This window comes from Pimephales promelas, chromosome 9 (assembly GCF_988280905.1).
Source record: "Pimephales promelas chromosome 9, fPimPro1.hap1.1, whole genome shotgun sequence".
Taxonomy (NCBI): domain Eukaryota; kingdom Metazoa; phylum Chordata; class Actinopteri; order Cypriniformes; family Leuciscidae; genus Pimephales; species Pimephales promelas.
Genome location: NC_142777.1, coordinates 31,564,008 through 31,636,096, shown reverse-complemented (window position 1 = coordinate 31,636,096; position 72,089 = coordinate 31,564,008). Strand labels below are relative to the sequence as shown.

Genomic DNA, 72,089 nt, shown 5'->3' with positions numbered 1-72,089 from the left:
TACTGTCTGTTTATCCTCCTCTTTTTGCCCGACTTCCCATGACGGTCTCTTGAAGTATATCTTCGTCTGTATTGCAGCGTACGTGATTTGCTGAACAGACTGTACAGAGCCAACAGCAAACTTTTGACCTGCAGATAATGTGTTATGTGTACCGCACACTTACTGTAGCGTACAAATAATTAAAGCAGTTGGCAAGACTGATGCAGGCATAGGATGTGTAAACTGTACAAGATAATTAGAATACTGGTGCTTTGGGCGAATATAGCCACACTAATTAAATGCAGTGTTATCCGTTGGAAAAGGAAGGGGGGTCCCTTTAGGGACAATTAAGAAAATGAAGAGAAACTGGCTGTGAAATTTTACAGATATTGAACATATTCAATCATTCTTATTATTTTTTATTTTTTTATTTTAATGACCAGCCTTATTGCAGGATTATGATTGAAAAGAGGTAGGGGGAAAGGGGGAGCAGAGAACGTGTTTTGTACTTAATTATGTGCTTGTGTCTCATTAAATTGCTCTCTTTTGTCTTTTCTGATATTCTAAATCCCAAGGGAATTTCCAGACTCCAGATCAGGGAAGCTGGAGAAATTAACCTCAGTTTCCCAAAGGAAAGTGTCCTTAGGGATGTCATCTGTTCAGTAAGTACTAAAAGCAAACAGCCGCACAGAGGCATATACTGTACATACACATAAACACACACACATATTCCTTGGAGGCTAATTGCATAGGTTAAGAAACTCTCGTCGCTGCACACTATTATGTATATATAAGCTAATTTCGAGCTGCAGCTTGTCAGTGCTGACGTATATTGTAATACATGTACATTTTTGATTAGCAGAGGAAATATAGATTTGAAGTTAATGAATTAAAATGTAAAATAGACTTTTTGATGATGTTTAGTTCTTAGTCTGAGCTATTTCTGTTTGACAATTGAATACAATCATTTGATTCAGTAATTGGCAAAGTTACAGTCCTCTATAAACTATGCCTGATATTGTTGCACATATGTATACTGTATTATCTTTGACTTCAGCTTTTGAGTTATTAACAGCTTTTGTGCTTGTTTTCAACACAACTAATGCTTCCCAAAACAAATGCACTTTTTTTTTGCCATGGATTGTAAAACTGTCAAATGAAATTGAAAACTTAATTGACTAGGCTTTATTCAGGCTTCCTAGTGAAATTCATCTTTGTGCACGGCAGATGTATTTGAAGTGCAAATTGCTGTGACCTCTGTGCATACTAATGCCGTGCGCGCTTTGTCTTTCACATGGTGAGAGTGCCAGATGGGATGATGATGCTGGGATTACATGTTTAAAATCATTATTTTGATGCTCTTTTGTTGGTTTTTGTAGATATGGATAAACTCTAAACTATGATGTTGCTGTATATTAACATTTGCAGTGTTGTGTGCTGGAGACTCAGACTCGGTCTCGAGACCATATTTTAATGGTCTCGGTCTTGTCGTGGACTTGTGTGCATTTTGACTCGGAATTGACTTGTACGCGAACATATCCCGAGTCCACTCGAATCCCATTCAAAATATGTCATGATTATTACTGTATGTTAATATTTCTTTAAATGGCTGTTTGATTGAAACGTCCAATGATTGCTGACTTTGCGCAACTGACTATAACGAATATAACTATAACGTTCGCGGCACGCATATGCAGCAGGACCCAGGTTAGATGTGATGTGGAGCCTCTAGCTCAACTACGTATTGAAAATGTCTGCCTTATCATCCATAATTCATTTTGTATATAAGAGCCACACAGAATTCGTGTGCAGTAATGTTATGTAAAAGGGCACTTACTGATGTAATAATTCATAAGTCATAATTGTAATAAAATTACCTTTACACCACTATGTGGCCTTTTTACCATTACAGTATACATGATTCCATATATTTGGTTTACTGTTTGAGTATGGTGCCAATTTTATTGTTACCACCAAATATTTTATATATTCTTGAAGATATCTTTAAGTCTGGTTTCAGACCCAACCTTAGGTTATCCGCCCTCTCTGGTCTCGGTCTCGACTCGGACTCGACTCTCTATGGTCTCGGTCTCGACTCGGACTCGACCCTCTAGAGGGTCGAGTCCGAGTCGAGTCCGAGTCGAGACCGAAACCATAGAGAGTCGAATCTGAGTCGAGACCGAGAGTCTCGGTCTCGACTCAGATTCGACTCTCTATGGTCTCGGTCTCGACTCGGACTCGACTCTCTCTGATCTGGGTCTCGACTCGGACTCGACTCTGTATGGTCTCGGTCTCGACTCGACTCGACTCTCTATGGTCTCGGTCTCGACTCGGACTCCACCCTCTATGGTCTCGACTCGGATTAGAATCTCTCTGATCTTGGTCTCGACTCGGACTCGACTCTCTATGATCTCGGTCTCGACTCGGATTCAACTCTCTATGGTCTCGGTCTCGACTCAGACTCGACTCTCTCTGATCTCGGTCTCGACTCGGACTCGACTCTGTATGGTCTCGGTCTCGACTCGGGCTCGACTCTCTATGGTCTCGGTCTCAACTCGGACTCCACCCTCTATGGTCTCGACTCGGACTCGAATCTCTCTGATCTCGGTCTCGACTCGGACTCGACTCTCTATGATCTCTGTCTCGACTCGGACTTGACCCTCTATGGTCTCTGTCTCGACTCGGACTCGACTCTTTATGGTCTCGGTCTCGACTCGGACTCGACTCTCTTTGGTCTCGGTCTCGACTCGGACTCGACCCTCTATGGTCTCGGGCTCGACTCGGGCTCGACTCTCCATGGTCTCGGTCTCGACTCGGACTCGACCCTCTATGGTCTCGGTCTCGACTCGGACTCGACCCTTTATGGTCTCGGTCTCGACTCGGACTCCACCCTCTATGGTCTCGACTCGGACTCGAATCTCTCTGATCTCGGTCTCGACTTGGACTCGACTCTCTATTATCTCGGTCTCGACTCGGACTCGACTCTCTATGATCTCGGTCTCGACTCGGACTCGACTCTCTATGATCTCTGTCTCGACTCGGACTTGACCCTCTATGGTCTCTGTCTCGACTCGGACTCGACTCTTTATGGTCTCGGTCTCGACTCGGACTCGACTCTCTTTGGTCTCGGTCTCGACTCGGACTCGACCCTCTATGGTCTCGGGCTCGACTCGGGCTCGACTCTCCATGGTCTCGGTCTCGACTCGGACTCGACCCTCTATGGTCTCGGTCTCGACTCGGACTCGACCCTTTATGGTCTCGGTCTAGACTCGGACTCGACCCTCTATGGTCTCGGTCTCGACTCAGACTCGACTCTCCATGGTCTCGGTCTCGACTCGGACTCGACTCTCTATGGTCTCGGTCTCGACTCGGACTCCACCCTCTATGGTCTCGACTCGGGACTCGACTCTTTCTGATCTCGGCCTCGACTCGGACTTGACTCTCTATGATCTCGGTCTCGACTCGGACTCGACTCTCACACACTGTATAGCGCATATACAGTAGTTTTACCATTCAGCACTTCTGCACTGTGATGTTCTTTTCGTTGTTTCTCTAGCAGTTAATTAATCAGGTCTCGCACACTCACAAAACATACTTACTAAGCTTACTATAAGCTTACTTACGCATTGAGTGACTCTTCAGAATACTTGCCTCCATTAATAAATATCTCCATTCAAATTGCAGCATCAGAGTTTTAGATGAATACTTTCAATGGAGGGAAAGAAATGTCTCAGATTTCATAAAAAGAAAGATGATCCAAAGATGAACGAAAGTCATATGAATTTGGAACGACATGAGAGTGTGCAATGCGTAATTGTTGACAGAATTTTAATTGATTTCAAAAATGAAAATTCTGTCATTATTTACAACCTGTATCTTTCAATACTGTCAATACTGTTTGGAGCCCGCAATGATCTTTAAAACATATTTTTTTGTCTGTTCTACAAAATAAAGAAAGTCATAATTCAATTAATTCCAAACCTGTTTCTCTCTTTGACACCCCTCTATCTTCTACGTTTATTGATAAAGAGATAAAGCAGTGATTTTATGTCAATGTAATTGCTGCTATACTTTAGCTGCTGCTCTCCAAATCTTTCATGAAAGTTGTAGTATCTTATTTCTAATCTAATGTAGAACAGATGGAGTGATGGGCACAATGACTTCAGCACAGGTGTGGGAGGAGGTACACTATTCATTAAAGGATAATGTATCTTCTGTGAACTCAAGAGTGTGATCCAGATCCTTTTGAAAGTTTCCCAGAAACAAACGTGCCATTCCTCGTGCTGCATACTGCATCACTGCGCAAGCATCTCCATGGTAACAGGCATGCTATAGCTCTCTTCTCTTCTCCTCTCTTCTCTTCTCTTCTCTTCTCTTCTCCTCTCTTCTCTTCTCTTGACAGTTTAAGGGGGGATTTTTGGGGGATATAGGGAGGTGGGAAAGCCTCAAATGCTTTTAGACCTGTTGTTAGGGGCAACTGCTCATGACTGCAGAGCTGACAAAGCAGGATGCAGAAATGTCTCATTTAAATATGGCTGAGCACATATTCTGTAGATTTAATCATGTTCAATAAAACTGGGTAACACTTTAGTTTATGGTCCAATTCTCACTGTAGAACGAGTTGCTTATTAACATGCATATTACTAGGATATTGTCTATTTTTAGTACTTATAATGCACATGTTAGTTAATGCCTAACCCTACCCAATGCCTAAACTTAACAACTACCTTATTACACTTTAAAAAATGGGTTGGGTCAAATATGGACAAACCCACATTTTGGGTTAAAAATGGCATTTAAAATGTTAAACCCAACTTCAACTTTCACTTTCAACAGTACATTTTTTTAATTACATTTTTATCCCAACATTTGGGTTTGTCCATTTTTGACCCAAATTTGGGTTAAAACAACTAGTGTAACTAATAATAGGCTGCAATATGAATTATTGAGGCAAAAGTCATAGTTATAGTTAATAGTGAGAATTGGACCCTAATCTAAAGTGTGACCAATTGAAAATCATATGCAGGTCTTTTGTCTAAAAATTGATTACCTTTTAGATCAACTAACCATAAAACTATTTTGCCATTGCACTGGGACTGGAAAATTGTGCAATTATAAACAGATGTTTAGGAAAGTGCTGCCATCTAACATCTGAAGTAATCCACTAAATACTACTAAATAAGTTTTTAGAGCATTTTTTCTAAAGCCCAGTTTGATTTCTGACCCTGCAGTCTATGTTCCAGATGTGTGCACATTTAAGATCTGAGCGTTAAAGTATGACGTGCCTGTAATATTCTGTTAACCTCTGCATCTTTGCTGTCATCAAGGCTGTTCTTACTCTGAAGACGCATAATTCAAACAGCGAGAGTTGAGGTTGAAGTGAATGGTCAACCTTGACGATGACCCCTTTCTACAGCACTCTGTCTGTAGTCCTGTAAAGTAGAGGCACATTCTCTGAGTGTCTCTCTGGGAGGAAGCATCTCATTACAGGAAAAAGCCATATAAACTTCTGGAGGCTCTCCACTTCTTCATTTTACGTATTTATGTTGCAACAAACATTTTATTTATGCATTTCCTCTGTATAATATGCATATGCAGGAAGGCACCATAATGTTCGTAAGCTTTGATCAGCAAGTAAAAATGACTTGTGTGACAGCACATATAGCTAAATCATAAAACTGAGCTGTGCTCTTACAGCATAAACAATTGATTGGCACATAAAACAGTGCATTAAGTGAAATGTGCACAATCCAAAAACTTGTAGATCCACAATGGAGTTTTGATATTCTCTGAACATTAAAATGTGACACTAGGATATAAAGTTCTCACTGAGGGATAAAGAGCGCATAAGTGCTTTGTCGACGTAACTGATCTTTCATAAAAGCCATCTCATTTGACACACTCTTCCAGCTGAAACAATGAACTGTTGTCTGTATATTGCCTGTGCGGGTTCAACCGAGAGTCTTATGACAGTCACAAATGCTCAGATATCTGCAATAAAAAATCTGCAAAGAGGTTTTCCCGAGCAGTCAGTGATTCAAAGATACCCTTTCTACAGCAACAAGGATGAAGCAATCTAACCTAAACTAATTTTTCTGTCATGTTTTGTTCTTTTTATGTTGTAGTTGCATTTTATAAACAAAAAGGGCCATTTTCCTGTGGCTGTCGTGAACAGTGACTAAGCTTTACAGCCATGGATTGCCCTAAATTAAACGCATCATGTCTGAGCTGTGGTCATGTGACCATGCACTCCCTACAGTCTTAAATGTCTCTCTCATCATATAATTCACATATGTATACATTTAAAGGGGCCGTTAAACATGATGTCCTCGAGAAAGGTCACGTACCTCATTGTATATGTTGTACATTCCCATCGGCGTTTCTGTGATTTAGTGTGAAAGGCGCCTCTTGTATAGACTCGTCGAAAGAACAAGGTGACGAAAGGGAGGTTCCTTTAACAGTGATTAGTAGCAGGGCTAGATTGCTTCAATTAGCGTGTAATCGTCTCTGACATTAGAGGTGAATGGCCTGACGCCTGAACGATTCTCAAATACCATCACCCTCCGTCCCCTTCTGAATATCAATGATTATCATCATGGTCATGGGTCCTCACTCTTCCAGTGTCTTCCTGCAGGATATTTCTGTCCTTTATGGCAGGATCATATCTTTGCATGTCACTTACATCATTTCACTTATGTCATCTGCAGAGTCGTTTCGATGCTGCCCTTCAAGAACACTTCTGATTCATCAAAGACGGATGCCGGCCTTTTGACAATTTAAAGGTCAGCAAACTGCACATGGCTCCTGGATTCTGCTGCAAATATGAGACATGGGGTGATAAAAAAAGTTTGAATATTTGATTCACCCTGATATTTTGAGTATGATATTTGTTTCATTTTCACTACGGTGGGATTGAAGCATCTGATATAATACCTCATCTGGGCATCTTTCTAATTTAATGCAGCCGTTTTTATTACAAATTATTGGCATGACACTTTAAGTGAAAGGTTGACTTGAACTTTGGATTCTAGTTAAATACATTTTTAGTTATTATATCTAACTAAATTATATCATCTAAATTATATAGTTATTATTATAATCTACACAATTACCTAAAGCATGGTGTAGTTGTCCAATTGGAGATCTTTGTTGCAGCAATAGATATAAACGCATGCACTGGGATAAAGTAATTTACCCTAGCATATTCTAATAACTGAATTTACAAGTGTCTTATTTAAGAGGAGCTATGCATGTACATTATATACACAGAGGGTTTCTTAGTCACTGAACATGATTTGGATTCATTGTGTCAGATTGGCTCTAATCAAAATTAGAATTGCCTACTCAGAGTCAGATCAGTCAGCGTCTCTGATGGAGGAAACTCGCCTCTTTGGTCTTCCTCCAAGCTTTTTAATTGCTCTCTCTCTCTCCCCATCTGACCCCTTATCTTTCTCTCTCGAATCTTTCCATTTTTGTTCTATTTTTTTCAAAGCCAAGATTTAATAGTAAAATCTGAAACAATGCAAATGAAAGTACTTCTTTAAAGTTGCCACTCTTTGTCTAGATTAAAGCTGAATAAATGTAAAAGTACAAAATTTATTTTAGCATTTCAAGTTTTTTTTTTTTTAAGATCACAAGAAGCATAAACTCAGTCAAGTGTGTCCAGACTTTACTGGTGCTCAAAAGCATGTCAGTAAGCTGAAAAACATAACACTGTAACATTATGTTAATAAGATAATTTGACAATAACATCTGTGTAGCTCTTTAATTTTAAAAGCAGACAGGAAGTCTTTGGAGACGAGAAGTGTCTTAGTTTAATTGCTTGTTCGCTGTCAGTGTACTTCTGTTATGTTGTACAGCAAACACTTGTGGCTTCATTGTAATGTGGTGCTGGGTCCAGCTTTATCTTTATATGTTTGATCTCTGTGCTCCAGGCGTCTTGGAACCATGATTAAATCTCAGCAGAGATTAAGATGCACACTGCAACGATAACTGTAAATTATTATTTTACTTCCCAGTTATTAAAACCCAGCTGTGAGGCCCATGTATTACTCAGGGAGTCAGTGTGGTTTTTGATTAGAGTCTGGTGAGTGATGGATGACTTCAGCACTGATGAGGTCTATTACTTTCACATGACTTTGTATCTCCCCGTGGTCAGTGTCTGGGTGGTAAAGTTGTTCTGATATAGATATATATCTGTTTTTATGAGGATGAACACATGTGGCGAATGGAACCCAGCTAATGCCTCTGAAGTACCAAGACGAATCTGGAATAAATCCAGCTGTATCGCAGTTAAAAGCCTTCATTTTCTCTTTCTTATACTTTTCTCACTATACTTTTTCCACTGAATCCTCTCTTGCATTACCTTGACCTTCTGAAGTTATTTTCTGTTTGTCATGTTATTTGTAGACATTAAGATTTGTGGTGTATGTACTCAGGTCTTTGTCCCTGCTGAGCTTAACGTTAGTCTAGCATCTTCAAACTCATATTTTATATCTTCCCACGCAAACTTGAGATAATCCTACAATCCCTGCTCATTGAATACACTCATCTCATCACGTCTACTGTGTAAAGTGTAGTAGATGCCCACACTTGTTTGCTTGTATATTTTTTAGTCACTTCAAATGGCTGTTCAAGACATACATATTTCGTATCGGCCATTAAACTGTACGTAATTGCTTTTTTTTCTTGTATGATACTGGCGTTTCGGTGACTTAATGGGAGGAACGGTCCACATATGTGTTGTACCTGGTTTTGGCGCTTGACTGTTTCTTTTGGACCCTGGCTATTAGTGTGAGCCTACTTATCAATTAAATTTTTTTGAGAATGCATAAGTATAGTGTGGTCTATCTATATGGACATAATGTAAATTGGTTTGGAGACTTAACGTATCAATTTCTGCCACTGTGGGTTAAGCACAAATAGTAAGGTGTTGTCATATACTGTGCTATTAATTTACTGTACAGCTAAAAGACTCTCGCACTTAAATGGCAGTAAAGTTTCTGAGAAATTCATCACTCTAAAATCTTCTTGCTATCTCGTTTTGGAGACATTCAAGAACTCTTAATTTCTCCCTCTTGCCTGGAATTTTCGCCTGGTATGGTGAAGGCTTTTCTCCACCCTAGACCGGGCTACATTCCTAAGGTTCCTACACTCTTAGAAGAAATGGTTCTATTTAGAACCAGAAATGGTTCCATCCCCCTCTTCATATATGGAACTCCAAAATGGTTCTATAGAACCAATTTTTTGGTAAAAGGTTCCATTGGCCAAGTATGGAACCCCAGGGTTCTATATAGAACCCAGAGGAACCCTTTTTTAAGAGTGTATAGAACCTTTTAGGGGTTCCAAATACGTAGCGCTGATAGGATCTTTTAAGGTTCTATATAGAACCTTTTCTTCTAAGAGTGTACTAATATTGTTAGGCCTATAGTTCTGCAGGTCTTCTGTCGTCCTCCATTTCTGACGTCTGACCAGGAGAAACTTCATCTGCTCTGCCCTGTGAGGGCCTTAGATGCTTATATCCTTAGAGCTGCCCTGTGGAGGGAATCTGAACAACTGTTAGGTTGTTTTGAGCCACCCAAAAAAAAGGGTGTCCCGCTTCTAAGCAGAGGATGAGCAAGTGGGTGGTCGAGGTCGTCTCACTTGTTAATGAGTCGGCTGGTCAGCCCTCATTGGATGTTCGAGCTCACTCGACTAGGAGTATGGCTGCTTCTAAAGCTCTATTGTCCAGAGTTTCCCTCCATAATGTTTGTGATGCGGCAGTCTGGGCCTCACCGCACATATTCATTAGGTTCCCTGATAGGGAACAAGACGCTGCGTCTCCCTGCCATACACACGGGACACGGCATGCCCGTGATCGACTTGCTTCATCAAAAGCTGACGCGTTTGTGATTCTGGGGTGATGTATAGTTTCCTGGTCGATGATGTCACCTGCCTATGACGTGATTCACGTGCTTCAGGACACATTCACGCAGGGGCGTTCCCACAGCGTTTGACGCAGAGTCTCTTTCCCTATCAGGGAACTAGGGTTAAATACTGTACGCAACCGAGACGTTTACAGTGCATGAAGTAAAAGCCACAAAACTCTTAGTATGATATCATGGGCTCTCTAACTGTGACCTGACATTAACCTTTTCAAATAAAAACATGCAAAAAGTGTCTAAAAAACATAATATTGCATACAGAAAATGTGTGATTAAATAATTTAATAATGTCTCTTCATTTAAATTCAAGTGTTGTGATAAGTGGATAAAATAGCAATGAATCATTAGAAGCACTTCAAATAATTTTGAAATGTAGCCCTCTCTAAAAGCTAGAGAGATTTGGAAATTACCATTCATCATCAGTTCCCGAATTCCACCTTCGATTAATTGCGTCCTCATATGGCACCATCTGAAAATACACCTCCGCGTTGGCACTACCACCCAACCTCCTGATGTGGAGTCAGAGAGGACGAGAAGAAAAGGTGAAATAAATATGTTCTACCTAATCCAAATAAATGTAAATAACAGTCAAGCGTACGTTTTTGTTCCTTTTCCACTTCATTTACTCTGAAGGGAAATGATGAATATTAAATGTGTTTACTTTGTCTCTCCTCTGTTAGGAGCCCAGCCATAATGACACTGCCCAGATTGGGTGGCGTTATTAATTCCGCACACAAAAGCAATCCATCAATGTTCTTCCAATCCCTCGAAGCCGCGATCCAGAGAGTGTTAATTGTGAAACACGCTGGGGAAGGACGGGAAATGGATTCAACAATGCTGGATTGGTTTTGACACAGTACGTTTTTATTCCTCGGATCACTAGGGGGAATGATACAGTTGTTAATGATCCAATTAATCATCGTCTAATCATTGCACACTGATGGAATGTATAGCGTTTGAAAATGAAATGAATGTTTGTCGGATTATAATTGCAACCAACTGTAAAAGCTTTTGTCAGGCAGTTCACCTGGTATGTGCGAAAAGTTGTTAAATGGATCTGTTTACCCAGTTAACTTACATTTTCTGTCACTACTCACCTTCATTCTTTCCATATAACGGCAACTGATAGCGACCATCTCTGTCAAGCTCCAAAAAGTTACAGATGACAAATGCACCACATTTCAACAGTTTGACAGAGATGGCCAATATGAATTACTGTTGTATGAAAGGAATAAGTGAATATTCTTTAAACCTGTCCTGCTCTGAAAAATATTGTGGATTTTGAACAACACGAGGGTGAGGAAATATTTGACAAATTTTCTGTTTTGGTGGATTATTGCTTTTAAAGAAGGTACTTAATAGCAGGAGTGTCTTAAAGCTTAATTTCAGGCATAAGATGAATGTTCCCTTTAGATTCCAACCTTTCTAATCCTGAGCAGTGGTGGCTCATGGGTTTTAAAATAGAGGCACACACAACTTTAGCAGTTTTAACTGCTTTAAAATGGCTTTTTTTGGTCACTTATAGACCATTTCACAAGATGTAAACAACACTGGTCCAGAAGCACTTCCTGTTTCAGTTTGTAACTGTTTTCTTTATTTCACATGTAAAGAAAACATCTTAAAGATGTTTGTTTAACTTTGTGATTCAGTTTTAAATGTTCTGTTGGTTGTATTTTATCCCAGCTTTTATGTAGTGTTAAAAAACTGAAACAGGAAGTGCTTCTCGACCAGTGTTGTTTACATCTTGTGAAATGGTCTATAGACAGAATATTTATATGACACATACATCAAGACAATATAAGTTCACTCACCTAGTCCTACCCTATCACTTAGAGCATAAATCCATCCTTCTGTCCCTTTAAATGTCTGTTAAAAGAGCTTGTTCAGCGGTTTAGTGAAGCTGGTTGCTGTAGCCTTACACTTAGGCATGGGGTCCTTCATTTTTAATTTAGCTGTTCTTTGAATGGTAGTTTAGTAAATGTGTTTGCAATCAAATATTCAATATCTCTACTTCAAACTATCACGTAATTTATACCTCATTGATGATTGGTGAAATAAATAAAAATACCAAGGCACAAGTGTCCGGCTATGGGTATCGAGAATGGCTTTCTAGTTTTGAATTGAGGTAGCAAATAGGGTGCAGTATTACAGTTTATTTGTAATCTAAATTAAAATGAGTTCAAATTCATATAACCGTCATTAACTAGAAAAGCAAAGTTTGTTGAGTCAGTTAAAAGTTAGATGGTTTAATAGATGGATTCTATTGAATGACTCTCTATACTTAACCTATGTCTTATAATTATTATCACTATTATTTATACCTAATGTGACTTAGACACCATAAAGGGGGTTATTAAAATAATATTTTTATTCATGAATATCTGTGTTGAGACCGCTTTTCAGTTGCTCGTACATAATGAATGCAACGTGCTGGTGTCAAATTTAAGAACAATTTTACATTGTGCCCTTTTAGTACATCTTTCTTCTGATCTGGAGCACATAGACTAGTCTTCCGACTTAGACACCATAAATAATATTTAATCAGTCTGGGATAGGGAGTTTAAACCATTATTTTAGTTGACTGCCTTTGGATGTATTATTATCATAATGTACATGTTTACCTTTGACATTCTTTGAATGTTCTTGATAATACCATTTTGTGCTTGGGAAAATAGTCATTGTATGAATATTAATGTGTTATTTCTCTAGGCAGCTCATTTAAAATGAATGAACGCAAGCCTTGGGCAGAGATGGGCCTGTATAAACACCAGGAGCTCATTAAAACTCGATTATTTTGTAATGTGCACCTGTCTAAAAGAGTAAAGAGGTACAGATGTGGAGATCGACCGATCAAGGATCAGAGGTTACTGGCGTAATGTTCTTTAGATTTAAATAATTTACCATGAGAACCACTTCAGCGGTGAATGCCCTTTCCATTATCTCCATTTTGTGGAAATTGAATAAAACCTGGAACACCATCACTTACCAATGAAATGGACAGATAGCACGTGTGTGAGCTATTACGTGAACCAGTTGTACATATATTTGCAATCAGGTTTGAATTACAAGGTTGTATAAGCATGGTCTAAAATTAGCAGGGAATGCAGTTTTTTGCTTGTGTTTTGCATATCAATAAAGGAAAAACATGCACATTTAAATTGCGCACACGTGTGTATCTATAAATAAAGGCAAGTCTTGGCGTTTCTAATGCATATGTTATGGCTTAACATTATCCAAATGTTTGTTCACCCACACTTTTTTGGACTAAATCAACATGTAATTTTTCTGTCAGGGCTCAGCTTACTCATGCACAGAGACCCCAAAAAAAAAATACTTTTATATATCCTTTTCCATGTCGAATCAGTAACACACAGCAGAGCAAAGGATGAGCTCATCTATGTGCCTTTCTGTAGCCTGAGCTTGACAGATGCGCACATGTAAAAGATATTTTTAGATCGAAACATCACTCCTACTACATCTACAACATGGCCCGTCAAATTAATTTCCACTGCATATACGTTTACATGCTTTTACATGTATTTCTGTAGTTTTTCAACCTCGTGTTCCTCTTCAACTGTAATTCTGCTTTGGCAGCGAGTTAAGTCTGCAAGTTACCATGGTAACCTATGTTTTATCAGGGTAGAGTCGTCAAACAGAGCCGCCTACATGAGTCTGGAGAGCATTGCTGTGTTACAGAGTGAAACATCATATCCCATGATCAATTGAAAATTCTTTCATCATTTTACTCACCATTATGTTGTCAGTTCCAGACCAATATGACTTACTTTTTTCAGCGGAAAACAAAACTCAGTCCCTGGTGTTTTTCAAAATATCTTCATTTGGTTTCCACAGATGAAAATAAGTCAGGCTTTGAAGGAAATAAGAGTATATAGGATATCAGAATGGTCATTTTTGGGTGAACTATATTCACGATTATCACATTAGCTGTTATTGAGCTGTTATCTGACTGTGAAAATGCAAACGTGAGGTTCATCAGACATCAGAGCATTATTGTACTATTTACATATTCATGAATATATGTGTTGAGACCGTTTTCAGTTGCTCATTCAGTACATAATGAATGCAACGTGAGCGGAATGCGGAAATGAATCAATCCAGACACAACTGTAGCTGACACTGATTTTACCACATATGGAGGTTTGGATGGAGTTATTAAAAATCCGGTTTGTTTATTGCTGTTGAGACTACAAACAACTAAGCAGATTTTGGTAGGATACTTGAAAACTTCAAAAAGACACAAAAACACCATACACTATATAGCCTAATAAAAGGGTTCTGTATGACTGTGTATCCAAGTGTTCTGAAGCCATAGCACTGAATAGAGGTTCACTCTGTTTCACCAAGGGCCAAACAACTATGATTTCTAGCCTTGCTATTGAAACCTACTTCAAGACTACTGCAATTATTTTGTCTTACCTTTTGACAGTTTATATTATAAATCTTGAAATATACAGGCAGTGGTATATGTAATATTAAGTACAGAAATGACATATTTTCTCGTCTCCTTGAAAACAGTTTGCGAAAGAAAATGTTTAAACTCCGTGCGGTAAAATCATGGAATGAACTTCCAGAAGTTGTTGTGTGTTCAAAAGGGGTATGTATAATTAGCTTGCCAGTAACTAATGCAATTCATTTTATGTAATTTATTTAGGATTATTAGGAAACCTTCAATTTATGAAATTAATGTGTTATTTTAAACTGTTAAAATGTGAAACTCTATGTATATAAATATGTTTGTTTGTGTTTTTTAGAGTCTGGAATAGAGGATTGCATATCCTGTACCAGAAATGGTTTCAATACATTTCAATAAATGTAAGATGTTTTTCAGCCGGACATTCTCTGCATCTTATTACTCAAAGTGTACAGTATTTCTGAAAATAAACAGAGGATCTAATCAGAACAGCTCTGCATGAAAACATGATCAGAAAGTGAACTGAATTTGCTCGCAATGCTTCTTGGAAGATGTTCAAGGTGTGAAAGAAGTCATCTGGACAGATACATGATATATAGAGGGAATGATCATTATTCAGTGTGGTAGGGAAGAAGGTCTATGTAATTTGTTTGATATTTTGACTCCGCTATAAGACAGCGAATGACAGATTTCTTTTTTTTCTTACAGTTGTCCCCCATACAGATCACCATCAATTCAACAACATACAACATCGTTCGCCCATGACACATCAAGGATTCATGCATCATGCAACAGTCTTTTGAGGTAAACGTTTAGTTCAAAATACTCCGAATTCCCCTGAGCCAGTGCTAAAATCATGAAACTGTGACAGAAAAATATGTCTTTAAGCAGGTCAGTGACCCTGAGCTCGAGATTTGACAGGAAACGACTCGCCGCCCTTATCACAGTGAAGACGGCGGATGACTTCAAGAGCCTGTGACATGTTTTCTGAAGTTAACTGCCTCTATGAGAACTTGCTGTTTGGACAGGAACTTGAACGTTTTTAGGCGGCGCCTTTTTATTGCGATTGGCAAGATGATTTATGCCCATTGATGTGGGGTTTAATGAATCTGTGCTGCCAAGTGAGTCAAAGGGCACTTTAACAAGTAATATGGATTAAAAAGGTATGAATTGTAATGCAGTACATCTGACTTTTTATATTTCATTGCCATTTCTTTCTCCTACTCAGGAGCACAGAGCAGTTTATATGAGTTACCCCACATCTTTGAAGCTCTGCTAACACAATTTATTATTCTTTTGGATGTCGAATCTAATAACAACGTCATTTAGACTGGCATAATTTCTCTTTACTGCCCTGGTTACCTGCAACCCATCAGATAATTGCATCAGGAAGAAAGATTTACGCGAGGATATACAGTATACTGATGGCTTTTAGTTAAAAAGCAAGAGAAGATTAAGTTTCCAAAGATAAATGCTAGCAACAGACAAACTAATAATTACATATCAACGTGGACAAACATGTTTGAGTTTGGCGTGATTTATTTCAGCACTCTGGGACTGAGTGAGAAAGAACACCTGTCGTTGTTCATATGGCCAGCAAACACATGAATAGTCACATTCATTAAATTCCACATGCGAGAGGAAGCACTTAAGCCTTGGTGCCATAGACTAACAACGGTTAACCCTGGGGTTAACATCATTTTAAACCCAGTTAAAGGCCATTTTAAATGCTGCAAAGGGGTGCCTCTTTAAACCCTGAATTAAAAAACCTGTTTGCTTTGCCAGCCCAAACTGCGGTGCCAAAGATATTCATGAATCAAGCTGGTGGTAGAATCTAACAGAAAGTTGTTAAGCAACAGACAACCAAACTGCTTCAGTGCTTACCTTAATAAATATTTATGCACTGTCATGCTGTTAAGGTAACGGTAGAGTATCGTAGAAGTGCATTATTCAAAGTCATGAATAGTGCACTTTAAAAAAGTTATTGAGATAAAGTGAGTATTTGGCTGATCATGTAATTTCAAGACATGTCTGCCTCCTTGAGGTGACCCTGCATAAAACAAAAAAGAAGTGAAACTTTTAAATAGAGAATATATTACACCTGTAAGTGTACCTTTAAAAAAAAGCAGAGCAAGCCTACACAACATTCCCTTGCCTTATATTTTAGGGCTACTTTTTACACCAGAATGTTTAGGTAAATGCTGTCGTGACAACAACATTTACCTAAACATGGATGAATGGATGGATAGGAAGCAGACTGTGTCAGTTTTCGTATAGGATGTACATTTACACTCGAGTCAACATATGGTTATCTTGATTATATTGTTTCATGTGTTCATGTTGAGAAATAAAGAACATCCACAATCCACATGCTCGGTTGAAAGTTGGCTCCTCAGACTTGCATAACAATATGGCTGGTTGCAGAGAAAATAAGCTCAGACGACAGACGTTGCAGGGACGCACATAGCTGTGTGCTAGTGCTAACCGAAGTTTCATTTAGCGCTTGGTTTTCTGTTCTTAAACCTGTCTCCCATGATGAAACTTGAATGGGGAAATGAAGCAGTCAATCAAGTTTACATGATTTACAAGATGGATTTCCACTATAACCAACAATTATATAAAAAAACATGACAAATGTAAACATATAAAAGAAAAAAGAAAAAACGTTATATCTTTGGCCGCCAGGGCGCCGCCATTGTGCAGTATTTTAACATGTGACGTCACGGGGTTGGTTGGCTTTACTTTAACAGGCTCTGGGCAGTGAATATCCCGACATCAAACTGTTTACACCACAGTGTTTTGACCGCGAACAACTAATGTTAGGTACAGTCATTATTAGCTAACAGCTGTAAGTATGAACTAGCTAATGCTAGTTTAGTGGTTAGCTAACTTAGTGAAGTTTATTAGTACCAGACAAAAAGACGACGTCTAATGTTATATGTTGACAAACTGCACACAGAAACATTGTTCACGCTGTCTGCCATCATATTCCCGTCTCGTCAAAACCATGTAAGTTAGCATGTATTTGTTGAAGGGGAAATGAAACGTCCATGTTTTCGCACTGGAAGTGCCAGTAGCTACATTTATTATTAAAAAGTGTCTCCACTCTGACATCCTTCAGGAAAAGCATTGCCGCTTCCAACAGGCCTACCTCCCGGCACAGCATGGTAAACGTCCGCGCAATACGTGGTCAAGATCAACCTCTTGACAGCAGATGGACTCTGACACGGTGGGCATCGCAGTACAACAGCCACACTGACACGCGTTGCAAACCCACTCATTGCCCCAAACCACCACCGGCTGTTCTACATAGCACATAGCAACGTAACTTAGGCTACGTTCACACTGCAGGGCTTAATACTCAATTCAGATTTTTTGCAAAAAATCGATTTTTTGCTAGGCCGTTCACATTTCCAATTAAATGCGACCTTTTGTGATCTCCTGTGTGAACTTGAAATGACCCAGAAGTAACCCGCATGCGCAGAAGAGTACTCAACGGTCAACGACGTCACTTGTTGTTTGCGGAAGTAGCTAAATGGATGTCTTACAGTGGAGCTCGTTTAGCTCCACTGTAAGAAAAAGTTATTAAAAGTTATTTTCACAACAGAGCCAGCACACTTACAATCTCAATCTTCATTTGAAAAGATCGGATACATATCGGATTTGGAACACATACCCTAGTGGCCTGGGTCGCATTTGAAAAGATCGGATCTGTGTCAGTCAGACTGTCATGAAAAAATCAGATACAGGTCACATAGGGGCAAAAAAAATCAGAATTAGGTCGTTTCAGCCTGCAGTGTGAACGTAGCCTTACATGGTTTTGACGAGACGGGAATATGATGTTTATGACAATATGACAATGTTTCTATGTGCAGTTTGTCAACATATAACATTAGACGGCGTCTTTTTGTCTGGTCCTAATAAACTTTACTAAGTTTGCTAAACATTAAGTTAGCATTAGCTAGTTCATACTTACAGCTGTTAGCTAATGATGACTGGACCTAACATTAGTTGTTCGCGGTCAAAACACTGTGGTGTAAACAGTTTGATGTCGGGATATTCATTGCCCAGAGCCTGTTAAACTAAAGCCAACCAACCCCGTGATGTCGCATGTTAGAATACTGCACAATGGCGACACCCTGGCGGCGAAAGATATAACGTTTTTTTTTTCGTTTTTTTTTTTATATGTTTACATTTGTCATGTTTCTTATATAATTGTTGATTATAGTGGAAATCCATCTTGTAAATCATGTAAACTTGATTGACTTCTTCATTTCCCCTTTAAAGGAAGCATATGTCTCTAGATCTTTTTGCTGTCGGATAAGTGAACTTCTCGGCTCACTCTGCGATACAGCGCTTACCTGCGTTCGTGAATGCAGTGATGAACTGCTGTCTTTCCTCATTTGACTGGTGTTTGAATTTCATGTGATGTCACGGTGTTGACTGGTGATATTTATGTTGATCAGTTTGATCAAAAGTAATTCCTTGTTGTAAGATAATTTAGTAAAATCATTTTGATAAAAGTAATTCCAAACTTCACTGTACTGACGACGATATTCTCTGATCAAATACAATCAAGCTCCACAGCGTCAACCAGTGGATTTATTTAAAACTGCGCGTTTTAGTTTGCGTGCTTAGGATTTCACTGCATTGATGACCAGCAAAGCAACATAGTATTTTTATTTTTCAAATAATAATTAAAGATCGAATATTCGACTATTCCGTGCAAACCCCTTTTTAAAAATGATCTCATCAGTAACATGGCGTGCAGATTGTTAATTGATTTTCGTCCTATTGTTTTTTTGTAGTGTGCATGGTGCATGGACCTTGCCTCTTGGTTGGTAAATTGACCCACTGTGGAGAAAGGTCTCAGCTTATGTAGCATCTGTCCCGAGAGCCGCAGCAGGGAAGCATCTAAAACGCAAGGTTCACTTCATCCGAGAAAGTCGCATGGCCCTCAGAATGCGTCCTTAATGTGATCACACACTGTTACCTCAGTCTCCTCTCTTTCCCCAGCAGGGCTTCTGCTTTGTTTTACCACAATTTCACTTTACTCCCAACGTGCCGAGCCTAGCTCACTTTGAATTAACTCTCCGCTTTACTGCTTACCATCAGGAAACAATACACCCCTTCGTGCGGGCTCTTCAGGCAGAGTGCGACTAAGCCTGAAATGCTGCTGTGGAGAACTGACAGAAGCCAGAAATACTGCAGTGCTTTCAGTGTAAATACAGTGGAGATCATATCATTTTCAGATACTGTCAATCTTCTCCACTTAGCTGGGTCAAGTGATGGTCAATGAGTACGGGAAAGATCTCGTTGAGGGTTCTCATGACCTGCTGTTTGAATAGTGAGACTTACGTTATGCTAATGTACATCTGGAGATCGGATTTCGTTTTCTTCTTGGGTTTTTTTTTTTTTTTCCTGATTAGGGGGATGATGTGTAACTCTGGAAAGCCTTAGAGTTTTCAATTATTGTTGCAGCTTTAAATGATATTGCAGCTTTAAATCAAGGCAATTTTTTTCAAGTGGTGTTTGAGCTATTCTCTATTCTCAGGACATCTCCGTCTGATGGGTTGCTGTCTCGTTGTGTTAATATTCTCTGGCTCCATAGAGCAATTCACGCTGCACAACAAATTCATTTCTCCCTTCTTCCTCTCATTATATGGTGGCAAAGAAATTAAAATGCCATTTTACCAGCTGAGTTGTAAATTGAATCTACCTCCCCAAACATAGGCTCCATTTAGTAAAAGCTCCTGAGGTTCAAAGTATAGTCTTAGCTAGAAAAATGTGATTGAATTAAGATGCTGTTGCCTCTGCTGGGACTAGTGAGTAAAGATTTGGTTAGTATGGCCCTGTTAACCCCTGTTGGTGGATGTTGTAACAACAGCATTCTGCAGGCAATATAATATATATTTATTTATATTGACCAATGATATTATTTTGTGGCTTACTCACTAATGAAGGGCTTGAGACTATGGATGTATTTTGATTCCATCAGTGATGTCATTTGAATGTGGGTTTAGACTGTCCAATTCACTTTCAGAGTTAGCTAACTGCTAAGTTGCATCTGTTGTCCCTGGACAGGTAGACAGAACAATAACAAAAAACACAAAGCAACCACTAAACAACAAATACACTACATACATTTACAAAATATATATTATTTATCAATTCAAATTTGATAAAAATGGTTTGATGTGTACTGGTTTGAGTCAAATGTCCGAGCGAAATGAAGCAAAATGTACATCTACATCTGGGGAGCTATCTTTTTCTTTCCTAGGATGGTAAGGGAACAGTCATAAATGCCATTAACTTCAGTGACGGGTAGGTTTAGGGACGGGGTTGAGGTAAGTCATATATTTATCTATACAGTAATAACGTTAAGTCAACGGCATTCATAAACACGCTGAAAAGCGATTATGCATCTTTAGCGTGTGTCATACACAAGCTACTTCATGAGATCAGTCTGTTGCAGACAATGACAAATTATGTCTGATACTCTTAAAATTGTTTAGATTTAACAATCTTGATGACCTAACTTGTTTTTTGAAGGTCAAATTTGTATCAATTATGATACTCAGATATTTAACATGTGTCACAGATGTAATGACTTCACCGGTAATTAAGATATCAGGATTAACTGAATTATTAGTTCTCGCTGTACATGCAACACTGTTTTACTTAGATTAAGGGTCAAACATGAATTTGTCAGCTAATCCGACACCTTAATCAGTCAGTTTGGCTGCCGCGTGTTCTTTAGATCTTGCAAATCACAGCATAGATTTGGATGTTAACATCTGGACATGCTTGAGGGAGGTCATTTTTTATATATATATAGAATAAAAGAGGTCCTAAATTAGACCCTTGAGGGACCCCTGAAATACAGTCTGCAAATGAGGAAGACTTATCACCCACTCAATTGATTTGATTGATTGATTGCTTGATTGACAGTAATAAAAGCCTTGAGGCAGTGAGTGTTCTTTCTGCAATCATCCAATAAGCATTGCCATATCATTTACCTGCGTCTTATTGTCAGTTGGTATTATAGACCTTCTTGGCTGGGGTTGTTAAAAAACGTGGTAGTGTTACAATCAGGATATTGAATAAACTGCAATCCAATTAAGTAATCAATGCTTTAATCCAGTTTGGTTCAAACCTCTGACTGATCAACTGTCTCCTCCATCACTGATGAAGTATCGATGCTATAATAGTGCTTCTATCCTGTACTATCCAGTCGATTGAAACTTTTTTTGACACTTTTAGCCCATCTGTGTTATAAATGAGCACATCATCAGTAAACATGAAAGTGAAATGCTTGCCTGGGCCACAAATAGTTAAGTATTTGGTAATTGGTTTGTGTGAAACTGCGGTACGGGGCAGCGTGTTTTAATGACGCCCTTCTAATGTGACACACTTCACTGAGTGTCCCAATAATGAGGCCATCACTTCCCTTCTTTAGCTAATGCTGACGGAGAGTTATAGAGTACATATGCTTGCTCACTGGCAGAATCTTTTAGAGTTAAAATAACGTCTGACGGGTTAAATGAATGAGATGAAGTGTCTGGAAAATCTGAAGGCAAACGACTGTTTATTAGAGGATAAATAATGGCAATTGCAAAAGCAATTGTTCCGCTTCAGTTTTCTATCTTTCAGTCATCCAATCAGAATGGATGGACAGCAGGCTATTCTGGACAAAAACCAAATAGGGAAAAAAAGAAGAGAAATGCTGAAGGCTTCAGCTTTTTTCCTGGAGAATAAAATCACCAGCCTGAACAGCAGTAAATCTAAAACTGACACAAAGTCACAGAGCGACTCAGTTATAGATCGGATAGAATGTATTAAGCTAACTGCAATATTTCATACTAAAGGTGCTGTGTAGTTTGTGTCAAGCCAGCAGATTCATCCTTTACTGAACTGAGAAAAACTTGCATGTGGCTGAAGTTGCTTTTTAATAGGATAATGATAGATAGTTTTATTTAGCATCACATGGGTTTAGCTAGAACCCATATTTCTGTGATAATTGGATGCAAATACTTCATTACTTAAATGTACTTAATTACTTCAGTATTATTTTATAGAGCCTTTGGTTACCAGCCCAGATCTTTAACCACAATTCCACCAGTGATAACATTTATAAAGTCAAAGAGCAGGATTTACATTTATATAAGACCTTTTTCAGTGACAAACCAATTTTAATTACAGAATCGTACTCACACTTTGAGATGTGTGGTACTATTCATTCTGACCTTTGCTCAATAGAGACACCCAGGATAAATGTGAACATTTGGCATTTTGTATTAACAATTGATTATGACTATAAACTTTTCAAGATCTTGCATTGCAATCTATAAAACATGATTTTGCTTAGCGTTGTGTCCAGTTTTTGTTAACTGTGATTTACATGCACTTACAGTAAAGCTGTTTGTTGAAGTATCTGCCAAGAACATCAATGTTAATGTGATCTATGGGCTATTTCGATGTATAAATGCACATTTGCAGAGTATGAATTATAACAATTGAACACAAAAGAAAGTACAAATTGTTTTCTGCTGGGTAATTAGGAGACTGCTTGTAACTGGTTTAAAATAATTTAATGAACTTAATTTGCCATCTCAGTGACAATATGCGAGCAGTCACGCTGACAGGAAGTAAAATTTAATAAGTTTAATATATACCAATTGAAAAAAAGGTTAAAACTTAAAGGGGACCTATTATGACACTTATTACAAGATTTTATATGTCTCAGGTGTCCCCAGAATATGTCTGTAAAATTTGACCTCAAATTACCCTACAAATAATTTATTATCCCTTGTGCATTGTTCAAATTTACAACCATTTCATTATGTTTGTGGCTGAAAACAGCCACACTTAATTTTTTTTTTTTTTTTTTTTTTTTGCATAAATCTTTTGATCAACCTCAGTCCTGATTAAAACTACTAAATGTTTAAAAACATTCAGGATTTTAACTCTTTAATTCCCGAATTCATAAACCATGTCACTGATTTGGGAAAAAAAAACACACACAAAATGACTTATTTTCAATATAAAAAAAAATATTTTGGACTGGATTTTTTTAATACCTTTTATTACAGTCTTGGATATGTCCAAGATTAGAAACAACATTGGTTTTGATGCATTGTTAGTTTTTGTGCAGAATCAGATTTTAACTTTTTCTCCCTCATTTACTGTTCATAGCTGTTTTTGCCCCATTGACTTCTTCCATTATAACCACATTTTTTTTATTGCAAAGCCATATAATCGTGCATTTTTGATTGTTGGTGATTTTCCCTGTTGGGAAGAGGTAAAATTTGTAATTTATACTGTTGATAACCAGGTGGCACCATTAACCCTTAGATAGGCCTGTGCTAAAAAAAAGCTTAGTTTCTGGCTTTTACATGGAGTTTCATGGAGTATAATAGCATATTAAATTGTGTGTGTGTGTGTGTGTGTGTGTGTGTGTGTGTGTGTGTGTGTGTGTGTGTGTGTGTGTGTGTGTGTGTGTGAGTGCATGAGTGAGAGAGTGTGAGAACTCACCTTGATGCGTCTGAGAAAATAAAAATATACACTTCAGCTCTCAGAACTACATGGAGTAAACAAAAACAAAGTAAGTGTATTTATGCATTTGCTGCCCTTTGATGGTGAGAAATGCAGACTAAACAAAAACAAAGCAAGTGGATATAAACACTTGTCATTTGATGGTGAGAAGAGCAGCAAGCAACACGAGAAAGGGCTTGACTTGTAGTGAAGTTTTAGATTATGCAGCCTGACCACTCCAGCGAGCTGCAGGAGGTATTGTCTTCTCACTAACCGCAGACTGAGGAGAGTTAGATCCTGATTTGCGTGTGGCACCTTCATCATCATCTCAAGCTTCCACTGAAGGCGAATAGGTTTCAGAGATACAACAGATAGAAGGATCAATCTGTTGTATCCGTCAGTTCCTGGGAAATGGAAATAAGGACAGCCTTCATCGTGCTGCTATGACGCAATCGAAGGATGCAGCCTCTGAATTTGAAAATAACATAGAGCGGATTGATTTTTACCATAACAGGGTGGTTGTGTAAACACACTGTGAACACGTAATGTTCAAAATCAATGTAAAGGGATTTTTTTTTTTTCATAATAGGTCCCCTTTTAAAAATATGTTTTCAAAGACTTCAAGATCAGAGCTGAAAAAGAAAAGCCGACACAAATGTGAACTGAAATGCTAAACTGACATCAGCTACTTGGAGATTCATGAGGAATCGATATACACACAGTGGACTCAACAGGTTTTGGGACACTTAAGCCACACAATTCAAAAATAAATAAAAGTCATTGGATGACAATAGATCAAACCAAGACGCATCAACAATCAGGGCTGAAACACAGGACTGTTGGCCCCACTTTAGGTTATCGACCACCAGAAATATTAAACAATGAATGTATTATTGAAAACCAACAACATTGTTTTTTGCTTGTAATTTCCACAGAATAGATGTCAAAAGTGTTCTTGTGGTCATGCATTTGTAAGTGTTTCTAAAGTGTCCAAATATGTTTTGGATCTATGGTGGTTGGCAAGTACTTGTATATATACATTGAAATTTGTTAGACTGAATGACGCATTTAAATCCTATAGTCAATCTGTGCCATCTGAGAGAAAAAGGTTATTAGTCCTGTGTTTTTCAATCAGTGACACTCCTTGCAGTGCAGTATCAGACTTTGATTAGAACGTGCTGTGAAGTGCGCACTGTCACTAGTGCTTTGAAATAAATTGAGACTTTAGATCAGATTGCATCATTTTCTGAGAACTACAGTCAAATCTGTCCACTGTTTTAAAGGAGTAGTTCACTTTAAAAAACAAAAAACAAACTTTTGCTGATTATTTACTCACCCCCATGTCATCCAAGATCCATGTCTTTCTTTCTTCAGTCGAAAAGAAATTAAGGTTTTTGAAGAAAACATTTCAGGATTTTCTCAATATAATGGACTTCATATAAAGTTATATATATTTATATATATATATATATATATATATATATATATATATATATATATATATATATATATATATATATATGCTTCAAAATCTATACATTTTGGATTAACTTGTAAAGATTATCTTACTAGACAAAACGTGTAAGGGTCCCTTTGTTAAACATAGATCTTATTTTTTTGCGATTTTCAAAAAGATGGGGAAAATGCATTGCTTTTAGACCGAGGGAACCCATGCGCCGTTCGCTTCCGAGAGTTGTCCTACAAAGTGACGTCATCACTTCGGCAGTCAGCGCTAGCAGCTGGGTGCATTATGGGTAATTGTATATTGAGAGTTGATTTATGTGTTATTGCAATAAGATCTTTTACTTTTTTTGTGATAGTAAAGTTATGTGTGTTAATGTTCAAGTTAGATCAGATGTTCTTGGTTCATTTACTGCCTAATGTAAAAATGTGTCTCTCACCGTCATGGAGAGAGATGTGTAAGGCAATAGGGACTTGCCTGAGTAAATCTTTCTGTGTTCTGAATTAAAGGAGGAAAAGAGTTTTTGGCTGGTTGTAATTGGTTTAGTGAACATATATTCCACTTGTTGGAACACTCTGGGTCGTGCGGTGTATGGGACGTGAGTGTTCTGGTCTTAGGAATTAGCGTAACGTTAGTAAAAGTTTTATCAGTGTAATTTAGCTGCTGTTAGACCTGACCTTAGATTATTTGATAAGATATTAGTAATCAAAATATTTAGTCTAATTATTATCCAGAATGGAACAGTTGGATAGAAAATATATTTATTGCAGGCTCAAGAAAATGAATACAGAAATAATTATTCACTGTTTTAATCAATTGGCATTCTCATGTATGGACGTGCGATGAACAACCGGAAACTCCTGATATGTAATAAGTAGAACCAGAGTAGAACGCGGAGTAGTTCTGCAAGAAGTCCATTTGCTGAAAAAATTACCATGGCTTGCTTAGTTGCTACATTGAGAGTGACTGTGGTTGCCATGTAACGTTAAAAGGCTTAGTGTTAGATGCGGCTATCGCGGCAACATCTAACTTGTTTAAAGTCTGTGTACTAAAGTCAAAATAATGTGTTTTGAGCTTGTCATTCTAAAGAAGGAAGTGTTATTAAACATCAAGAATAACACATACGTGTTTTGTGTTCAAGTTCTCTGTCGATGCTTGCGAAAGACTATATGCAATTCAATGCCTCTGATGTTTTCAGATGATCTTACTTCTGGAAATATTAAATATCTGGAAATTTAAATGTGAAGAGTTCAGATGCAAAAGCCTCTAAATGCCATTTGAAATGTTCTTCTAAAATGACAATTTTTATCAAGCTTGTATATTTAATTTCAGTAATTTCACTTAAATGACAATTAATAGGTAATCTTCATTGCCATTTAAGTGAAATTACTGAACTTAAATATACAAGCTTGATAAAAATGATCATTTTAGAAGAAAATTTCAAATGGCACTTAGAAGCTTTTGCATCTGAGCTCTTCATGTATAGGCTGTACGTTTGTGTGTCACTTGTTTGTTTATTTACTTACTGAATGTGTTTTTTTTTTTTTTTTTTTTTTTACAGAACAGGCCATCCACAAACAGAAGAGGCCCTGTCACTATCATTGGTGCAGACATGGAACAGACCGTGGCTATGTGAGTTTTTAATTATCTTGCATGGAAATTGATGCTGTTTTAAAACTTTATTAATAGTTTTTTACAAAGATGTGAATGCACTTAATAAGTGGTCATACAAGACATACTGTATTGTATGTGTATCAATACTTTTATTTTGAAAATCCACCTTCTTTAATCAGTACCTGATGTGTGTTATCTCTACTGCAAAATTTTGTAAAATATTAAAAATGTCCTTCTTGAATAAGACATGTTCTATCTTTTTTTCCCCAAAGGAAATATGGTACACAAAAGCCAGGAAGGTAATGAAGGATGGAGGAGGGATCCACTACCCAGCGATGAGCTTCCTCGAAGGAAGACTACGGAAATTTAAAGAGGTCAAACCGTGGGTCCACCTAACAAATGCCTGAAGCCAGCCAGTCACAAAGGGCATACATACCAGGTGACACATGCTCTCGAAAGTCTTTTACATTATCAATGACAGAAAATCTATGGCTTTGTAGGAGTGAAAGGATCAGTTTTATTATTCCCCCCCCTTATGCGCATTGAAAAGGTTTTCAAAGTTGTCATTATTGAACTTGTGCCGATACCATGTATCAGTTTAACAGTGAAAACTTTCATGAGCATACGTTCAGACTAGGAAGCAGGGAAGCAACCTGCGGTGGTGGTGGGGAGGTGAGGGGAACGTAGGTGGGTTGCCGGAGATTAAAGTAACAGATTGTTTTGGCTTTACAGCAGATCTAGAATAAAGTTATTTTCCAGTTAAATTTAGTTTTGATTGATTCACTTCCGTCGCAACGATCATTAGTTATTAATTTAGGGGCCGCTAACACGACACCGTTGTAACAGAAAACTCTTAAGTTCTCTCTACGCAAACTTTAAAAAACGAGTCAAAGTCGGATTTAGAAGCTAGTACATGAAATAAATAAAGTTAGAACACTGCGAGTATGCCAATGATAATAATAAAATTAATAATAATAATATTAATTGTCGTGGATTGCAGCTAAGTACAAAGTTTTGCTATACTTTATCGGGGCTAATGTAATCCCAACACAAATAGATTAAGTAAACTTCCATTTTAAATATATTTAAGTGGAGTCAACACAATGAAATTAAGTTAGGACAAAATGTATAGCAAATGTTTTGCTTTCGTTCATTCAATACACACAAGAATATGTCTTCGTGGGTATTCTCTTAAACAAGGTCATGTCTTAAGTAGGCTAATTTGAACAAGCAGCAAAAAAAAAAAATAACTGCTGCCATAATCACAAGAAACTGAAAACAAATATTTATTGCATCATGCAAATATAGGGTTTTTGTGAATAAAGCTCCGTTCACACAACAAGCGACAAAGCAACACTATACCATTCATTTCAATGGGGAGCGGTTGAGATCTGTTTAACTTTATGCAAACGAAGAACAACTTTCGGGTCCGACAACCAATAGGAGTGAAGTCAGTGGAGTGCGTCACTCTTCAGTGCTGAGTCCGACTTTAGCAGTCAGAAACAGTCCTATAATTTATGATAAATCTCCGTGTTCACACAGTGATATTCACTGTACTGTCTCCATGCCTGAATGAGGCGCCTTCTGGTCCATATATATCTGCGTCTCATATTGACGATAAAGGGTGCCATGTGCGTTGGATGTATACGCATTGGCAAAAGTGTCAGTATATGATTGAATAAATTACATTTAAAAAGTAATGTGACTGGTGAAAAAAAAAAAATGAGTGTAGAAATATAGGGATAGCTTTTCCCTGGTGGGAAGAGCTAATCAAGGAGAAAGACTTTGAAAGGGATGCTGAAGTTGCCTGCTTTTTTCTCGACAGGTAAGGCAATGTTACGGGTTAAATTACAAGCTTTTTTCATTGCTTGATTGTGTGATTCATTATACAAGCCTCAACACGGTAGAACAAGCTCACTCGTTGAATCACCCTTGAGTTTGTTTGACTTAAACGAACCTCATCACCCTAAAGAACACTCGATGACGTGCTATTGGAAGACATTGTTTTATAACTTCTTGGTACATAACTGCTACTGTAGTTTCTATACGAATTTGAAAAAGTGAGAGAGCTAAGGAGCACTATTCGTTTAATGGCAAAACACAATTTCACTAATAGATGGGAGAAATTCCTACAAAGTACCTTTAAAAGCTTTCTGGGTGGTTGGTGGGTGGTCTAACAATAGTGAGCATTAAGATGTGAGCTCCAATTTGTACATTAAGGAAATGGAAAAGACATTCACAGGAATCGAAATTGAAAATTAGTTCTCTTTTTTAAAAAATAATCATAATAAATGCAATCATTTTAAATAATGGATCCCAATATTAAACACGACACAACGTGATTGATCCGCAACAGGAGGCAATGCACTAAATGAGTTGACAACAACTCGGTCACCCAACGATTCTATCTTGTCTACAAACCACGTCTTGTCAAGAAAAATCACGCGATAAAATATGGCAACATGCAAATATGGACATCAGACAGAAACTAGTGCTGCAAACTGTTGAAAAACGCAAAAAAGGCCCTCGTCCTGCTTGCCACAACCTTATTTTTAGCAACATGACAAGCCAGTGAATTAGCAGGTTTCAATTATTGCACATTGCGTGACATTTTATCTACATATCACACGGCTAGAATTTTGACACTGAGTCAATGGGCTCTGTCTAATTCTTTCTTTTTCGCCTGTTTATCGTCATTGGCCTTTTACTTCCTTTTACCCGTCTTTGTTTTATGAGCAGACGCCACTCGAGAAATTGGCAGTTTAGGTTGTTTCTCCGCCATTAGCACAGCTGTGGCGCACCGGCAGTCTTGAGTTTGGGCGATTGACATTCCTCCTGGCTCTGATTGGTTGTTTCAGACCGGGAGCAGTGTATTTGTGCAAATGGCAATAGGACCATTGGGAGGAGCCAGTGGAGCTTGATATTTAGAATATTATCATATTCTACAGTCAGGACATAATGAAAGTTTTAACAATTATGTAAAACAGATTTTTTTTTTTTTACAAAAGTTACCTACAGCAGCTTTAAACTACTCCTGGGTAAGATGTAATAAAATATTCCCAGTAGTGTTTTGCATTATTCTGCGAAATTGAGACATTTCAAATGTGTGCAAGCGAGAGTGGAGGAGAGGAGATAAGACTAGAAGTTCTTAAGATGAGGCAGAATCTGTGAAAGGTATTCTCCATGTGCAGAGAAACATTAATCAATACAAATTACTCCAGAGGTCTCTGGTGTGATTTTGTCTTTGAAATAAATTTAAAAGGGCGAAAGACAATAGGAAGGAGAGATTCTCCGCTGATTCAGTTCAGTAGGCCTCCATTCATCCTCCTGTTCAATTGACTTAATGTGCTTTTCAGAACACCAACACATGTTCCCTTCCAAATGGTTTAATAAACATAACAAAGCACATCCTTTTGATGTTGCTGTCCTCCAGGACAACGGGACTGAATGGGACATGCTGTAAAGTTGGAACTAAGTAGCCTCCCAGGAATACCTTGCAGGAGGTGTGGGGCGGAAGTAAGCTCGCTGAATCGGGATCAGTCGGAAACTGTTTCCAGATCAGAATCGTGATAAACTGATGTATACCCAAGGGTTGCCATTGTATACTTAGATCAGGAGGCAAGTAGTAAACTGCTTTATCCCGAAGGCTAACTGCTGTCTCTAGATCAGAGAGCACAGTGAGCAGGGTTTATCCCAAGAGGTTACGTACTTAGAATGGGGAACACAACTGATGGCTTTATCTTGAGAGATTCCACTGTGAACACAAAGGTCTGTTTATCCCAAAGGAGATACTCCTGTTGTGAGATTGGGCAACATAATGAACTGCTTTACTTTTAAAAGGACTTTAATGTTCTTAGATCAGTGAACACAGCCAAATGAGTTATCTCTAGAGGTAAATGCCATCATCGTATTCCTTCTTTGCTGGTGCTCTCAAATCTGGAGAGTAAATCTCCTTTTGGTCTAATTGCTACATGGACTTCGGGGTCCAGAGCCAAGTCCACTGTGAGGCATGTTATCAGTCCAGACCATCTAAATTGCACAATTCTACATTTAAAGCTCTCCCGGCGTCTTCGAATCCTCAGCCACCCTGGTGGGTCAAATTAAGCCAAATCCTCCAAGTCATGTAGCCTGCTGCTTCTACATGTTCCCCTGGGCACCGATGGTCCCCGTGCCAGAAACCACATGATGAATTTAGGCCCAGTCTTCCCTCTAATGGCTGGATAGAAAGGCTAAATGTGCAGGGAAGTGGTGCAGCAACGCTCTCACTCTCCATGCCAAGCTAAGAGCATTTCCGCTGCACTCCCAAAGGTCAAACTTAAACAGAGGCTGTTAAATCACCTACTTTACATAAGACACTTCTCATCCTTTCATTACCACTGGACACTTGAATATCCTGAATGGTAGAATTTTACTAAATGGCTAATTATGACTGTTGAAAACTGAGGATCTTTTGCCGTTTCTTTTGAACTGAAAGAAATTGTAAGATTCATCTTTACTGGTACAGTACAGTTATTGTTGGCAAGGGAATGTCTGTAATACCTGGAGAGGCTATCTGTTGGCATTCAGATGCTAATTTTGATTGGCCATCAATGGAAAAAAAATGCTTTTTGCACCCAGTTGGTGCCATGCTAACCAGCTAAACCTCGACCTCTTGATTGAAAGGACAGACAGTGATAAACCATGCAAATTAGAAATAAAGTATAACCTTCCGTCCCACTGGTTGATTTTGTTTGTTTACAGGTGATTTCTGTCTGGCACTGTTTTTTTTTAGCACAGGCTCTCGCTCAGGCAATTATGAAAGATTAATGGTATCTGTTATGTTATTTGAACAAGTCCTCAGATGTGGTATTTGGGTTGGTAAACAGCCTATTCTCTAATTGTGTAGGTTCTTGTATATTTTAGCTGCAACAAAACATGATTGATAGTTAAACAGGCTGAGTAGCCATGCCCATAACAAATGGTATAATTAGCATAATATGACATTCAGAACAATTTCTTTGCTCTATAATCCAAATGTTTTCACCTAACTTGATATGTAATACTGTGGAAAGTGGACATTTGCTGTTGAACCTCTTTCTATTCTGTACTTGGCTGTGATTTATAGACTCAGTTTCTTTGCAGCATTTCCCATTCTTGTTTCGGTATGTTTTGCTTGTCAACACGGTTGTAAAGAGGACACATGCATAAAACATTATACCTCCTGACCACTGTGTCTTGCAAGTTATCCGTCAAAGAAAGCCATGAAATGAAAAATACATAAACAGAAACTGTTTGAAAATGTTCATTAAGACGCCCTATATCTTTTGTTCTTGATCAGTCAAATTTTTTCTGTCGTCTTTTTAGTAAAGATGTCATTTTGAATGGTAGATGATTGTCAAATGTTCTCCTCTTCGCCATCAGCAAGTGTTAAGTGTAACCATAACACTTTTTTTTCAATACGCATAGTGCTGACTGTCACATGAACAGACAGGAAAACTGGTTTCATTGCATCCGATTGTCAGAGAAAGTGTTAACAGCCGTATGAACTGACGGTGCTAGCTATGGACTTTTAACGTGGTCAGAAAAGCTAGCTAGTTCTTTAAATTTTTGCCGTTTTATTATATTTTAATATCCAAATGTTAGTGAGAAGAAAAAAAAGAAACATTTGGTAACACTTTACTTGAAGGGGCGTGCATATTACTGACATGTTGGGTTTATGCATGTTGATGACAACTGTCATTAAGTGTCTTTCGCTCAATAATGATATTTTGAATGCAAAAATGACATTAAGATGTCTTTGTTATGACATAACAAGACATAAACCATAACATCATAACCTTTCAGTGTCTTTGTCATGACAACTTGACATTAAAGTTAAACTGTCATGTGGTTGGCTTTGACATTGGCTGTCATGAGGCATTATAACTGTGTCATGAATATTTTTCGTGACCTCAACTACAGTGGTACTAATTGAATTTGATATAATGGCTTCATGACAGCCAATGTCAAAACCAACCACATGACGGTTTAATGCAATGTTAACCAATAAAGCTAAGTGGTTTCTTAAATTTTATAATTAATCTGCTATGTCATGTTTATGACAATTTGTGTTGTCTTAGTAATCTCAAGTTGTCATGACAAAGACACTCACAAGTTAGGATGTGTTGGTTTATGTCAAGGTGTGATGACAGAAACATCTCAAACAATGTCATATTTACATTAAAAATGTTATAACTGAGTGAATAACACTTAATGACAGTTTTCATAAACATGCATAAAACGTCTTTCATATTCATAACATATGTCGGGTGTCCTGTCAGTCGTATGCACACCCCTTCAAGTAAGTGTTACCAAACTTTTATGTCAACCTGCATATGAAGAGTTCAGATGCAAAAGCCTCTAAATGCCATTTGAAATTTTCTTCTTTAATGATGATTTTTATCAAACTTGTATATTTAAGTTCAGTAATTTCACTTAAATGGCAATGATAATTACCTATTAATTGTTATTTAAGTGAAATTACTGAACTTAAATATACAAGTTTGATAAAAATCATCATTAAAGATGAAAATTTCAAATGGCATTTAGAGGCTTTTGCATCTGAACTCTTCATATGTGATGATGGTCATTGGTTACGCTCATCTTTGCTGGTTTTTTGATGACATCTACAGTAAAACAGCTCCATATTTACTGTAGCACACACACTACAAAATACCTAAACCAGAACCTGCTTTACAGAATATGGAAATTTGTTGCACATTCATCCACATTTATGTGTTGGAATTTGCATTTGAATCTATTGTTCTCTTCGAACTTCAAGGCTTTTTCAAAACTTTAAAAAAGGTTTTGTCAAGCCAGCATTCAAAGTTTTATTTGACAAGCTTTGCTTTTCTAATTAAAAACACAGTTATATTATCTTTTTTTATTCCTATGCCTTATGTTTACATCCGAATTGCAATTCTGCATCAATTTTTGAATGGTGTACTTTCTGCATCATGCACTGTGCTCCGAATCTCCCAGAAACATGAGAAAGAGCTTTCTAAGATGGCCATTTCAGCAGGGTTGTGCACACATCTAGTTTCTTTAACCCAAGGGTAATTTAGTTCATCCCATCTCAAGAACATTACAAAAACAATATTCCCCCTAACACCCCAAAGTACTTATCTTATATAATAAAGTATGTTCATGATTTATTTCACCAAAATGGCCTTGCAGTGTCACAATGTATAAAACATGATTTACACATATGAATAAGTCACATGTTTTGCTTCTGAGAGAAAGGGTGATGCACTGTGGGTGTTTTAGGTTGCCCTCTCTGACGGCTCAAAGGGCATCGAGAGCCCGTTTAGGCAGCAGAGGACTGAATAAAACATGCCTTGTGGCAGAGAGTGATCGTTTTCAATGTAATATTGATTTGATTGAGCCCGGAGATGTCATTTACTGGTAAAATTCTGAGTGAGGGTTCTGTTGTGAAATGAAAACACGACACTGAACAGCTTTGGGATGTGACGGCGAATCGCGGATGTGATTTGATTAGAGACTAAGATGTGATGAAGTGGAGTATCTTGTGAATCAAGAGAACCCCAGTGACTATAAGTGTCTATGTGACTCCAGGTACCTTAGTCCCTCTTAACAAGGACAACAGCATGAAGATGTTATTAGCTCTCTTCCAAAACCTAGAGAACTACCATTCAGCTAAATAGGGTTTTAAAACAGACAAATTATGTGTGTGTGATCATATATCTCACATTCTGGCTTACAGTTAGCAAGCATTTTGTGGCAGCTTTCATACTTTGTAGAATAACATGTACGAAAATTAACATCACAGCATTAGGTATCCATACATGCTGTGATATATGGCATAAACAACACAGTGCATTTATTGTTCAAGGAAGATCACACGACCCATGCTGTGAAGAAAGAGGGAAACGCGCTCAAGCAGTGATACAATTTTCTGGGAAGTCATTCCTCTTTAAGGAGAACTTTTCACTATGGAACGTTTCAAAGATGATTAAAGAAAGTTGCAGTTGAAGCTGTAAATTATAGACATATGCAAGACCTATATCCATGCACTAAACCAAGCTCTGAGTATTATGAAGATGTAAATCTTTATTATTACAAGTTGGAAATTGAGCTGCCAAGTGTAGGGGAGAGCAGGGCTAACACTTTTTGACTCAGTTTGTGTAAATCCTATTGGGGTTCAGAGTATTTTTTTTTTTTACGCATTAATTGCACACGTCTTGTATAAATATGTGGTTTGTTTCATTAATACAGTGTATACTTTTTTCTAGAATGGAAGTGAAATGTGACGACATGCCATGTGAGGGGCACATAAAATGACCATATGACAGCTTAAGATGTAATCTAATACTATATATATATATATATATATATATATATATATATATATATATATGAGACAAACTAACTCACTTTGTTAATAAAATATCATATAAAACAATGACATTTTTTTAATAATGAAAATAACACACATTTTTGAGTTTGACAACACATCGCAAAACACTGCTATACAGCATAGTTCAAAAGATAATAATAATGAATAATTTCTGAATATTGGCTCTCAGTCTTTATTCACCTTTTCTCATGGTTTCTTGATCGAATTCATAAAAGTATAGAATAGAATAGCATAGTTGTAATAGGGGCACATCATAACGTACTGTATTGTCACAACATGCCCCATCTGCGCAAATGGGATTTAAACCCGGCTAGTGTCTTGTGCTATAGTTAGAGAAGCATTAAAAAACTATCTCAACTGTTAAATAACAGATTGGAGATTAAAATAATGTCAGATTTGTCTAATTTTAAATAAACACAACAACCGAGATGACAAATTCGATAAGTAAGCAAATACTTTTTGCTATGGTTAAATAAATGATTTCTGAATTCTGCTACAATTATTTCTAGCCTATAGTGTTGATATGGCAACTAGGAAATGCACATTTTGTCATGCTAGCATGTGTGGAAGCATATATATATATATATGTGTATATGAATATATATATATATATATGAAGAGTTCAGATGCAAAAGCCTCTAAGTGCCATTTGAAATTTTCTTCCAGAATGATGATTTTTATCAAACTTGTATATTTAAGTTCAGTAATTTAACTTAAATGGCAATGATAATTACCTATTAATTGTTATTTAAGTGAAATTACTGAACTTAAATATACAAGTTTGATAAGAATCATCATTAAAGAAGAAAATTTCAAATGGCATTTAGAGGCTTTTGCATCTGAACTCTTCATATATATATACATGTTAAGATATCTTATGGACAAATTATTTTGCCCTTTCTATCATATTTCGTTGCTCAGATAACTGGAAAAAAGGTACAATAGGACACACCTGGTCGTTATCACAGCATCGTAGAATCATAATGAACCATGATTACATTGCATGAGAGTGTATGATTGTCACTATGACAACAGCTTTAAGACTGACAGCTACCTAAATTGATACCATACAACATGGAAGGTTTTTCGCGTGGCTAAGGTGGCCCTGTTGCGCCCGGTGCATTAAATGGCTGCCAGTCATCACTAACATTAATTTGTCTATCCAAACAATTGTAGACTTTCAGGCATCGGGGAAATGAGCAGCTGATGATGAGGTCAGTGAATCAACACAAAGATGCCACATTATTTGTGAGTGCCAGATAAGCAGTCATTGTGTCAGATGACAAGTCAATTAGTCATTTGAGCAAGCCTGACGGTTTGCTCAGCAAATTTGACCCATCTCAGCAAGGGTCAAAACCAGTTCAGATTTGAACAGTTCAGTCATGTATAGAGAGGCCAAAAGTGGTCAAGTCCACTCTCCAGTCCCTGAGGGGCTGCCCGGCTGACCCGTGATGACTGGTCCTTCCCCACAGCAGTGTTTAGTTAACAAAATGAAGGGCTTCAGAGAGAACCTCTCTCACTCTCTGTCTAGATCAACAGAGTCTTCTTCTACACCCAGAATGCAATCTGTCAAAGGCCCTTCGCCCCAATCAGTGGCAACGTGAGCGTTTCTACCGTGCATAATAATGTTCCATTTATTTTGGCTGAAACAGATGTCCCGGAGAAATGCCAGCAGATTGCAGATTGTCACAGAGAACATTGTGAAGGTAATAACCTTGTTCTCCTCTAACTGGGTACAGCTCCCTTTCCCTTTTAGTTAGAAATCACACAAGTGGAACAATGTCTCATGTTCTGGCAACAATTTGATATTGTTGGCCTCAGCAGAGATTGGTTCCATTAACAGACTGCCTGAAAACAAACAAAAAAATGTATGTCTTATTCAGTGTGAAAATTATAGGATAACATTCAGAGTAGGCTGAGTGCCCACAATCATTTTGAAAACACACAAAAACCTTTGCTATATATTTCTGGTATGCAAATCAGAATTTTAACATTCAACCCCTTTTTAAGGAATGTCAACAAAATAAACATGACAATTCAATTTTCAAAATTTGAATGATAGCATACCGGGTGTGATATTCACTTTAGGTCTCTTTGCTGAAAATTCAATTTCACTTGCAACACTTTACAATAAAGTTCTATAAGTTGTGAAGTTAGTTAATGCACTAACTAAAATTAACCAACAATAAGTAATTAATTCTGTCATGACAACTCTCGGAGTGTTCGGCATAGTAATGGGTATGACAATGTTGATAGGTTTGGTCTTGGCGGAATAGATCTGCTACGCTGCTGCCGTTGATTATTGCTGCTGCAGAGCAAATACGGGACATGCTTCTGCCAACGCATGCACAACACGCTGCTGTGATCATGCAAGACAATTACATGAATTACCCGTAGCAGATCTATACAGGTGGAGCTGGGGAAGGTGGAGGGTTTCTGAAAGTGTGCTGCACTGCTAAGGCAAATGTTCATGCAAGCTTTTAAAGGTTGAGCAGCGAACTCACTCATTGGCTACTGACACAGCAGGAAACCATCAGCTGTGCCCTATTGAGAATGAGGAGTCACGTGCCTATTTGGGCGGGGTCTGAGCCGGTCGTCCATGATGGTAGGAGACGCTATCGGTTACCAGGGGCAATGCCTTTAGAACACATAGATGCGACTAAACGTTCCATTGCTCTTAAATTTTCGCACATTTATTATTTTGGCAGGACAGAGACGGATCTAAGAATACGAGAAAAAAGGAAGAAAGTAAAGCAATGCTAAAAGATAAGGCGAAAGAAAAGGGACCTTACAGGAACAAACTCGCACAAAGTGCAAAACAGCTGTATTTGGAGAAGCGCCATCAATATATTTATGCTTTTGCACTAATAACAGTATTATTATTTTATTATTATTACTTATGTTGTGCATGAAACTTATGTTGTCCAAATAGCCTATGTATTTCAGTTCTCAATAAATATTGTTAAGCCATATCAAGTTGTTTCAAACATTTATTTCAATGAAATAAAAAATTAATGAACAAGGCACTCAAACAACACTTTTGCATATGTTCGTTAAGGCACAGCAAACAGTGACAAATGACAATCATATACTAAAGGCATCAGCAAACCCAGCAATCCGGCGTCTTCTTGTCAGGTCAGACTCTCCCTGCTGTGTCCATTTCGGTAACCCCAAAAACTTAATTCCATTGTTTCTATGTTTTCCAAATGTATCGTGTGAGTTACTGGAGGAGTTTTTAACGCAGCAGTTACTTCCAGGCATGGTAAAACAGTGCGGTATTGCGAGAAACTCCTCTACTACCGAGCTAAAAACACACGTAATCAATACTGTTTTGCCGTGGGAAACCTACCAAGATGGCGGAAAGGGGAGGGGCACTGTAAAATGACGTCAACTCCTCATTCTCATTAGAGATGATGTGATGGCAAGCAGGGTCATTTAAGGACTTATTAGCCTGCACCATCTAGAGTTTCATGACGGCTTATTTGTATTTGTTAGAGAATTTATTCATCTCTGTTACAATGATAAATTAAAATACATTTTTAGTTCATGTCAACTCAGGTCCGTTAAATAATATTTATAGATACAACTTTTGATTTGAATAATGTGTCAGTAAATGTAATAAATACTTTTTTGGTTGAAATATTGGTTACTCTATTTTTTGAGTTCACTTTTAGAGTTTCTGTTGACTATAAGTAACGTTGCACCTACATGTCAACTAACTCTCATTACAGTATTAGGATCAGACTGTTTGGGTTAGAGTTAGTAGAATAAGGGGTTTCCGGTTCGTCAGGGAACTCCCCGACGACACGTTGGAGTTCCCTGTTCTCAGGGAACGAGGGTTACAGACATAACCAAGACGTTTACATGTACTTTCAAATTTACTTGTAGTCAGTAAAATGTCTGCTGATCATCAAAATAAAGTGTCAGCATATATTAAGTCTATTCATACACAAATAAACACTACTACTCGTTTAAATGCTACGGCCTACCTAAGCATTGTTTCTGACCATGTCCATCCCTTTATGGCCACCATGTACCCATCCTCTGTTGGCTACTTTCAGAAGAATAATGCCATGTCACAAAGCTTGAATCATTTTAAATTGGTTTCTTGAACATGACAATAAGTTTACTGTACTAAAATGGCCCCCACAGTCACCAGATCTCAACCCAATAGAGCATCTTTGGGATGTGGAACAAGAGGTTTGTGCCCTGCATGTGCATCCCACAAATCTCCATCAACTGCAAGATGCTATCCTATCAATATGGGCCAACATTTCTACAGAATGCTTTCAGCACCTTGTTGAATCAATGCCACATAGAATTAAGGCAGATCTGAAGGCTAAAGGGGGTCAAACACAGTATTAGTAAGGTGTTCCTTATAATCCTTTAGGTGGTGGAAACAAGCTTCCATAGGATGCCCTTGCAAGAGGCAGATATGCATCATTCATGACTACAGATGTTTTTATGCTGTGAAAAATAAAAAATAATATGTATGAATAAATGGAAAATATTTACTTTCTTAATCGGATGAATAAAATCATTAGTAATTTAGTAAATTATTTTTTTTAATTTTATTTTATCTCATTATGCTTGGTGCATACTGAGGAAAAACCCCAGTCCCCTGGGGGTCTTTGCCCCCCCCCCCCCAGTTTTGTCCATCATTGAGCCCAGACCCCCACTGGTGCAGCTTCATTAAATATACTGTAGGTGCACAATGTGCCTGAATTTTAACCTCTATGGTTTAGTGGCAGCATTTTACAGCATCACCTGTCTCTCCTCACTGTCTTTCTGCATCTCATCCAGTGGCAGGGTTAATTAATACACTGGGAATAGCTGTAAGTCTTTCTTCCCCTTGGAGAAGGTTTGGGAATACTGAACAGCCGTATATACCTCTTAACACAGCAGCATGCAGGTGTGATATATGTTTCTTCTCCATAAACATGCCCAACTGTTCCCTCCTTGTGTCATCAGATTTTAAAACGTCAGTATTTAACGTCTCCTCTGTCTCACCACCGTCATAACAGACATGAAACAGATGTTACCGTTTCTACCTCCCAAACGATTCAGTTTCCGACGCTCTCCATCAATTTTGAATGGGCACATCAACCTTTCACAGATCTCAGGAGGGATCCATGTGGATGAATGATGGCAACCTTGTTTGAAAATACAATATCATTATGCAGCGTCTAGATCTCACCTTATGTTGATTCTCCCCCCTCTTTCCATAAAGTCTTCTTCTCTTTCAGTTTGTATTTAAATATCTATTCATCTGCTCTTTCTAAATCAGTTTTTTTTAGTCTCTTTTCTTTCCAGGGAAATATCTAAACAATATTAAATAACTCATTGAACAATATTACAGAACTCATTGGCAACAGTTTCTTAGCATGAATGAATTGTAAAATGTAATTATACTTAAAAGAAAATAAACTTTTTTGTTTATGTCTAATACAATTTTGCAATTTAGTAAATGTATTTTTTTGTAATGCGCATTTTCTAGTGGTTCTGAGATCACAAACAATCTGGGATTTAAAACCTGAAACCTTTTTTAGACCTTTTTTAAACCTGAAAATAAACATTTTTTAGGATTTAACATTTCTTAAATCAAAGAAAAGTTAAATGACAATTAAATATATAATATAGGCCTACTGTATTTAACTAATCTAATCAAATAAAAAATAATAATAATCATCTAAAAGTTTTCAGTGCTACCTGTTAGTCAAATTATGTAGCTTAATAATAAATGTAAAAATTAAACCGGTTTTAATTTAGAAAGCATTTTCACTAGTGGTGAGCTTTTGGTCGCCCTGTTTATGTCCATGGGGTAAAATGAACGACTGTGCTGAACATGCAAGAAACACTGTGTGTGCGGTAATGCATTGCACAAAGTCATCGAACACAATCGCCCTGAAGTGCTTAGCTCAATCTTTTGTGTTTGGTGCTGTGAATCAGTGCGGCTGAACCAAAATAGGCAACTAGGTCAGTGGTGTTTCTGTACTATTCATCAAAATCCCGCTGGCTCCATCTATGCAACCAAAAACATAAGTGAGACGCAATGCATCCATCACTTTCTATCTCCATCTAGCTATGTCAGGCTGAAATGTCCAGGAACCAAAATTAGAGGAATATTTATGGCTTCAGCACAATATAAGCTTAATCGACAGCATTTGTTGAATAATGTTGGTATACAAGCTACTATAAAAATACAAATGGAAAAAAAAATTTAAATGGAGCGCCATTTCTTGGAGTGTGAGTGTGACACTTTCAGTGGAAGTAAATAGGGGTAAATGTGGAAATGTTAAAATACTCACTGTTTCGATAGCTTAGCCACAAGATAAACAATATGCGTATTGAGTAAAGAACCCTATGATTCATATATAGAACCCCAATTAACCCTTTTTTTTCTAAGAGTGAGTGATTATAGAAGTTTAGAATAGTATCTATTAGTGCTGTCAAATGATTAGAATATTTAATCGCGATCAATCACATTAATGTCATAGTTAACTCGCGATTAATCGCACATTTTAATCTGTTCTAAATGTCTCTTGATTTCATTTTGTCCCATTATTTGTTCTCAATTTAATGGTCTTATCAACATGGAAAAGTGGATCGGCTTGTTTTGTGCAAGTGTCGTGCATATACTGTGTTCAATTGGCTTCATGCACAGCTGCACTACTTCCTGAAATTCAACCAGCTCCTTGTTTCCTGTCTGCCATTATTGGTCAAACTGATTAATCCAGGTGTGTCTGATTATTGTTGCCGTGACTACTGAGGTCAGGCACACCCGAATTAATCAGTTTGTCCAATAATGGCAGACAGGAAACAAGGAGCTGGCTGAAGTTCAGGAAGTAATGCAGCTGTGCATAAATCCAATTTTAAACTAACATTCTCACTTGGAGCAAATAATCTCTCACGTAACACGCATCATGCCTGTTTTGTTTAGCCTGTTGTCTAGCTAGATCCGCTTGCCAGTGAAATGAATGGGTTTCATAGTGCAGCGCCACGCATGCCGCGTCCTGTTGCAAAAGCATGTGAAAAAAACTACAAAAAGACTGTGAACCACGCGATAAAAAAAATTGATGCCGTCAAATGGGTTTAACTAACAGCCCTAGTATCTATGCAACCTTTTCAATACCTTGCACTGATTAGTCTAAACAATGTCATTACCTAACTCTATCTGAACACATAGTAGACGTCATTGTTGTGTAAGTCATGTTTGGCCCTTAATTTCAATAGATGGCCTTTTTGAACTATAGGGAGAAAGTTATGTTTTAATACATCAAACATTAAAAAAAATAATTGAGGGAAATGTTATTTTTCATGCTTCGTATACACCCCCGTAAATTAATTTAAATGGACATGATCATTTGGGATTATGTATTCTGGTAGAGCTGCATGCAATTTTTGAGGTATTAATTTTTCAGTGTAATTAAACATTAAAACAGAATGGTTCGGTGTTATGTGATGGCTGGTTTTCTTCGGTGCTGTGCTACTTTTTTTCAGCAGCATGAACAGCTATATAGATGAGAATTACCTCTATTATCAGAGGCTCTCACATTATCAGATCTCTCACACTGGGCTGCTCCACCATCTGAATGAGAATGAGGAATCATAGCTGTCCTGTGTCTTTTTTAATTAAGCCTCATTTAGCTTTTCACAGGAAGAGAAATTATTTCTGCAGCTCATATTACTCACCATTAGAAGCCATTACGCCTGCCAGTGATTCCAGACTTAGACAAGATGTGGGTCATTGCGAGTCTGCACCACGTTGCCTGGTGTAGATTCAAGAAAAGAATTAAAGAAGCTGGTCTTTTTTTTTTTTTTTTTTTTGTCGTACAACATCAGGGCAAGCACAAAGAACCATCTGAGAATTTATAAATTATTTTTTATCCTCATCTCAAAAAACAAAATCTCAGAGGATGTTAGTAGGGAAGCAGTGCTAGAAAAATGTTGAAATTTGCTTTCTTGCAAGTATAAACATCATTATAACCAACATGTCACCCCTGTCTTAAGACAAGAAAGCATGCAATTTAATTCCACTGTAGTGATTGTGTTTCCTGAGCGCGCAGTGTTAAGGCTGCCTTCATAGTTATGTTCATTCCGCTACATTTATCTCAGCTCAATCAAAGGAAAAGACACAATGTCCTCAGCTGAGCGCATGTATCTGTCACATAGTGACAGTGAGCGTGGTTTCTTTCATTACAACACAATCAATACACTCCAATCAATCATTTTCTTGCCAGTGTCAGAGGCCTGCCAATACCTTTACCAGAGCCCACTGCACAGACAGAGACAGAAACAGGAAGAAGGAAGATTTCCTGGGTTTACAGCCAATGCTTTAATGCCTTAACACATGAGCGCTCTTTGAAACTGTGTGCAAAGGAGCCAATCTGTAATCTTTGTATGAGACTTTGTGGCAGTGTCACCACCTTTAGACCCCGTGTACATTCGAGTCGACTTCAAAAGGGACACGGTAGTCTGAAGCTGAGTGGTTGGTAATGCTCGTGTGGTTCAAATGTGGCTTGTGTGACATTTCCCAGAGTTCCTGTTCCCTGTCAGCTCTCCATTATTGTCTCTTCAAAAGGCCCCCAAAAAAGTGAGCTTTTCAGATGTTCCCCATAAATTACACACAAAGTGTTTCAAATTGAGACAATTAAATGGGCCCTACAAAGGTTGTTTTTTTTTTTATTCTACTTTCAGTTCACATGCGAAAGGATGTATTAGCATGACTCACCGTAATGTCATATTCTCAAGACTATTTGCAATTCCCCATGATGATTCAAATTCCAATTCAGAACCAATTATCTAATGTTTTGTTATGAAATATGCATGTCATAAGTTGCCTATAGTAATCAGATTTGCAGATGGATCCTGGGGTCATATTAGGCTAAATCCCATAAATGAAATATTCTCAGAGGAGAGCGCTGACTTTCTCTTTTTATGAGGGTGCTAGTAATCCTATAAAGTCTGGATTTGCCTTTCTTTATGAGGCTCAGTGTTGTGTTGGATTTTAGGGGCTTAAGAGCTGCCAAACAGGGACAAATTACAAATCATTGAGAAAAACCAAAGCACTGCAGCTATTGATTCAAACAAATCAAGGGTAAACAGCTTTTTGCATGATCTTTCCACTCCAGTGCATTCATGTCCCTGGATACACAGCCATTGTAACCGCCACGCTGATTTCCTCTTGCATGCTGCGTTACCTGTATTCACAGATCCCTCAGCTTATCTCCCATAGGAAGACAGTGAAACGTGAGGATTTTTTTTTGTGTATTCTGTGCAGCACTGACCTATCGGACACAAAATCGTGAATGTGACCTTGTTGTGTAAAGGTTGTACTGCCTGTCGTGAGGAGACCTTGAGCAAATATGTGAAGCCGTACCCGGATAATTCAAAATAAATGCTGTGTCGGTCGTTCAAGTGTAACAATCTTTTATTCATTAGACATTAAACACGTGTCTTCAGGTTCAAGCTGGGAGAATGTTTGCTAGTCATTTGGGAAGTGATTTTTTTTTTTTTCAACTTTGGCTTTTTAATTAAAAACAAATAGAAATTCAAATGCACATCGCATTTGAATCAGGTTTGGAGGAGTGCATGATGGAATGATTGATTATAAGCTTGTTTGTTTTAGGTAATGACAATACAAGTCTAATGTGACAAGCATATGGAAGGCTGAATGGACTATGGCAGAAAATAAAATTTCACTCAGGTCTGTTCTGAAAGAAATATACAAATAACATGATGTAACCATATAATCGTACATAGTTAGGATTTCCAACTTTTAAAAAGGGGAAGAAATGCCTCCCATATCTTCTGTTGACATCAAAGCCTGCGCGTCCAATCAAATGCTATGGTATTTTTTTTCTGCAGATTCATTCACTTGGTATAAGCTAGAGAAACTAGACAGATGCCAACATGCATGACATCCTATTATCCTCAAAAACAAATCAGAACTACACAAGAAAAAAAGGAATACAAAGCAAACATAAATATAGGGTGTGTCAACCGAAATATGTGTTGTGCATTGGCTTAAAGACATTAAGATGCAAGACATTTTGAATTATTCATATTCATATAGCTTATGCCATTTTAATTAATTTTGCATATAGAGGGAATTTGCGCGACATCACCGTCGGCCGGAGTGCCTGCAGTTACTCACAGTGAGTGGCAAAAAGACTGAGCGGCTGTATTTGTTTTCAGCGTGAATGTTGCGAAAAACAAACACGACACATAAAGTGGGGAAGAGATTTGCGATTGACTGTACATCTAGATTTGACAAAAAATCGGAGGTTTATTTTTACAGACTCCAATAGAAAGAGGAGCAAACGGATCGCTGCAATTCACAGAAACAAGAGTCAGACAACTGGAGTCAGCGAAAGGTGGATTTGCAGTTATCATTTTGTGTCAATATGCTGAATTTAGCTGTAAAACCATACCCATATATTTTGTATTGTGTTATATATATATATATATATATATATATATATATTTAACTCATCAATTAAATATTTATCATTGCAAATTCTGTATTATTGGATTTTTTTTTAATAAACACTGACCCAAGAAAAAACTATAAAGTTTAGGGCTGGACGATATGATGATATATGTAGGTTATATATATAACACTGATATAAGTGATCACCTGGATTTAGACCTACCTATATTGTATTTAAATGAAGCTTTCACAGGTTGTTCAAATTGTTCGTTTTAGTCGCATTTTCGCAGTTTCCCCTATTGAATCCAGTCACGCAGCAGACCTTTTGCCACTCAGTCAGGCTGAGGGGGGGTTGTTCCGGTGGGAAAGTGACGTCAATGCCTTCCCTCTATTGTTAATGATAATGCTAATAAAATATAATGTTTTTTTTGTTTTTTGTTTTTTTTACTGTTCAAATGTTTCGGGAAATGAATTATTATTTTATTCAGCAGGGATGCATTAAATTGATCAAAAGTAATAGTAAAGATGTGTATGATAGAAAAGATACATTAAAAAAAGACACATGATAATAAACAATACAAAAGATATAATCCTGAAAAAACAGTATCATGGTTTTCACAAATATGAAGCTGCGCAGCTGTTTCCAACATTGATGATAATGACAAATGTTTCTTGAGGATCAAATCAACATATTAGAATGATTTCTGAAGGATCATGTGACACTAATGATGGAAGTAATGATGCTGAAAGGTCAGCTTTGCCATGATAGTATCAGATAAATGCAGCCCTGAGACTTCTTTCAAAACATTAAAAAATATCTTAACCACAATTTTTTTTAATGCTTTTGGTTCAGTGTTGGGTCACCAACTCCAAATCTGGCTCCTGATTATGCTAAACCATTCGAGAACCATGGAACTAGATCAATCCAAAGCTTGGGCGAATTACCACACCAACATTTGTCCCTGCTTGTTAGATGATGTAGCTGATATAAAAAAAAATACCTATACATTGATAGCCATTAAGTTTTTTGTTGTTTTTTTTTTTACAAAAGTGTGCAATCAACACTGTTTAATTCTGTTATATTAGATAGTGCCTGATTCTTTTTGAATGCATATTTCTATATTTGCATATTTGCATCCACAATGTTATTAGTAACATGGCATTTACTGCTCAAGTGATTGGACCAGCCAAGGAATTGCCGTTAAGATGAATAGGAATGGGATTTGTGCATGGTGGTGCATGACCTATTTCCGGTGAAGGTCTAAGGATGCTGGATTACTTCCGCCGATCGTAGAGTCCAATGCTATACCGAGAATTTATATTGGTTTTTATACTCTATGGCTATACTAAAGAAACGGTAGTCACAAAAACAGACAAAACAGACACCCCTCATTTTGTTTATGCTTCTTTGTTAAAGTTTAAATTTACAAAGAATTGCAAATATTAAAGTTTCGTTTCAAAGACGGGAGGAAACTGAAGAGCAGCCTTGCGTCAAATGCGAAACTTATGTGTGCATATAGCCTATTAGAGATGCACCGATTACAATTTTCTAGACCAACTCGGATTTCCGATTTTGCAGAGATGATCACATGAAAATCAGCCAATTTCACCAGCCTATCAATCGGTGCATCTCCAATAGGAATAGTAACAGCTAGCTTTCTCCAGGTATGTCAGACTTCTTGGCTTTTCTGTTATTCTGTTAGCACCCTGTCTTCAAAGTTATTTGTTGGATTCCATCACAAATCAATTAGAATCAGCATTTTTATGGGAACTATCTATGGGAATCCGTATGTATCCTTTTGTCAGAGAAGGATTTCAGTAAAGATCTACCTGATTTTGTCAGAGAACAAAGCTTCAGTGTACTTTTCTGAACTATCAAATTGCACACTCTTTGCCTACATAATAAGCTATAAGCCATAAAGGTCACAGAGCTAACCTTTCCAAAGAGATGTCAGCCTTACAGAGAGAGAACTGTGCTCTGTACATCAATGAGAAGCACGAACATCCCTACAGCACCTTTAGCAGTTAACAGTTTACCTTTATTGAGTCTGAGATATCTGGTTGTTTACCTCCTATACAATTACACCTCTTTCTCATGCAAAACACCACCTTTATGCAATACAACATCTATTAAATAAATCATGACACGTTGAGCGTTAACTAGGTGTCCCGCTCTCTTTCTCTTTGTCTGTTTCGGCCACCAGACCAGAAAGAAATGTTTGAATGCACACTGGTTCCAGAGGTATCAATTAGTCATATGTTTTGCCTTCAAAGGGGAAATTGAAATTCAAATTAATTTCAGTGCTTTATGCTCTGAGAAAGTCATGAAGGCTGAATGAATTATCTTCATTTTGTATGTGTTTCTTTAAGTTAAACTGTCTACACACAAGTCATATTCAGATCGCACTGGTTTTCCCTTAAGGCGTTGGGAAAAAAATGTTTCACAGACATATTTTTAGATTTTTAATCCCATCTGAATCAAATAAGCTTTAAGATATCTTCCTTGTCCAACCTTGATAAAAGTGATGGAGCAAATTGCCAAGTGGTTTCCAGCTCAGATGTCCTCTAAGAAATCTAATCCCATCCTAATCAGAATTTTTGTTATTGTGGCACTATAAAAGTTTAAACCTTATTGCTTGATTAAATTACAATGTTCTGCTGTGAAATACTGCTGTTTTTGTGGAATAGTATACTACTGTGCACTCTTAGAAGAAAAGGTTCTATATAGAACATTAAAAGGTTTTATCAGCGCTACGTACACAGTATTTGGAACCCCTAAAAGGTTCTACAGAAACCCTTTTAAGGGTTCAATAATAAGAACCCTATAGAGTTCTTTGTAACCAGGAAAAAGGTTCTTTATGGAACTTTTTGAGTTCATTCATTCATCATTTCATTCATTATTTCATATTATTGACAAACGTTAAGCACTAAAATGTATTTGAATGGTCACAAAATTCAAGATATGGGGGTTAGAAAATTTATATATTTATATCATTTGATGTAGTTAATCAGTATTACATGAAGGGTGCTATTTCAGTTTTTCTCCTCTAAAAATCAGCATGATTAAAGTGTGATATATTAAGTTACTACAACAGTTTAATAAACAATAATTTAATTACAACTACAAAATTTTGCAGAATAATGAAATGTGTGAATAATAGCATATAAAGAACCTTTGTGCCAAAAGGGTTCTTTCTTGTAATTATAGAACCTTTTTTAGCCATAAAAGGTTATTTGGAGTTGAGTGAAGAACCCTATGCTTCATATATAGAACCCCAATGAACCCTTTTTTCTAAGTGTGACACTGTTGGTTACTCAGCATTCTTTGCAGGTGGGAGTCAAATGAGAGTGGGTTTAATCTAATTAGCTACTCGCTAGGACTAAAATAACTGTTTTATTCAATGTTAGCTGAAGATTTTGCTGTACTTATGTGTTATAGAGATTTACAGTCCATATAGTTCATCGTTGTTATATCTAATCACATTGATTGTTACTGTCTGCGTCAATAATGGGATTATGTATGAATCAAGCTGTGTTAAACATTGCAATACAACTTCATTCTGATAAACCAACTACTCTCAGCTCAACAACACATCTCTGAGAACCCCAACATGAGATTTACAGAGATGAATTCATAATTATGAAATCACTGATCATGTTGTGTTTCATAAACACAAGCTGAATAATGAATGCAAGTATTTTCCCAATTTTTTTTTTTTTTTTTTTTTTTTTTTGCTGCAAGAAGTAGAAAAGCCAATTTATTTCTCCAGACAGCAAAAAGTGATGCAAACACTTATTATGTAACTAAAACTCATTATTATTTTTATGGATAGGGCATGCCACAGCCTAGCATCAACACTGCTTGCAAATTCTCACATAACAATGAAACTACGATTTACACATTAGACACACTACGTCTTGCGTTATTTGTCCAAAGAGGAAGCCTGTCCCAAACATACACCATTGGTTGAGCCATTGTTGTTATGTCAGGCCCAGTTAGGCTGCTCAAGCAATCCGACTACAATACCGTAATGGTGCTGTAAGTATATCCTTCTCCTTTCTCAGATACAAATGACTGCTATTTATGCTTTATTTATATAAGCAAGAGGAAACTAGCAGGAGTGCTAATTATTGCTCAAACAAACACCACAAATGATTATTAAATAATTGTGATGAGCTGCTCATGCATGATATTCTGCTTATGTGCAAAAATCCCTTTTCAGATGTACATAATAAAAGCACACTGTGGTAAAACCAACATTAAAACTTGCCTTTCCAACCTGCAATTCTGATTAGCATTCAAGTCAGTGTCTACGAATCACAGAACTGAATTGTCAGGAATTTAACAATATTCAAATTTGATTATTTCCGTCATCATTTTTCAGAGCTAAAGGATATTAAATGAAACACTTAGCAAGCACCGCCATGCACTAATAATATTTTGTTCCTTCTCATTACGGTCCGCTCAGAGTAATCTATTAAGAGTGCACCACACACAGGCGGATCATTCACTACAGTCTTTTGTTTAAAATGAAGCTTGATGAATCTATGCAATTTGGTCTGATATTGCCATCTTGGTGTAAATTAACATCACGTACAGTACAGCAATTCTCCTCATCAGGCATCAATTCATTGAAATGCGCGATACACTAAATCCAATGGATGCACACAAACGACAGAGGAGGGTCTTTATCAAACACAAGATGATTCTTGTGGCGGTTTTGTTCTGTTCCCAGGCAGCCCTCAGGTTCAGCTGAGCTGTTTGATAATGGCTGATGACTGGGTTGATGAATTTGTTGAGGATGAGGGGGGAACCTGGAGGTGGGGGTGGGGGGTGTTTGTGCTGCACTGCTCATGCTTGCCGATCCGATCTTGGCAACACTTCCATGGTTGGCTAGACTTCATAACAACCTCTATGTAGAATCCAGCTGGGAGTATTCTGTCAGCCCTGCCGGTGCCTGATTCTGAGACTGATACGCTACAATCCAACACAATCACAGTCCTTCCTAGCCAACACTGGAAATCCAAATCATGGCAAATATGTCAGTAAATCGAACATCTGTGAGGGAAGATGAAGAAAAAGGCTATTTAATTCCAGTCTGTCAGAAGGCTTGACATGTTTTTGTTTTTTTTATTAGCTTCTGGTGTGTCATAGCAGAAAATAATGAAGACAGATGACTATAGTTTAAGTGCACTTCACTTTTGGGTATTTGGGTGCCCTATTGTACCACCTGTGACATCCATTCATAAAAACAAGTGAATGTAGCTGGACTATGAATATTATCTCTAGTCTCAAGTATCCACACTGCAGGATGTCTGGCATTTCCATCAGTAACTTTGTCACTAAAAGATTACCTTTGGCTGAACTGCATTATTTTAGCATTATTTTCTGCATAATGACGCAAAACCCCCCCCCCCCCAACCCCCCCCCCCCCCCCCCCGAGGTGTCTCCCAATCTGCCGTACTTTACATGAGCTGTCCTATTAACATAACATAGATCTATTTCACATGTTTTTAATATTTATTTCTAATAATTCAGTTTGCCCTGAAAGTCAATTATGAAAATGATCAAAATACTTTAACATCTATTTCAACACAATTTGTTAAACCGGATTCTGGGCTGTTGGTGAATAAGATGCAAAGTTTTTGCACTGAAATAGCATGAGTAAAATTGCCACAAATGTTTAGTGAATTTGCCCTGAGTCTCTCTCTCTCTCCAGCTCACAATTTGCCCATCTGTGCGAGCAGTAAATAAGGACTCTGCTCAAGGCTAAAGACCTCTCTTAGTTTCTGTGTTCCATCACTGGTATTTTTGTCCTTGAAATTTATCATGGAATGGATGTTTTTGAAAGCCGTCTTTGCCAGTACCATTACCAAGCCTTGAGCAAATAAGCTTGCCGCCACTAGGCTAGAGGATGGGACAGTCACTGACCTACTTCCATGCTCTGAGCCGGCAGAGAGGTGGAGGAGAGGCTGTCTGAGAGTACGAGGGGGGTGGACATCACAGGAATAGAGATATCACATCTGCAATGACCCCACGTTTCTATTTGTTGTTCTATAAAGCAACCTTTTAAGTTAATAGAAACTTCACAATACTGCTTTATTTTACTTCCATAATATATAACAGCAGATTCAAACATTGGCTTGAATTAACTGGATTGCAGAAATTGAATAGTGGAAACATAACTAGCTAATTCAGTAAAAGTTAACTTGTTAATTGGTCAATCTGACATGAACTGTCCCATCAAAGTTTTTTATTTTATTCATAAAAGCTTATATCTCATCTCAAGACGTCATGTAACTGACGCTTTTGACCATACGTCAACATCCGACGTTTTAGGGTACCCTTTAACGTCAGTAAGATGACGCTATCTAAGCCTAACCCTTCCCGATACCTAAACCTACCCGTGTCATCTAACTGACGCTAAAGGTAAAGCATCAGTTGGATGATGCCCTATGATCGTCATCTAACTGATGTTAAAGGGTACCCTAAAACATTGGATTTTGACGTATGGTCAAAAGCGCCAGTTAGATGATGTATTGGGATGAGAATGTGTTGATTTCAGGCTGTGCCAGTGTGTTTGTGCAGTCCTAAAAGTGTGTCTCAGGACACTAAAGGTATTTGTGTACTTGTGCAATATTTAATGCTATTTTGCATAAATAGTGCGAGTACTTTGTTCACACTGGAAGAAATGGTACACAATAGTGTACCCTGATATGTAGGAAGTGTTCTAGTCACTGATCTACAGTTTGTAAATGACTGGATTGCTCAAGACATCATAAAAAAGTGAAGCTACTGCGCCGCCGTATAAGATAATGGAGATGTGAGTAAAAGAGGAAGCATCAGTTTGAGTATTGAGAAGCACCGGACCGTAAGCGTCAAGGAATATCATCTACTCTGGCAAGCATATGAGGTTAACTTACTGTACCTACTTACAACTGAGGATGGTGTTTGGATGAAAACCGAAATGTCTCGTCAACTTTTTTTATGTAGTCCAGTGATTTTAATTAAGTTTGTTTGAACATGTTATTACCTGTGTGTTTTAGAAAGTCAGGAATTTACATAGACATATGAGTAGACTCACTCCCTATGGGGTCAAGGGTCTGTCCAAATATACTTCCCTTGTCCACTTGATGAATGCACTTCAAAATGGCGATAGACTTCCCCCCAAGGGGAAGTGCTTATAGGGAAGTTCACGACCTAGTGTACGTGCAGTGTGTAGTGTGTCATTTGGGACACAGTTTGCCTGCTTCTATAGCAACCAGAGCTTTTAATGGCTGCAGTGGCATAATAACTTTACCAATTATTTAGAAGATGGGATTTGTCGCGCCATATTGCGCATTGCACTTTATCCCATTCGTAAGTTAGATTAGGGTGACCATATTTTGATTACCAAAAACCAGGACACTCGGCCCAGCGAACAGATGGGCCTACTCAAATGATACTCGAAGTTTACTCAAAGATACCTTATTAATTTCAATACATTTAAAGTAGGTTATGCCTCCTCTGTATGGATAGAAAATGGTTATATGAAAACAGGACAGTTGGTCACCCTAAGTTAGATGAGTGCACCACTTTTGTATATCTAAACTTTAGCATGAAACAGTTAGCTTCTACTTGTAGATGTTGTAACCACCATTCTGTGGGCAAAAGGGTGAGTTGGTATATTCCTCTGAGCCACATTTACAGAGAAGAGACTGACAAATGAGGATTGGTGAAAAGTTAAGTGGTTTCAGAAATAGAACATGAACCTTTTGATGAAAGATTAGGTAGGTAAACGTTTTTCTTTGGAATGAGATGTCATGCACAGATGAACTGTCCCCAGTAATACCAGGAACGTGCATAGGAAAGTAAATAGATGCCTGGTTTCACAGACAGGGCTTAGATTAAGCCAGTTTTAGACCTTAGTTCAATGAGAACATGTGCTTTTTACTGGTGTGCATCTCAAGACAAAACAATGGCATTGACATATTTTAAGATATTTCAGTACAAGTAGCTTTCCGTGCAAAACAGATCAAACGTGCATTTTAATCTGTGAAACTGGAGGAGAGTATTTTTAGTTCATGTTGACTTGTTCTTGCATTCCCTTGGGGAACATGAAGCAGGGGGGAAATAGTACATCTATAGTATTGTTTTTTATAAGAACTTAAGTAGACTTGAAATGTAATAATGTGCTGTCAGTGAAATATTATGACAACATAAGTGATCAAACCCTAACAAAAGCAAAAAAAAAAAAGCAAAACTGTACAATTTCAGTGATTACTAAAATGTCGTTTGAAAACATTTGGAAGGAACCATTTAGGTGCCTCATAATGGTCTGTTGACATTTATGTTTTAGTACCACTAACAACCAATTTCATGCAATTACTCATTCCACTTTCAAGAGAGATTTCTGTAACTAATGAAATGGACAACAATAAAAAAATTTGCTCACATTAAGACATGACTTGTTCGGCTGCCATGCTTGAAAGAGCATATTGCATTATGGTTATTGCTCAAAAGTCTTTTTCTTTATCATGGAGCCATAATGATCATAATTACTCTTATCAAACACCATTAAAATCTTTCATCAAGGTCCTCTCAATAAAAAAAAAAAAAAAATTAAAAGCAGCCAGAGCACATTGATTTTATGCTTCACACTGACCATGTTTCTGCACTATTGCTGCCTCATACTGAGGTCAGTCCAGTTGGACTATGGAGACCACTACTGTCCACAGAGACTCCAACATCCAGAAAGATCAAAATGAGAAGAAATCAGCATTCAAATAATTTCCCAACATTCTTTGCATGTCAGCAAACATGCTTTTATTATTCATCACTCAACATTTCTTTCAAACTAGGAGGCATGAAGTGCTCCTGTTTATTTGAAGAAAGGCAGGACTCACGCATTGCAGCGTGGTAATTTATGCCACAGATGTGTGCGGCAGAGCACCGCCTAGTCTGGGGAGCCATGATTAATTTATTTGTGTTTGGATAAGAGCATGTTTGCTTGGCGGATTATTATTACTCTTTTGCAAAATCAGATCATATTGGTAAATTCAATATTGCCTTCTTAAATGAGTCAACGTTTTACTCGACAACTTACAATGAACAGCTGGTTTTCATTAGCAAAATAGCCACAGGTGTTTGCATAATGAAGAAGATGAAATTTCACATTCAGGATGTGCTGTAGTGGAGATGTTTTAAAATGCAGAAAAAGTTACAGCAGGTAAAAGGTTGATATTTTTATGACATTTAAGATGTGTGCCTTTTGCACCTTTAATAACTCTCTGTTAAATCCCCTCAATACAATGTACATTAACTCTAAAAAATAAAGTGCGGTTGGAAGTCAGTATCAAAAATAAGAATTCTGTACTGAATGAATATTCAGTTTTTTTTTTATTTAAGTTGTTATTTTAAATTTGATTGGTTGTTATTTCTCCTGTTGGCACTGATGCCCATGCTGATGCCTATTTTTATCTTGTTTGTTCAAGAAAAGCAGTAACTATAAAACAAGTACTAGTGCAGAATGATAATAATCTATTTTTTTATTACCCTTATTGTTCTGAAGGACCTTTCAAAATGAATAAACAGAGTATTTTCCCTTCATTAGACTTCTTTATGTTGCCCATAAAATGCAACATGTACTTTACTAATCCAGAGGGAAAGGTGAAATAGTCAATGCAGAGTTGGGAAGCCATTGAAATGACATGATGTTTCTCCAGACAGAGCATGAAAGGGAGGAAGGAAACCATCATGTTTACTACTATCTCTTAAAGACTATAAACATGTGTGAATCACAAACCAGAGGGTAATTAAAATGCAGCTGAATTAGTGTGTAATTAAAAGTTATTGGTCTCTTAAAAGTAAATAACTTAATTGGGCAGAAAATTGATTGTGTAAAATTAAGTATAATGATTCAATAAAGACACATTTCCCTCAGTGAAACATAATGAACAGTCTGTCTAAAGAACTGTAGTAATGTTCAGAACCGTTACAACATAGAGTAACTTGTAACAGCAGTTACAAAAGAAAACAGACATGGAGGGAATGGGGAACATTTTGCAGGGCCTACACACATATTTGCAGATAATAAAAGCCATCCAACCATATAATCGTGTTAGGATAGCAAGGAAATTGCCTTTTTAAATGTGTTCCCTTTTATTGATTCATGCATTAAAACTCCAAATGCAAATTCATCTGTCACTTTGTAGAAATCAAGCATTGTGCAACATACCCTAATGATTCTTACAAAAACATAGAAAAAAACATGAACTCACAAAAACACAGAGCTATGCAAGGGTGATGCTATACAAGACCCAGACGGTCCCTTGCCTGAAAGATAAACATGTGTGACATAATACTTTTATATTTGGTGTAATTTTTTATCTGTTAACTTGCTTTGGTTCTATGTTGGACCATGTTCAATTGATGTAAAATCTGAATTCTGATGCAAAAACACAGTATTTATACAGTTTCAAATCTGGAGCAAATGTGATTTTTATTCTCTTACGCTGTTTTACACTTTCAGAAAACACTGAGCTAGCTGTCAAATGAAGTGGATTGAAAATAGGTTCATGTAAAATTTAGAGTGTCTTGATGGCAAAGTGGAATGACTCTAGCTTGTGGAAACCAGCTTTTGCTTGGCTAACTTGAGTAATTCATTTCACTGATGGAGCTCTGTCAGTCTATTTTCTTGTCTCTCCATCCATCTAGATACGTTTTCCTCTTCTGTCGCCTATTTGTCTGCTATTCTGTCCCAGTTTGTGTCTTAAAGGAAAATAAAGTTCATCATTTTAATTATGCCCTCTGCCATACTGTATTCATCAGTGTGCAGAGCACATTAAAAAGAGTTTGCTGTGGAATCTTATAGTTTGGAGTGTGCCTATTGAGAAAATGCCTTGATTTCATTTGCATGTCTAGTTTCATGATTAGAAGTCTTGGATTAATGCTGATTCTGTAGATCTTGCTCACCAAAGCTTTTAAGTGGCATTTTGCATGTTTTTGGGAGTTTAAAGAAAATCAGAGTTATCAGAAAATCAGTGGTTAACTGCAATTAAACCTTCATGTAACGCTGCAAAAGCAAACCATTTCAAACCGCAAGTCAGTACACTAAATAATGCTCAGAGCTGGACAGTGTAGCTGACTTAATGTTTAGCTGACAGAATATATTTTTTTTAAACCATAATGTCAGAATGTTTATTTTTAAACTACAACTTCAATGCGTGCTTTTTTTACAGATATATTTAACGATATCTTTTGCATTTCTGATTCAAACAATGTCAAAATCGGCACTGCACTTACTAGTGCCTGTAGCAAGACCCCTGTCGATTGTAAAATCCATAACGGACTAACGGTTCGAGAGATATTCGATTGACAGACAGACAGACGTTCCTGTAATTTATATATAGATTACACATTCAACATTGTGAATATTGTACAGTAATAACACTACTGAAAGAGAATTAATGAAAAGGGAGGAAGAGATGTTATTAAATAGACCATTAAAAGGGTTAAGGTAATAAAAACCTCGCTTTTTATCTCTAGTTCACCTCTGAGTCAGACAGCAGGTTCACTTATAATGATAGCCTACCTTTTCCATTCAACAGAGCAAATTCATCTCCACTGCTGTGTGTCTGCAAAATGTGTGGGGGGGGGGGGTTTCAGTCTGTTAGCTAAAGGGGGGGTTTAGAGGTTTCAGTCTGTTAGCTAAATGGTTAAACTGTTATAATCTAAACTAATCGCATAGGTTCCCTACCTAGAAATGTTTTGACTAAAGTATATAGTGTGTGTGTGTGTGTGTGTGTGTGTGTGTGTGTGTGTGTGTGTGTGTGTGTGTGTGTGTGTGTGTGTGTGTGTGTGTGTGTGTGTGTGTGTGTGTGTGTGTGTGTGTGTGTGTGTGTGTGTGTGTGTGTGTGTGTGTGTGTGTGTGTGTGAATACCACTATAGAGAGAAGCTATATGTTTGTGCAGTTATGAAGACCAGTGTTTGACTGCTTGCTAACTTTAGAGTGCACAAATAAATTATATACTGTAGGTACACTCTGAAAATCTGGTGCAGAAAGAGACAACAGCGGCAGGAGCACGGCCTGCTACACATCTTCTACATGTAAAACCATGTAGTTAATAATATCCTCAGAAAGCCCTATATCCGTTGAATGTAAAGAAAAGCAAGGGGGCTATTGAAGCCAAATTTTCCCAAAGCCAGACAGAAGCAGGAGCTGTCATCATTAGGATAGATTGCACCAATTCATTATTAATGATTCATAAAATGAGCTCCTGTAGACCCATTTTAAATGCATTTTCTATTATGGCGCATGACGCCCACGTCTGCTGAGTATATGCTTTGAGATGTGGTAACCGACCACTGATTCCTGAGACGTGAGACAAAACATACCCACAATTTCATCAGTTTTGAAACTATTAAAGGCATGGTAGGCAATATTTTTTTCATAAACACTTTTGGTTTTAGTGGTTGAAACTCTCTTCACATCCTGATAGCAATCAATAATAGAAGTGGTCTTAATGTTAAACAATGGACACATGATGAGTTCACATAGATGAAAACCCCTTGATGTTTTACCTGGAGCTGTTCACGTCCTCAGACTCAAATTTATGCATTTCTATTTCGACACTATCAATGGCGAAATGAATCTGCAGCAGTCAGGTGGGACAACTAGAGCTCTGTAAGTTGTGCATGTTCATTATTATTGTAATGTCATTTGCTTTGAGGTAATTTAACGCAGTCTTTTTGCCGACTCTGCTGTGCATGTTCATGTGTTTTGAAGGAGGCGTGGCTTTAGAGAAACTCTGAAGGGAGGGTGGAATCTTATGCTTTCAAAACTAGCTTGCTATTGCTAGCCTCTCCCTACCTTTAACATTACAAAATAACATTTTCCCTTTGAAATTACAAATGAGAATGTACCAAATGTCCCATTTCATTTGAAATATAACACAAATATTACATTATCACTAACTACCTGTATAAAATATTAAATTGTGCTTTTACATTACTTCTTATTTACATTTATTCATTTGGCTGACGTTTTTTTTATCCAAAGCGACTTACAATTGCTAACCTGGGCCTCTCACACCAAAGGCATGTGTCTTATCCACTGCACCATCACCACCTGTTCTTATTAATAGCAAGCAATATAATGAGCAAATCAATTTGAAACCATCTGGATTATTTTTATATTTGACAGAGTGAATGAAGGAAAAACAGATTTATTTATTTTTAGAAAATATGAAAAATCATCACACTAAAGGTATGAAACATTGACATTTATGAGTTTAGAAGCCTGATTTGAAAACTTTGCTGTCAGTAGCCTGGCTGACAGCAAAATCATTTGTATCCTGGATATATTTACTGTTTTTTTTTTTTTTTTTTTTTTTTTACTGTAGGGTGAGTTATTAGGTGTTCTGCTTGTAAAATACACTGGCAACAAAAAAAATTAAATGACTAACTGCTATTATTTAAGAGGTATATCATTCTTGAGTTCTGTAAGGTGGCAGCAGAGAATTGCACAATGGGGATGATATTCATATGAACATGAATACGATAAGAGCATGTGATTTACTGCTTCTGAGAAACCCATCTGACTGATGAGTCAGTGGCCATTTTGAAAATATCAGTCCTGTATATCAACAGTGTAACCCTGTCCTCATTTTGTGTCCCCATTCAGCACATCAGTAAATCTATGTGACACAATCAGAGGATGAGATAAAATACGCATTCTTGCTTCCAAGCTCTTCGTTATGCATATTTTGTATTTCCACTGATTTGCCGGGTGTTAAATACCAAGAGCCACATAAACGGGGATGACGGTACTAATCGTGGATCAAACAGTGTTATTAAACCAGCGTAAAATTTGACATTATACATACTGTCTGTTGCATCCATATCAGTTATGCTTGCAGACAGCACCTGCATACACATGAACACACACACACACACACATAGATTCAGTGTATTGTGATTCAGAGACTCAGCCTGGATTAAATTCTCCAAGATGGAAGATGAATCATCTCTTAAGCGGTTGAGGATTAATTTGTTTCTAGAAATCTACAATATCTAATGACTTCTTTTTCGTTTATAGAGTGTTATAGAGTTTTTCATCCACTAATGCATTCATTGGTCTTGTAATAATAATAAAGGTGAAAATGGTCAAAATATTTTCTATATTTTATTAAGAAAATTGTGGTTCAGTGTTGTTTATAATATGTTGAGAACATTTCACTAATAAAGCCAAGAGATACATTTTCCTAATTTTTTTTAAGGATCCATACAGAGTTTTGAGACTTGAATTGAGGAACTGATAAAGCTGATGAAATTAGGGGAAAAGGTCCATTTATTTTAAGAGAATTGCCTCAATTATGCGGTTTTATTTAGAGACAGCACTGTTAGTTTCTAGGATCCTTTGCATGGTTGGTAATGGAGAGTAAATATTGAAATGAAGTGTTATTTAATTTGTTTTTGAATAAATGGAGATATCTATGTTCAGTTAAGTTTGGCATTTGAAAGAGTTTCTATTAAGTTGATGTTTTGATCGTTACCATTGTTCAGAAGAATAGGGCTTATGAATTAGTTTAATAAGGTTTATGATTAAACCTAATAAGAATTAGGTTATGCATAACTGCATGTATTAATACTCTGAAGCATGATGCTTTGATTATTGAGCAATAAATTTTGCTAATGCCAGTAACAAGTTTGTTTCTGTGCTGTGCTAACATGCAGTCTTTTAATTATACAATATAACTCAGTCAAATTTCCACATTCACATTTCCATTCACTTTAAATTCACACAATTTTGACAGTCAACTTAAAATAAAAAAGCATATTTCACTAAAAATATAAAATTCATTATGTCATAGACTAAATAAATTAGGGAATTTACATGATTAATTCAGGTAGATTCCATGACAGAAATCAAGCCTTAACTACTCAAAAATATCATGTGTAATATCAACGCAATCTCATATACAGAAATATACAGAAATATACTGACGCTTTTGACAATGTGTATACATCCGTCATACATGGCACCATTTAGCGTCAATATGCTTTGGTTATGGGTAGTTTTAGGTCTGGGGTAGGGTTAGGGTTATACCACTAGGAGGCGCCTTTTGGCCCAGATATATCTGCGTCTCATATTGACACTAAAGGGTGCCATGTGCGTCGGTTGTATACGTATTGTCAAAAGCATCAGTATATGATGCCTTGGGGATGAGAACGGGCAGGTAATATTGTTACTTTATTAACTTTATATATATATTTTTAAGTAAATAGCAGTAACATATTTTACAGTGTTGTCAATGATTTAATGAAATACCAAAAAAAATTATGACAAAACAATTATGAAGACAAATTGATTACATCGCTGAAACCATTTACCTTTTTCATGGTAGCATAAATTAAGGTAGCAAGATACAGATTTGCTGAATAAATTCAACATTTACATTTTTTTTGTTATCAGAAAACATAACAGCACAGTTGTTAGTCCTGTCTGCAGTGCATACTGTTCACACACTGTTCAGTTGTAAAAGGGACTGACAAATGCATCCAATAACGTTTTAAAATTTCAGGACTCACAACTGAATTTTTGTGAGCCATTATGCTTGATGTGCATTGTATGAACAGAACAGCAGTCAGCAAGTTGTCTGTCATGTTAAGGATATATATGTATGACAGAAGAGTATGTTTCATTTGGTGTTTTTGACTGTCAATCACTATCAATCATGTTAGGACTGTCAACCTCTCTCAGCTTATGAAAAAATGGCAGGCATTGTGTGTTCAAGTGAGACAAAACTCCTGTTAAGTGTTTTGGTTGAAGGGAAATTGGAATGAGTTCACTGTACTAAAATGGCCCTCACAGTGACCAGATCTCAACCCAATAGAGCATCTTTGGGATGTGGTAGAACGGGAGCTTTGTGCCCTGGATGTGCACCCCACAAATATCCATCAAATGCAAGATGCTATCCTCAATATGGGCCAACATTTCTAAAGAATGCTTTCAGCACCTTGTTGAATCAATGCCACGTAGAATTCAGGCAGATCCGAAGGCAAAAGGGGGTCAAACACAGTATTAGTATCGTGTTCCTAATAATCCTTTAGGTCAGTGTATTTTTGTCTGGATGATGAAATCTTTACAGCATTTTTCTCACCTGCAATACGCCGCAGAGAGATCCATGTGATGTGTCAGAACATTTGGAAGATTTATAATGCATGTGAATTGTTTGTACACAAACAAGATGCTTAAAATAGACCCGATGCTTTTGGGACGCAATGGCCAAGAGCCCAGTCCAAGCCCATTTCTATTATAGACAAACGTTGAGTCCAATCCATCATCTCCAGAAGCACAGTATCCCTCACTAAAGCATGATGTTGCTGCCTGGCATGACTGGCATAAAGAATGAACTCATGAAAGGAGGAGCAAAAAAAAAAAAACTACAATGAGATTTCTGTAGACTCGCATGAAAGGGCAGTGGAGTGCTCTCAAATCCCCATTCAGACGGATCTTCTCCATCATCAGACAATGTTTGCCAAAGTAAAGGTCAAGATTACAGTGTCACTGTCATTGGGATTTGTGGTTTTCATGCCAAATTCCAGTGGACTAGGACATATAATCTGTTTATGTGGAGAAACAGTCTATAAAAAAAAGTTGTTATTGCTTTATAATTTGAAGTTGTTTTTTAGACTCCTAGTCCTGGCATGCACACAATTCAAGTTTTTGTTAAAATCGTGAAGTCTCACTTTGTTTTTGTGTAAAAACCCTGAAAAAAAATATAATTTAAATAATAGTGCACTCAGTAATTTTATGTTATGCTGGCATGGCTCTGCAGCTAAATCCTGATACCAGCTATGATTCATTTATTGGTTATGTGTCCAAAAATAAGGGCTTACTGAAATAAAGCAAGCAGTATTCAGCTGGTCAAATGATGGCAATGTGGTGGTAAAATAAAACAGCTTTAGGTTGCTAGTTGCATCTCAAATATTTTTCATTAATGTGAAAAAAGAGGGAAATTTACTAATGAGGGAAAATTACTGAGCTCACCTTTAAAATTGGCTTGAGTTCAGGTCTGACAGATTCCTCACAATCTGTTTGAAAAGGATCAGTTTCCGTATAGCATTACAGTTTTATTTGAGATAAGAGAATATTATTGACATTTTAAAATGCATAGGTCCCAAAATGGCAAGAATAACATAAAACACGACGAGATTACCAAGTCGCTCATTTTTTGTCATAAATCTGTTTTTTGCTTTGTCATTATGGTGTATGGAATGTAGAGTGATGTGAAATAAAAATGTCATTTAATTAAAGTAGTAACTTAGGGCAGCAACATAACAAAATGACGAGGAACAAATTCTTTGACGGCACATTTTATTGGATATCAACAACAAACAGAAAACAAATATAATACTTTTTACAATAACTACACCATATTAATACATATATATATATATATATATATATATATATATATATATGTATATATATGTATAATCAATGTACACTCATATATATATTATATAAATGCATATAATCAATGTACGTATATGTACAGTGCATATACACAGTATTCAATAATACAGCCATTTCACCCAATATTTTTCTTAAAGGAAACAACTTTTAGCGTTTAGCATTTATCATAATGATCGATACTTGTTCAACTTTACTTTCAAAATTTGAGCAAGCACAAATGATAAATGCCCAAGACTAAATCTAGAAGACTTTTTTATGCAGTTTTCACAGCAGGGAGGAATAAGCCTTAATAAGACCGTGTCAAACTCTCCACTTTCAAGGAGCAGAGAAAATAAAAACTCTGCTACGACAGGGGCAGCAAAGTTTTGCTGGGGCAGAAAAACAATCTCTGGAGCATCCAGCAACATAAACATATAGTCGCTGAAATAGAGGTCACTTCCCTGGGTTAACAAACTCGCACAGTCCCTATCTGAATGGATTCTCAACTCTGAAAGCTCTGTCCAAAGAGCCTGGGGACAAACTGAAAGGATGATAAGGGGTAATTCACACAGAAGAACTATCTTCTCGCTTATTTCAAGAAGGCAACTGTCCTAGATTCGTCTCTTTGACCTTTTAACCCAACAGTGTTGCCGTCCCCGTCAATCCCTGGATGGAAACGGCAGCCTTTAAAATGTTTTAAAAGCATACGCTCTGCCATCAGAGAATTTGAGCCAGGCTGGTTGTTGCTTTAAAATGGTTGAAAAGATCTGAGTCTGGTCGTAAAATGCACTCAGCATTTAAACGTATATTTTTGATTATCGTCAGTCGCTGAACTTTAAGTGACTTACTGTGAAATTTCGCGTCTGAGCCGAGCATCTCCACTGGGGATTTGTTGGGAGCCCTGCTCACTTTCATTCACTCCATCAAAATAGAAAGAAATGGATTTGGTATAACCTCAGTGCAAGGACAGATTATGGCCCTGCAAGGCACATGCACCTGAGAATGGATGGACATCCAACACAGTCTTCTTTTAAAAAGATGTACAGTCACCCTCAAGTAATTCCAAACCTGTATGACTTTGGAACACAAAAGATGATACCGTAAAGAACATTGGGGTCCACAATATATGTGTGAAACTCATTTTTGTTTCACAGAAGAAAGAAAGTCAAACAGGTTTGGAATGACCAGCAGGTAGGGAGTAAATGATGATAGAACTTGGTGACACTTTAATTTGATTGTCCCCTTTAAACTTTCTATAAACTATAATTAATTTTGCAAGTACACGTCAACTAACTCTCATTAACTCTTTCCCCACCACTGATGGAAATTTACTGGCTTTTCCCTGTTTTCACCGTTTTTCAGTAGGGGGCGCTGTTATGCGTCTTCTATGCATATGAGTACTGAATCTCCTGATCAAAAAATGCATGAGGAAGGTGCACAAACCCTGACAGTGTTTACTTTGTGATGATATACGGCTGGAAGTACATTATGCCACTTATTACACGGCTACTTTCCACATAAGTAAATAATTAGATATAAAATATTGATCCGAGTCGAAATATTTTATTAGCTCTTTAAGCAATAGCAGTTTCTAGCAAGCAGCAAGTTCAAACTTGATGGACATATATGGGATACAGCACAGTCATACCACCAGTGTTGGGAAAGTTCACTTTCTATGTGAACTAGTTAAAAGTTCAGTTCACACATTTTAAAATGAACTAGTTCATTCATAGTTCTTTTTTTTCCATATGTTGCAAACTTTTTTTTATTGCCACAGCTCATATACAACCACAGACAACAGTTATTGTATCGATGGGCAGTTTGCACAGAAATGTAACATTTTTCCCATCCTCACAGACTTCATCATAAAAACAGTTTAAAACGATGCAGCTTTGTCGACGTGCCGTGGTGCAACACTGGTGTCTTGTGTTGCCAGATTGGGTGTTTTTTCGCTACATATTAAGGCCTGTTTACGTGTTTTAGCCGGGTTTTCACCTGGAATGCTCTATAGAAATCTGGCATCCTATTGTACGAAGTCAAACTGAAAGAGCGTGCGTTTACAGACGCCAGAATGAACGCGTTCACAGTAACATTCATCAGGCAGTAATACAGTACATTCAGTTCACGTTCGCCCAAAATATGAACGCGTTCAGGCACAACACTGCATACCACTTATTGCATGGCATTTCACCACAGAAATAATTATAAGAATAGGTGATTTTTTTTTTTAAATGTTTTAAAATGGTACCAGTTTTTTATCTTATCCATTTCAGTGTACAAAGATAATCGTCGCAAAATGGCAGAAGCTGCGTATGTATGAACGAGAGAGCGAGTCCGCAATAGCAGATGACATCAATAAAATAACTGTACAGAAAATATTGATTTGAGCTTTAATATTTTATTAGCTCACAAAAACACAAACCGTGAGATAAAAAAAACGTTCTTAGCAAGCGCAAAGTGCTGAATTCCAGCGCGTTCTCAACCCAGGGAGTGATATAGTGACGCTTTTGAAATTTCATCTAAATCCAACGCACATGGCACCCTTTAGCGTCAATATAACACACAAAGTGCTTTGTTCGGTTATGAGTAGGTTTAGGGTTAGACCACTAGGAGGCGCCTTCTAGCCCATATATATCTCATATTGACGGTAAAGGGTGCCATGTGCGTTGGATGTAGACGAAATGTCAAAAGCGTCAGTATATGACGCCTTGGGATGAGAACGGGCTGCGAATTCAGTTACCGGATAAGCCAGTGTTTCCTTTTTTATCAGTGGTTATCGGGGATAACATACTGCTGGATGGTGTGATTGACCAATCAAAATTACCCATGTAATAATGCAATTTAAGGCTCATGCATCTCCTCTGCTGCCGTAGCAGTTTCAAATGATGAAACTAGTATATCCGCACATTTTCTTATTTGCAAATCAATACATAGTGTGTTGTCTGCATAATCTTCCTTATTGGCCAGCGAATATTTAAGCCTTATCTGTTTGTCTAGTACATATACAGTATTCACTCCCTCCCCCCACACATATTCTAAACAGAAGAGTATGTAAAATTGCAAAATAAACATTCATCCATCAGTACCTTTTGCTTTTAATACTCAAGTACATTAAAAATTAAGAACTTTTTCTCAAGTATAATTGAAAAGGAGGGCTTTTTTTACTCAAGTATTTGTGTATTTCATCTACTGCTCTCAGAGTATTAGTAGAAGTGTCCGGGTTAGTAGAATAAGATGACATAGCTACTTGAAATGTTACTTACAGTCAGTAGACCGTCTGTTGGGAGAAATCAAAACAAAGAGTGAGCAGATGTAAAGCAGACAGTGTACCAGTATTCTAATGACTGGTAGTTCACATGTAGTTGCAAAGTTGCTTATGGTAAGAATGTGTGTACAGACTCAATAAATGGTTGTTGAAAGCTGCTAATCAGTGATTTGATCGTTAAAAAAATCATAAACAATAATGATTACACAGTTCCCAACAGGAATACAACATCAAATACAAGGTCACACTTCATTCATTCTGTCTTAACGTGTAAATCACGGCTTATCATCATAACAAATTTATTTGCAAAGAAAAAATGGCTAAATTTATTTTCCGTTTTTTTTAATATTGACTGTTGATTGACTTTTCTCAGTTGCTTGCAGCTGAAAAATTACTTCTGACAAGATATACGTACAGAAATTCACAAAATGCTCTGTTCTTCGGAAGACTTCTGAGAAACTTTTTCAAAAAAAAGGGAGATGAAATGGAAACTTATTTTCCTCATCTATGAACAAATAAAGCAATAATAGATGCTGAACTGTATTGCAGGGTCTCTGGTGTTTTGTACAAATACACAGCTTTAAAACATGTGCCACAGCATATAGCATTATTCAGCATCCAATAAATGCATGTTCCTCAGAGCATGGTGCAGAGGAAATCAATTTTAAGATATTAAGATTGGGTCTCTGATATACTGTAGTCTGGCCTTAGAGAAATAACAGGATAACATGTTGCTTTTCAATGCTCAAGTAATTTCAATTATGTGTGTGTTGTATAAATGAAAATCACACACATACACAAACAAAGGAGATTAGTAATGGACTTGGAACAATAAAACCACATCATTAGGCATTATTCCAAACTATGATTAATTATAGATCACCCAGCTAACATTACCTGCCGCAATCAAATCAAATTTCCGAGTTTCATATAATAAATTGCTCATGTTCATAATTCATGTTGGCAGGTGAGATGCATGGAAAAGCTGGAGAGACTGAAGATTTATTGAAATGACCAATGTGTTGCAGCTGTCCTTGTGTTATGCTTTTTGGATATCATTCTTATAATAAATTAACTGTTTTTGTTATTTTCCGAGAGTGTGATGCAAAACCATTTGTGTGACATTGGCAAAACCTGTTTGACAGTTAAAAAAAACAAAACAATGCTTGATTCATTCCACACAGTGTTCTATGTGCTAATGTGTCTTGCTTTAGCTCGGTTTTAGTTATTCGTGATTGCCTTAAAATGTAACTGAAGAATATGAAAACACATGATTGGCACACATAAAAATTATTGTTGACTTTTTGGTTGTGACAAACTGCTGTTGACCTGAGAATGCAATAGGAAAATCTATCTTACAAAAATCATGTATTTTGTTATTGATTGTTAAAACACAAGAATGACAATCTTGTTTTTGTTGCAAAATGAGAATCGACATAAAAAAAATGTCTTTTAATTTTAACGGAATGATGCATCATCAACCATGACAGTTTCACAAAGAAGACAAACTAGTAAAAAAAGACAAACTGTCATATTCTGAATCGAAATAAATATATAATTTGCTGTAGTATTTTGACCCATAATCTGAATCTGAAAAATAAATAAATATAAATAAAAATAATGTTTTTGAAAAAAGTCTGTTAAATTAAGCAAAACTGCATTTTTTTTTATCATAAACTGTTTTCAATTTATGTATAATACATTTTTCCCGTGATGTCAAAGCTGAATTTTCAGCATCATTACTCCAGTTTTCAGTGTGTGTGTGTGTGTGTGTGTGTGTGTGTGTGTATTTGTAAACATTTTAAGGAACACTTAATTTGAATGCAATTAATGTTGAGTAAAGTTTGGTTTAAAGCACTTATAATGAATTACTTTTTCCCATTTTCCATGACATAAACCTACCAAAACATTATGTAACTCTTCACATATGAGCTAATAAAACAATTAAAATGTTGTAAATTACAGAGACAGTGAATGAATAAAGAACTACATTTGTATATAGCCTATTAATATTTGCCTAATCACAATAGAGACTACAATATATAAACTAACTAATAGTTTGAAAATGATTTGTAATACTTTATTATTGTATTATTATAAAGTGTTACCCAAAGTTCAAAAGCCTTTTGAAATATTTTGTAACATTGATCAAAAGTGACAGACATTTGTAATTTACTGCATCATTGCTAAATTAGAGTATTAATGTCATAAAAAATAAAAAAATCTAACTGGCCCCCAAATTCAAAATTATATACAGGTGAAACTCGAAAAATTAGAATATGGTGCAAAAGTTCATTTATTTCAGTTATTCTTCAGTGAAACTAATATATTATATAGACTCATTACATGCAAAGGGAGATATTTCAAGCCTTTATTTGTTATAACTTTGATGTTTATGAAATCCCGAAATTCAAAATATTGTGAAAAGGTTTAGTATTGTAGGCTCAATGTCACACTATAATCAGAGAATTAAACCAAAACACCTGCTACGGGTCTCTCAGTCTGGTTCAGTAGAATTCACAATCATGGGGAAGACTGCTGACCTGACAGTTGTGCAGAAAACTATCACTGACACCCTCCACAAGGAGTGAAAATGTAATTGCAAAATAAGTTGGATGTTCTCAAAGTGCTGTATCAAAGCACATTAAAAGAAAGTTAAGTGGATGGGAAAAGTGTGGAAGAAAAAGCTGCACAAGCAGCAGGGATGATCGCAGCCAGCTGAGGATTGTCAGGAAAAGGCCATTCTAATGTGTGGGGGAGCTTCACAAGGAGTGGACTGAGGTTGGAGCTACCGCATCAAGACGAGCCACCACACATGCACGGGTCCTGGACACGGGCTTCAATGTCGTATTCCTTGTCAAGCCGCTTCTGAACAACAAACATCAGAAGCATCTTATCTGGGCTAAAGAAGAAAAGAACTGGTCTGTTGCTCAGCGGTCTAAAGTCCTCTTTTCTGATGAGAGCACATTTTGCATCTCATTTGGAAATTAAGATCTCAGAGTCTGGAGGAAGAATGGTGAGGCACACAATCCAAGACGCTTGAAGTCCAGTGTGAAGTTTCCACAGTCTGTGTTGGTTAGGGGAGCCATGTCACCAGCTGGTGTTGGTCCACTGTGCTTTATTAAAGGAGTAGTTCACTTTAAAAAAAAAAAAACTTTTGCTGATAATTTACTCACCCCCATGTCATCCAAGATGTCCATGTCTTTCTTTCTTCAGTCGAAAAGAAATTAAGGTTTTTGATGAAAACATTTCAGGATTTTTCTCCATATAGTGCACTTCAGTGGGAACCAATCGGTTTAAAGAAAGACATGGACATCTTGGATGACATGGGGGTGAGTAAATTATCAGCAAAAGTTTTTTTTAAAAGTGAACTACTCCTTTAAGTCCAGAGTCAACCAGGACATTTCAGAACACTTCATGCTTCAAGCTTTATGGAGATGTTGACTTCATCTGGCACCTGCCCACACTGCCAAAAGTACCAAAAACTGGTTCAATGCTAGGGATTACTGTGCTTGATTCGCCTGACCTGAACCCCATAGAAAATCCTTGGGGCATTGCCAAGAGAGAGATGAGAGGTATGAGACCGAACAATGCAGAAAAGCTAAAGGTCTCTATTGAAGCATCCTGGTCTTCATAACACCTCAACAGTGCCGCATCATGCCATGCCGCATTGAGGCAGTAATTCATGCAAAAGGGGCCCAAACCAAATTTTAAGTATATTTGCATGATTATACTCTTCACAGGGCCGACATTTCTGTATTTAAAATCCTTTTTTATTTAATTTCATAAACAAATATTGCTAATTATAACAAATAAATGCTTGAAATATCTCACTTTCCGTTTACGGAGTCTATATTTCTGAAATAAATGTACTTTTGCACGATATTCAGTTTTTTCGAGTTTCACCTGTATTACATCAAACTTATATTTTTCCCTGTCTGCTATTTTCACATCTCAGCATGGTTATGAGAGGTCTGGGATTGTCCATGTTCTTTTGGGATCATTAGTAATGGCATCTACCAGCAGGAGCTAATGGGTCCATGCTAACCAGCCAAACCTTGACCCCTTACTGAGCCATTCACGGTTTAGATGATTAGCCTCCTGAACTGAATGCCCATTAGCAAATAAAGCAGCATGCAGGTTGCAAACTGCCAGAAATGAAAGGAAATGCTAACTGTACATTCACACCGCCGTCAACTTGAGCGTCAAAGAAGCTGTGGCCGCTCTGTCAAGGATGCTTGTCAAATAGTACGAGGAAGCTTGTTGACGCTTTGGAAGCTTTGAACACTCTGACGTTGCAGGGAGAATAGAAGTGTCGCAACGTGAAATGTAATAAACAAAAATACATTGAAGAAACCTTTTACAGCATTTTTATAACCGTTTTGGTCACATTTGGTCGGGAAAAAATAGTTCGCTATTATTATTATTTGGGGTCAAATCGGTGTCACCATGAGCAAATTAATTGCATTCCTGCTTTAAAACGAGCGTAAATATTTCAAATAAAAGTTGGGCTCATGCGGTCCCTATAAGCAAACAACGTCATGTCATAAATGATACAAAACCAGTAGGAATCGAAGCAACGGCGATTATTATATATTATACATCTCTTCCATTTTCTCGGAACTAATGTTTTGGTAGGAGCGATAGTTTACATTGTGTATTTCTCTGGAATCAGCCAGCGTGAAGGACGTCTACATTCCGATTGGTTGCTGGCGTTTTGCCGCTGCTTGCCATTGAACCGCGTCACAGCTCATTACCATAAAGTTGAGCTTCTTCCAACTTTCTGATTGACGCTGGATTTGATGGATTTGACGCTCCTTGCAGCTGACAAAAGTCAGCTTCCATTGAAAACAAATGACTTCCGGCCGCTTTTGAAGCTGAAGTCGGCGGCGGTGTGAACGTACGATAACAGACTGCTCTCAAAGTAAGCTATTACAGACTATACAGGACAATCTCTTTACATTTCTCTGTTTAAATGTCAATCACCTATAGGGTGTTGTTTGTATACCACCTAAGACCATGACATCAATATGAGTGCAAGCACTTACAATTTTAAATTATGCCTTACTTTAAATGTATTGTCTCTCTTGATCTTCCTCCTTTGTTCTCTGTGTTTGAATGTACCATACACATATGAGATTGATCAAACAGTCAGTGTGAAAGAAGCTGTCTCTTACTACAGGATCGATGCGATAGAGAAAGTGAAGTGTGGCGTCCCGGCTCTCCATTTGCAGATAATGCACGCAGACGAACACTGCAATTAGTGGCAGGGGGAGGATTGGAGCTGCTATGGCGCTAGGAGACAAATGGGCTCATCAGACAGCTCTCTCTGTAGCCCAGAGTCACATGCTGCATTCCAATTACCACTGGCACCACACACACACACTCACTCACTCACTCACTCACTGACTGCATCTAGACGTGAGGGAGGGCCGCAGAGACAGCCGCAGGTAAAACACACAAGATGTTTTCACTTGATTGACGTCAGGCTCACAAGGACAAATGGACCAGAGGGCTTCATTACATTTCTCACAGTTGTGCTGTGTGTTGGTCTGTCTTGTTGTATGTTGTTTGTGGTAGCCGCAGCATGAAATGTCTTTGGGGAGTCAGTT

The 72,089-nt window shown here is 37.3% G+C and overlaps 1 long non-coding RNA gene across 1 annotated transcript; it reads left to right on the top strand.

Moving 5' to 3' along the window:
* The first annotated feature begins 25,835 nt into the window (after window positions 1-25,835).
* Window positions 25,836-67,738, top strand: LOC148977580 (uncharacterized). The gene is made up of 4 exons (XR_016169797.1): window positions 25,836-25,928; window positions 26,892-26,962; window positions 27,217-27,383; window positions 67,445-67,738. It is a non-coding gene; the product is annotated as an uncharacterized LOC148977580 (long non-coding RNA).
* The last annotated feature ends 4,351 nt before the right edge of the window (window positions 67,739-72,089 follow it).